Below are 72,089 nucleotides of genomic sequence, written 5' to 3' on the forward strand. Positions count from 1 at the left end.
CCAAGTTTTCTTTTCTACTTTGCTTGTTTAGCTTTCGTGTCTTCTTCTTCTTCAGTAGCTTAATGGACCATTTAGGCCTAATGCTGCCATCATCAAGTTTCTCCATCTGTCTCTATCATAAGCTGCGTGTGGAGTAAAATGTTAATCCAGCTATTTTATGTGATTCATTACCAAATCTATCCATTGTGCTCACAGTCTCTTGCAGGTCTTTTCTTGTCAATTTTATTTGCAAGCACTTATTTCATAATCTGGCCATCTGTCCTCCAAGCTTGGCCAAACCACTCTTCTCTTACATCTTATAAACGAGAGAACGTTGGGTCTTTGGAACAGGTTTCGTGGTTCCCCCAGGGCCAGATGAAGACCCATAGAGGCCCTAAGCACTTAAAAGATTTTGGTGCCCCATATATATGTAATTCAAAATATAAACAATAATAAACCATAAATCTTACGTAACACATCTGCTTCTATACTTAGTAGAGATAAGGCATTCAACCTGCCTTGTTGCATAGTAGTTCTGATGGAATTTTTAATATACTTCAACTAAGAAAATGAACACTCAGCTGAGCAATTTGTGACCATTAATGTCAAAAATACACGAAAGGCAACATCTACATTTGGAAAGGCACACTCAATATTGTCTTCTACAATTATTTTATAAAGTTCAGCATGACTGATCTTGTTTTTACATTTTTTGGTGCACTGAACTTATGGCGCACATATGAGTGAAACTGCTGAAGCTCAGCTGAGAAAATAGTGTTCAAGTCCTCTGGGTAAGGATCAATCAGCTTTTGACAACACTGAGAATACCTTTCAATTTCAGTAGATGATGAAGTCACTGAAGTAGCATTATGTGGCACATCACTTAGAAAAGAAAATCTCTCTGATATTTCTTTGTATATCTCTCCTCTTCTTCTCATCTCAGTTTCAAGTTTGTCAACAATGGTGTAAAAGGTGGTGATACGAAATTTATCTCTGGCATTCAGATATACTTCTGGAGCATCTCCGTCATCGGGTACCTTCTTTCTGATACGTTTGCGAGTTTGAGCTGCCCTGTAATCAACACCTGGTAGCACTTCCTTTGTAGCTGCTTCATATCTTTCAAATGCATTTCGTGAAGTGCACAATTGGTCAGTTAATGATCCATACAGACATTCTACAGAATGAGGATGTCAATAAGTTGACATCCTCATTCTGTAGGACTTGGCTTACTCTATGAAAATTTTGCAAAATCTCATCCCAAAAATTCAACATAAAAACGAATTCTAGCTCTTGCATCTTATTGGCAATATTATCTGCTTCTCTTCTAGTGTCTCCCTTTTGTGACTGATCTTCGGCTATACAGTCAAACGCTTCTAAAATTTGAAGAAAAGATTTCAAAATTGCTACTGCTGCCCTAGCATGTGCCTCCCATCTGGTATCAGAGAGGGATTTAGACATTTTCATTTCCAATACAACCTTTAAGAATTATCCACCGGCTGGTTGAGGCTGAAAAAAAGGTATAGAGCAACCGCACTGCAGAGAAGAAATTAACCGCCTCTTGACAGCAATCAACAGCACTTCGACCTACCGCAATTTAGTGAATGAGCTGCACAGGGCACATACAGGGTGTTCGGGATAAATTTGACATATTTATAATTAATTATATTTTTCTAAGTTATATGTATTAACACACACTTCTCTTCACTTAAAAGTTTGGACCCTTCTTCATTCATATACAAGATGTCAGAAGGGATGGATAGCTGGAACCCACCTGAATCATGGAAGAGAATAACTTGTATCATGATGATTCGTGCCCGCCATCAAAATAAGGATATTACGACTGCTGCCCAATGCTCCCTGAATACAGTAAAAACAATCAGGCATGAACTAGAGACTTGCAATGGTGACTACGAGGATGTAGCAAGAAGAAAGATCCCTAGCAGACGATCTGATTGCGTTCGTACAGCAGAATTCCTCGCAAATCTGCAGGAACAGGTGTTGAAGAACCCTGGCATTGGAATTCGGGCTTTGTTCGTGGAGTTGCTAACTGTAGTCAAGCCCTGGATAACAAGGGTAGCCAATGGTAGGCCGTATGTATGGCAGCAGGATTCGGCCCCTTGCCACACCTCTGGGAAAAGTCAAAAATGGTTGTCTGAAAATTTCTACGACTTCACCAGTCCAAATGTTTGGCCTCCAAACTCCCCAGACCTTAACCCCATGGATTATTTTGTATGGGGCGCAGTTGAAAAAGACACCAATCGCACTTCCAGTAATACAAAAGCCCAGTTAATGGATAAAATTAAAACAGTTTTTGCGGCCCTTCCCAGGGAGACTGTAGCATCAGCTTGTTCGAGGTTCCGAAGCAGAATTGAAGCTGTGATCGATGCTAATGGTGGTTATTTTGAGTAAATCTTGTTGATAGTATTGTAATTAACTCCGCCTGTAATGTTTTTTTGTCAATTCATTAAATTTAATAGATACAAAGAAGATTTTCTTTTTCCTTACGAAACTGTCAAATTTATCCCGAACACCCTGTATATAGCAAACTTGTTTGTTTCTAATATTTTTTGCTGCATCCAATTATAACGCCCAGACATGTTAGCAGGACATGTTAGCAAGATGGCCCCTACATTTTGAAAAGTTCAGCTGACAAACTTTACGTAAGTACTGCAACGTAAGTATGTGCCATTCACTCACCGGTATGGCTTTTCATTTCCAGAAAGGTTAAAAGCGTTCAATACGCTGTCCATCTTTTAAGTACCTAAGTACAACACTTAACTGGTCGATATGTGACAGATCTGATGTTGAATCAACTGACAAACTAAAATAACCAGAAGATTTTACTTCATCAACAATAAGCACGTGGACCTTTTGAGCCATCAGTTGAATGAGTTCCTCATAGATGACTTTGGACAGATAAGAAGGATTTCCTTTGTCACAGTTTCCATATTTCGCAATGTGACCTGCTAAAAATGGATCAATGACTTATGAGCTCAAGCAGCCCTAAAAAGTTCCCATTTTGCAATGATCCAAATCTTTCTTCTGTTCCTCGAAAAGCCAAGCCACGTTCAGCTAACGTACGAATAACAGCTATGACACGCCTCAGGACATGTTCCCAGTAATCACACTCTTTTTGAATTTGTTTTTCCAACTGTTATCCCAATCCTACACCTTGTCTGCGAGTTAAGTATGTTAGCATAGAGTCTCGGTGAGTATTGGTTTTTTCATGTTGATCAATTACAATAGTATTTCGCCAGTCAGTGAACCCTTCTCTTGTAACAAAATGTGAGAAATTTTTAGAAGCAAACAGTTTACAAACAAAACAATAAACTGATCCCGTTGGTGGTGAACACAATAACCACTCTCTCTCTCTTGTATTCCTCACCATTGGCTTTTGTCCCAACAAAAAGTTTCTGCGAACAGTATCTTACTGGTTTGTCACTACTGAAATGACGGTAAGATCTTGTTAAATGGCCCATTGTGGTGTTGACAGTCACTGGGTCCACAAGCAGTCCAATAAGCCACGTCATCAGCAGAGAAATCAAGCCACAGCCCTGGATCTTTTGCTATATTTACTTCATCTTTTGCAGACTGAATCATTTCGCCACCATCACCATGGCCCACTAAACTTTCATTTTCAGCAATTATTTCAACCTCAGAATGTTTTGTAAAGCAACTTGCATCAACATTTGCAGTAGAGATATCAAGAGAATTTACAGACAAAGTGAGGTCAGTAGTGAGACATGTGCTAGATGAACCTGCCTTGTGACACCTTGATGATTCCAACATCATCATATTTTGATTTTTAAGTGATCAAAGTGGTATTTGTGTCCACTTCTGATGACGGAGATTGTCTCTGATCAGGAATTGGTATATAATGTTGTGGAACTTGTGTGAAGAAATCAGTCAGCTTTGCAGTCTTGGAATCTAATTCCAAAAAGTCTCCTCTTGTTTCATTTTTGATAGTTTTCGCTTTTGTGCACCACTTAACTGAACACGTTTCATCTTGGTTCTTGGGATCTGTTAAATACTGTATTTAACTGTATTTAAATAGCTGTATTTAAATCTGTATTTAACAGAAATAAAAAGATTATTTTGTTGAATATTAGGTAGCAATCAACACAGTTACACATATCACAGGCAAAATCATGCGAACAATTTAATTTTCGGCTTACAGCTGAATCTTGTGATTTTGTGCTTTAATTAACTCTTATTTTACCGGAGGCGCATTTCTGAGACAACCACGTGATTTGTTTTATATTTGCTTCTGGAGCCTTTTATAAGACATAATTTATTAAAACAAGACCTAAAACAGACAGGAAAATAAAAAATAAAATGGTTACGTTAATTATAAAAAATTACCTCATTTGACGCAATGGTAGTACCAGAAAGCGTCGTGAGCGATAATACGGTGTAAACGAACCGTCATGCACGTGGTTAGAGTGTTATTAGGCCTTCTACACGTCATTATTTATTGAAACAAAGTAGGTAACAGTAAGAAAAGATAAAAACAATGAAGAACTAATTAAAAATTAATTTAAATTAAATTCGTCATCTAACTAAAGCAGAAATTCTGTGGTGCCCCCTTTCCATGATGCCCTAAGCGCGTGCTTATTTTGCTTAATGGTTAATCCAGCCCTGGGTTCCCCATTATGTCTTCGTTCATATAATCTAGTACTTTCATCATTTTAATTTATGAAAAACCCACAAGATTATTTAACTTCATTAAATTAGATAATTAGCGCTTCCGTAGTGCAATTGGAAGAACGACGGTACATTGCGCCCTTCGATTGGAATAGGCCTAAGTTCGATTCTCGTCGTGACCGGAGGAATCTTTATGTGGACTTTTTCAATCGAAGGTGAGTTAGCCGATCTCATACGGTAGCAGGGTTTTTTTCTCCCGGAAACTCGGGTTTTTCATTCCCGCATACAGACAAATCGGCCCTTGAGAACACGTGCAATTTACAGACAAAAAATACTAGTTGTGATGGTGGTGGTGGGCGGTAGATGGCGTTTATGGAGATGATTGGTAACAGAGGTTCGGTGTAGTGGTGGAAACAGTTGTATAGTAGGTGTCCTCCCGCGATGAGTCTTCGGACTCCTTGGAGGTGTCACGAATAATAATAATAATAATAATAATAATAATAATAATAATAATAATAATAATAATAATAGTTTGTATAAAGTCAGACGAGAGTCTCCAAGAATAACGATTTCCATTAGCATAAGCCAATAGAATGTTCTTCCCATTCATTTTCATCACCCTTTGTTCATTTAGGTCGATCATGTCCAATGGTAAGACAAACAGGGTTGGTGAGAGCATCTCCTTGGCGAAGTGCAATTTTATTTCAATAAAATCACATGCGTTCCGATGTATACCTCCATATGCTTGTAGCCTTCAAATAATGCTTTTCTAACCATTGTCCGAGCCTAAAATATTATTATTATTATTATTATTATTATTATTATTATTATTATTATTATTATTATTATTATTATTACTTGACACCTATAATAAGTCCAAGGACTCATCTAGTATGATCAATTGTCGATAGTATTTTGTAACAAATGTCCAAGAAGGAGCTACCCCTATAATTATAGTAATTATGGCATCTCTTTAAATATAAATAAATAAAAAAAAAAGCTGCATTCCAGTCAAAAAATGGAATTTCTTTGGAATATATATATATATATATATTGTATGTGGGGGGTATTTTCTTATATATTTTATATCCTTTTCAGCTTTCTTATCTTGTCTAAAAAATAAAGTGCTTGACTTTTGAAATAACAGGATGGTGAAGATAGATAGCTCAGATTTAAGACGTAATTTTGTCAAATTTAAATTGCTCTATGAGAATAGTTTGTAGGTTTTTTTTTTTTTTTTGATATTTTTAATAAAATGATATTGGCTCTATTTCATGAGTGCAAAATGCTCATAGCACGTAATAGATAAATTACGGAGGAAGTCCGCAATGTATTGGTATCTAAAAGCGAACAACCTCACGAGCCGCATGTGGCTCGCGAGGTCGTTCCCAGCAGCACTCGAGACAATTTTGGTTTTTATTGTGTTTATCATAAAAGACAAAAATTCATGATACATATATAATATTTTTCACACATACATAAATACATATATGATATGCATTTGTATATTTATATTTAATCGCATATTATTTTATATATTCTATTCTATATAGTCTATATTTATGTTTATATTTAATATTTAAATATAAATCGATATTTATTATTATTATTATTGATAATATTATTATCAATTTTATTTTATTTTTAGAAAATATCTTGCGGCTCGCGAACATCTGAAAAACGTCCTAAACTTGCTCACCAAGGAGTATATATCATCTTAAAAAAGGCAAAAATATATAATTTCGAGATAAGTTTATTAAGTAATACACTCGTCTACTATATACGTATTCATGCATTATGTGCGTAGTTAACATCATTCAAGGAATGTGGGAAATACAGACAACGATATTTATATCGTGTGTTCAGCTATACATGGCATACTGCCATATGTACGAATCAGAAACTTCTCCAATGAAGTAGGCGGGATTTTAAATCAGTGCGCATGCCTGAAATGAAGAGGAAGGCCTCGTGGTTTACGGGATCAGCTGTTGACCACTTCTTAACGCCTGCTGTCAGTGGCTTGGCAACCTGCACACATAATAGTACAATGTACGCTAGGAGCAGCTGAAGTCGTATTATACGAACTACGCATGTGTTGGGTAAACGTTTCATATTTACATCAGCGCATAAAGCGATATATTGGATATTATTGTCAAAATGGCCAAACTCTAAATAAGGTTGCTGTTGTAGTTCATTTCAATTAGTAAACATATTATTTAATGTCCAAATATATGTAATTCTTAATTTGGGATAAAAGCAGTCCCAGAATGGTATTGTTTGTTTATGTAGAATTTATTATCAGTTCCATTACGTTACCAATGCGACTGCTATCATTCATGTATTAGTGATTTTTAGGAAGCAGTTGTATTTCTCACAAGATCTTTTTAGAATGTCAGCCCATTGAGAATTTAGACTGAACGTAATCTTAAGTGTTGTGTAAAGATTTAGAAGTATGGAACTTTTATGCTGTGAAGGTGATCCTTGTAATGAAACGAAAGCATACGAAGATGCAGTTTTATTAGACGATGATCGAGTGCTTCAGAATATGTTAATTAGCGAAGATAAATATTTTAATCCGCTCTGCTACTTCAAGTGCCTTCAAACTGAACTCAAACCATGCATGAGAAAAATTGTAGCTACTTGGATGCTTGAGGTAAGATTCGTTCTAAATTCTTAGCATTTGCTGATATTAATTAAAAATAGTTAATATTTACGCCCAAATGCTCAGGTTGGATATGTATTTCGACAATACGTAGTGTAATATTTATCGCAGTAAATCGAAATCGAAATGTGTAAGAAATATGTAATATTTCGATTTATGTAATTATTTAGTTTTGTACATAATTAAGTTATTATTTAGCTTATTTACTATTTATAATTTTCTACCCATATATTCGTTAATCTTATTATATCAAAAATATCTATTGATCGTAATGTCAATGTTTTCAGTCGTAATTTGTTTTAGTTATTATATGTATTTGTTTGTAGAACATTAGGCGTATCATTTTGTATGCTGACAAATAATTATTTATTCTTTGCTAAACCTTTTTTTTAGGTTTAGTGTACCTTAGATTGCCTAATACATGACCGAAACTGCTCAGTCGTCTGCAAATTATTAGTCTGCCATTTATATGCGCTGACATTTTTTTTTTTAATGTTTTGTTCCTTGCTAAACCTAAATTCTTGATGCCTTATGAAAGTGAATTGTAAATTTGGATTGCTCTTTATATATATATATATTATATATATATATATATATATATATATATATCTCTTATATATATATATATCTTATATATCTTATATATATATATATCTTATATATCTTATATATATATATATCTTATATATATATATATATATATAAGAAATATAAATTCTTTTTTATTATATAAGAAATATAAATTAAAAAATACTCAGAAACGTGTTCTTGAAGTTCATTTTTTAAAATGTAGCTTATATGCTGTTTAATTAAACCAGTGTTAAATTCAAATACCAGTCAAAAATGTTCTTCGGTAGATTAGTTGATAAAATACCTAGTGCTTCTTGACTACAAAGGACAGGGTCAGATTCCACGTATTACATAGATGTTGTTGAAAGCCCTTCTGCAATAGATTAAAATAAAACTTTTGTATTTAATATACAGTAAATCAACTATACCATCTGTTTTATATGTTATATAAAATGGATGGCATAGTTGATTACTTCCATGTCATGGAGAATCGTTTGGAGGCCACATCTTGTAATATTCACTCACCTATCTATTATTTGCCTATTTTTAACTGATGTACTTATATTAATATAAATAAGATATATAAATGCAATTAATATAGGCTTGTGTGTTGTTAGTAAATTGGAAAAATTGCAACTCATTCAACTCTTCTTAACCACACACACACACACATTATGTGTGTGTGTGTGTGTGTGTGTGTGTGTGTGTGTGTGTGTGTGTGTGTGTGTGTGTGTGTGTGTGTGTGTGTGTGTGTGTGTGTGGTTAAGAAGAATATGATGGTTAAATTCAGATCAATTGGACTGTAGAAATATTACTTATTAAACTTATTTTTTATATGATTATGTCATAAAATCTCTCATATATAGTTTTTTACATCATGAGATCGCGCTCTTCACCTTGTTGGTTCTGTTTAAGTGAGAGATTCATTAAATACTGCGTTTGATGGCCTTGTATTGGCCGGCTCATGCAGTTTCCCCCAAGATCGTCGGTCTGAAAGCTTTGTGAAGTTGACATACATAGACACGGTGATCTGATAAGCCTATTTACATAAAAGTAGGCTAAAAATAATTGCAATTCCCCATTTTTCGTTCTACCGTTTTTCTCGTTGAAAGCTGCATTCTCATATTTATTTGTATTTTGTTATTGTTATTATGAAATAAAGATTTATTCTTAAATTATTTCGTACTTTTGGGGAGAAGGAAAGCAATCGGGAAAATGTGTGGCGAATTTTTCCAATCAGTAACAGAATCTTAACATTCAAAATCGTTGGAAATTTATTAAATTATTCATACAAAGAGAATTCGGTTATTGATTTCTGTTGTTAGATGTTTTGTAGTTCACTGACGAATATATATATAGTACTTTTAAGGACACTTTATCTATGTGTTTTTTTTCTTTTAATTTGTTGTCGACATGAGAGGTAGGAAGGGACGGTCTGAAACTCTATATCACTTTTAACGGATAAGAAGGGATCCAAAGGTGCATAAATGTGAAGTCATTTTTAACCCTAAGGTAAATTAGGATTATAAATAGGTATATAAGTACACTATAAACATAAATATTTATATATATAAATAGGTAAATAGGATATAAGGAAAACATCTTTGTTACGCAGGACAAAATAAACAGATTACAAAGTTCTTCAGAAGTTGGACCTCATTCATGGGAATTTTGTGATATAGTAGATTATTTATTTTTCTAAAACTTGTACAACAAAAGAAAGATGTGAAAGATTTATTACGGTACACAATGAACCAACAAATGTATATATTAAATATCAGATCAGTAAAATATCACATTGAATATCAAATTAGTAATCATGGGAGAACCCAAATCGAGGACCTTCCTTCGAGAGTCCCTGATCTGACCTGACTCCTGGAGATGACTATATAATAATAATAATAATAATAATAATAATAATAATTTGCAAACCGGATTGGCTGCAGGGGCTCCAATTCCGCCGGGGGCATGGATGTTTGTAATTGTCTTTAGGTTAGGTGGGAGATTCATATATATAGATTTCAAAATGGGGAAAAAATCCTTGGCCCACCGATAGTAAGAATGTACTATAGGTTTAGAGCAACCTTTCTTGGGTGGGAGCTACATAAAAAATAAATAAATAATAATAACGTGAAAACGTCTTATAAGAATGTATATTTTATTACTATTATTTAAATTGCTGCATATATGTACATGCATATTATTTATAAATGAGATAATCCTAAATGTAGTACAAGTGACAACAGAGCAGTCCCATTAACAAATAAAAGATGTGGATGTTTTTGAAAATATTTGCAAATCATTGCAGACATTTCTGTTTGCAATGCAGAGGACTGTCTTTAGCGTCCTCTATTCGGAATTATGTTAATACTCTAATTTAGAAAACTCATTAGCCCAATAAATTTTGACCAATAATGAAATTAATTGAAGAAATGTGCTAAAATTATTCGTTTAACATTATATCGAATTATTTATATATATTTCGTTTATTTTAATTCGAATTATGAGGAGGAGAGAATTAAGCAGATTTTTCATGTTCTCGTTTCTAATCCACAGTGTCAGAGAGAATTTTTAACTTTGTATAGAAATAATAATAAAGGTATTATTCGTCATCTTCTAAAGTCATCTTCTATACTGAGAAAGAGATTAATTTTTAGAGTACAAAATAAATGTGTCTTAACTATCATAACATTCTGATACCACAGTTTGATACCATTTTGTTTGTTCACAAGTGAAGACGATGTCTCAGCACTGAACTTTATCCGGATATGATGAAAAGCAGTCAGTTATAATTTGAAGGTGTTTAGAGAGATGGGCATGTTGTATGCGCATTTCGAGACTCCTCCTAAGAACCATCAAGAACATTGGAAGTCAATAACTTGATGACCACGAATTCGGTCAGAGACAGAACCATGAGGGAGAGCAACAATATAATGTATGACAAGCAACATGTTGGTGTGTAAGAACATCTCAAATTCTGCAAGATCATTGAAGCAAACACTCCAAGAAACTGGCTTGGCATTTTACGTATTGATTAATACACGTGAAGCCCAATTATTCGTACTTTAAAGATATCCATATGGAATTCTAAGAAACTATGCTGTCTTGAAATTCAAAGGTGTTCCAAATTCTTTCATGGTATTTTGTTTTTAATATGACTGTATTCCATTTTGAAGGATTTATTAATTTCGCAGCTGTTATTACTGGACTAAACATGGGCTTCGCAATGGAAAATTGCAATTCTAATATGAGGTGTCTTTTGCACATAACTTACTAACTAAATTGACTGAAGCTTGCCTTGAGATACTTGAGTTACGTGGTGTGATCAAAAAAGTTTCCAATTGTATTTTTTCCGAGTTCAAAGCACACAGCATCGAACAACATGGCGATGCTGTTTGAACTCGGAAAGTATGACCTGAGATTTTTTTGAAGTTATGATGATGTCATCTTCTATTCTTTAGTGTCAACTTACGATTTTGATAAATAAAAAAAAGGCAGGTAACAGATCGAAGGAGGATGCAGAATAACTGTGCCATTAAAGAAATTTCTGTATAGATGAAGCAAAGTTCGAGGAAACCTTCACTGGAGTCCGTTGCATCTTGATCTTGCGTTAAAATGCTTTGCCACGATTCAAATAATATTCATATATGATTAGCTAACTCATTAATAATGATGTGTCTTTTCATGGATAAGTCTCTCGATTGCCGAACATTTTGTTCAGAAACTTTCAAAATGATCAGTGGTATGACGTCTGCAGGTTTTTTTTTTTTTAAAGTTAAAAGCAGAATTTGTTGTATACAGCTTCTCTTTGAAGTCTGCCATTTTTGTGATGGGTGAAAATCACAGTCAAAACACGACTTCACACTTCTCAATAACGGATGCATCAGCACAACTTGGAAATAAAGGAAAAGTAATCATGCAAATGACTAATGAGTTGCTTTTTATTATAAGATTGCGAATGTTCATATTTCGCTGTACAGCAATCCCTCAATTAATGCTCTCTTTAAAACAGGCGCATTAATCGAATATAATAACCTATGGGAAAATGTATAATTCGTTCCTAAGATTTCTTTTTTGATCCTTAATTTTTTTTATAAAAGATTTAGGGTATATGTCAGGGTCTAGTTAAAGGAAAACCATGAAGCTGAAAGACAATAAAACATATTCAGAATATAAATTTATTATTCTGCTTCTTAACAAAGAATTGAACTAACATAGTTTGGCGGGCATTCTGTTTCTTTTTTTCACACAACTGACGGTATGGCTGTATTGCCTCTCCTCTGCAAATTTTACTGGTTGTCACTTCACCAGGGTCAACCTCTAAGCATTGCTGCTTAAAAACTTCGATTGTACGAAAACTATTTTAAAATTGTTTCTGTGAAACAATTCTCTGTGAAACCTCTTTGGGCTCGTCAGTGATTATATTTTCTTCATATTCTTCAGGATCTTCCCGCTGTGCATCTAAATTTAGCAGGTTGGAATCACTCAACTTCTCAGAATGAGATTTAATTAACTTAGATTCATTTGAAAAGCCTCTAAAATCATTTGCACAATGTGGAAGAATGTACTTCCAAACGGCTCGCATATTGCTAGCAGTAATTTCATTCGATTTTGCGACTTTATAACCAGGCTGAGTGGAGATGGGCTGGCCATATTGCCAGATGCAGTAACGAGAGACGGACTAGAAAAACAGCAGAGTGGAGACCAATGGATGGAGCAAGACAAAGAGGAAGACCGAGAAGAAGGTGGAGAGATGAACTGGAACAAATTGCAGGAGTGAGATGGATGGGAGAGGCAGAAAACCGAGTGATCTGGAAAATCATGGGGGAGACCTTCGTTCAGCAGTGGACAGAACCAGAAGGTTGAAGAAGAAGAAGAACCAGGCTGAGATTTCTCTGATTTGGCTAGAAAAGTCTTGGAAGGTATTCGCTTAAAAAAAAGTCCAGTTTCATCGACATTAAATAATTGTTAATCACAATAGTTCCCCTTCTTACATAATTTTCTTCAAAATCTCTGGATATCTCCTTATCTGCACTTGCAGCTTTGCCTGTGATTAGAATATTATGTAGGCTATTTCTCTTTTTGAAACGCTCAAATCACCCAGCACTAACGTGCTGGGTGATTTGTTCTTCTTTTCCATCATTGATAGCCCTTTCTTTCCAGGTTACAAAGAGACACACTGCTTGATTTAATAAGGCCAGTGTTTAGCGGGATCCGTTTTTGGTTACAATCTTCGATCCATGTAAAAAGAAGTCTCTCTAATTCAATCATTATAATACTTTGATTTTCAGTGCATGCATGATGAACTTGAAGCAGTCTTACCTTTCTCTTTGTATTCAGCAGTTGATTCGCCCATTCTTGTGTTCTTGTCCTATCTTTGCTCTGGACTCGCCTTGTTCATTTTTCTTTATTATTTCAAGTTTTTCTTCCAATCAGATTACTTTTCGAATGATTTTCACAATTCTATTTTTTGCTCACTAATTCTTTTACTCATGACTAAAGGTTAGGAAAATAATTTAAAATAAAAAAAGTAAGGAAAACAATTGCACGAGATATGATCAGCAAAATGCTATGTAAAGCAGACGACATAAATTTTGGCGGTAAATTTGGAACATAGTGTACATGGAAATAGTGTAGTATGCCATTAAAATAACTTTGTAAAATGTTTCAAATCGGTAACTAAATTATTTCATCCTGGTGAGTGATTTTTTAAAATAGTTAGCCATAAAAAATTTATAGATCGAAATTTTTTAAAATCTGTAACATTTATTTTTAAAATGTATGTAGGCGCACTAATCGAATTTGGGCATCGAAAAAAATGACGCATTAATCGAGGGATTGCTATATCTTCTACTTAATAACCATTTTTGTATAATGTGACCACAACGAACTCTATTATTTTAATTATGTGGCTTCTTTCCATCTTTGGGCCTAGCTTGAAGGAGAGACAAATCTAAACCAAGACTTTGTGAGCTAGGTAAAAATATCAGTGGTTGGTCCAGATTACCTCTTAGAGATCATTGATACGAAGTGCTGAAAAAGGTTGAAGAAGTATACCTGAGAATTTAGTATCAGAAATCTCAACAATAAATAAATAAATAATAACGCCGTTGTTGGTTTATAAAATAATAGGCTGATTTAAATACGTAGTTTCTTTTTGGATCTATTTTAAATTACAGTAACTTTTAACTGCATACAATTTAAGCCTGTTATATAATTTTAGAATGTTTCTCATTAATCCCTTCAAATTTCAGGTATGTGAAGAAGAACAGTGTGAAGAAGTAGTGTTTCCATTAGCCATGAATCTTCTAGATCGGTTCCTATCTTTTGTTCCTCTTCGAAAAAGCCAGTTGCAGCTTTTAGGTACAGTGTGTCTACTTTTAGCATCAAAATTAAGGCAATCAAAGCCTCTGAGTGTAGAAAAACTGTGTGTATACACCGATTACTCCGTTACCCTGGATGATTTAGTGGTAAGTATATAATCATCCGCAGATAAAGTATGTTGACTAAGAAAATATTTGTAAGCTTCAAAACATATGTATTTATATAAATTAGCTAGTGGTGGGATCCCCTCCCTTACCATCAAGAAATCAGTTCAAAATAGAGCTCGGCATAGCGGTGTACCATTTGGGATATGGTTGCAGAAATAGGAAAGTGCAATAATGATTTTCTGGATATATTTAAACCTATTATTTTTATTTTTATTGCACTAACCAAAATCATCTCTATAACCCATCGAGGGTCGCTTTCATATTTTGATTCATAACATATTATGCTAATACATTGTGCATTGTCTAGCGTTTAAACGTTTGCAGTTTATTCAAAAACATACTCATTTTCCGTCACGAAAATCTTGAACTTTAAACGTCAAAATAATCAGAGATCTGGTGATATCACTAATTCTGGAATTTTTGCACATTCTTTATTGCTTAGTGATTTCCTTAAAGTTAGATTCAATTAGTCATCCAAAAGTTTCTTATTATCGTTGCTTATGCCGTTCTTATCAACTGAACTGAGTTTTTTTTTTTCCCGAAGTTTATACCAAATAAATTTATGTTCAACAAAATTATCTTAAAGATAATTACGATCGCGCACATTTTCTTTGCTCTTTAAAATGAAAGAGTCAACCAAAGAAAACGAATAGGACACAATAGACTTTTCATTTTGCAGCTTAACTTGTGAAATTGATTTGAAAATTAATTATTTTAAAAGAGAGAGATTTATATATAGAATTAATAATATATGTACTGTCCGACCACAGATGCGAGACCCTTCGACACTTCTGCGCATGGCAGAAGAAGGCGAATCCATTCCGATAATTGGGTAATCAATGCGTTTCGTGCGGTGAGTGTTTATTATTATACGTCTGAAAATTAGCTTTTCTTCTATGAAAATTCTTGATTTTAAAGTGGTAACTATTTTGCTTGTATAACAGTTGGAAAATTTTACGTATAAAAACACGTAATTTCGCGTGTTGGTGATGAATTCCTACATCACCTTATTCCTTTCACCCCATCAACATGAATTGACTCTTCTTGACAGTTTGCATGCCAGGGATCTGGCATCTGTGGTCAGACAGCGTGTGTGTATATATATATATATAAATTATCTGTCTTGTGAAGTGAATGAATAATATTTTTAAATTCATTTTGCAACGAAAGAAATTCTTAAAATAATAACATTAGTAATGCTTTCAGGCTTCGCGAAGTTGTCAGTTCTGTGGGAACTTTCCTACTTTTCTTTTTTGCTCGAATAAGGCGGCCTCTAACGGATCTTCTCCAGACTCACTAGGCGATATGGTTTTGGAAGCGGAAGGGGCAAGACAAATCGTAAAATCACTCGTAACGTGCGAGATTTTATGTTAAATTTATCGCTGTAGTATAGATTAAATGCATATTGCCTAATCTTTGAGCAGGTGTCCTTTTTTTTTCTCTCTCTCTCCCTCTCTTTCTTGTGTGCAAAGAAACGGACATAAATTTTTCCCCAAAAGGACTGGGCTATTTATACGAACTCCTTTATCTTCCTCTCCCCGCTGTTCAACCTGATCAGAATCCTTGGTTTCATGTCAATAGCTTTTCCTACCGAGACATGAATGGAGTGGCATGTCGGTTAGGCAGTAGTATCACGGTCATGCGTCTCGCAAAGAAAAGTGCATACCTTCGACACTGTCTCTTTCATTCACTTCTTAGTATAGCCGTGAGAAATTCTCGTAGCCATGGTCTGTGTTTCCCACTAGTGACTGACCACGCACACCGGAATTTGTACCTGTCAGAACTCATCGTTCTATCAGATGAAGCTCTATACATATTAAGGATTGTATTCTGGAAGGGAGATAGTATTACAATATTCCCTTAAATCCCTAATAGATAAACAATTCCCCCCCCCCCCCCCGAGAATATGTAATGTTTGGGTAGGAACTTCTAGCAATAAAATATCAGTATTATTGGAAAAAACTCCATTTGAAAATATGAGAACCCGAAAGTTGCACATAGCATGATAACGTTTCCCATCTTATATGGGCAGAACAAAATGGCGAATTTATCGTGAAATAAATTCTAAAAATAATTACGGTTTAGGTTTATAAAGATGTGCTTGAAATGAACATCATAAAAAAAGAAGACAGAAAGCATAAATAAAGTTTTTTTAAATAGCAATTTGACGAGTGTTTGCTAACACACATCGACTTACTGTTTCAGGTCTTATTCACACCAGAACTTTTAAAAAATAGGCATGAGAGAACGAAGTACAGTATCTTTAGATATAAGCCTACCCTCTTTAAAGTATATCGCCTTTAAGGAATATTTAATTCCTTAAAGAAATATCGTATGGTTGTATTAAAAATAATAATAACTTCCACTTTTAAATATGTACTTGAATAATAAATTCGCAGTTTAGTTCTGAAAAAATTGTATGCTTTTTTTCTTCATAGAATATTCGATAGTAATTTGAATTGTTTCGTAATGGTGTTCGACATAATATTAAAATGGCGTTTCAATTAGTATGATAATAAATTACGTCACCATACAAGAATACTGTTGCGAAGAACACCATATTTTGTGATTGCCTCGGATAATCTTTACTTGTTGATAAAAAAATACAGCAAAATCAGAGAAATACATCATTTTAAAAATATTTTTTTTAAAAAAACTGCTTTTTTTGACGAAAAACAATTCCGCCAGCTAAAAATTCTTGGCTCGCGCGTGTATTGCAACTACTCTTTGAGATTTCGGCTGAATTCATAAACACTTTATCTACTGCCAGGTGTACATGATTCGTATTTTATGATGTAGTGGTGGCGTTAAGATATATTTTTGCTTGAATACGTGTTGTTATTTATTCTTCAATAAAATCACCCGTTCTATGGTCTGGTTTGCTGCATCACTTGAAGTGCTTTGTTAGCCCGATCTACTGTTTACAGTGTCTCTGCTAATAACAGGCTCTTAAGCATCTTAGTTTTAATCGAAAGATAATTTACAGTATTATTACAGTTAATAAAAAATGAATAAATAATCTTTAAAGTGTGAAAAATGATCATTTAATTAATGGCGACACAAACAATAGAAGGGTCTCCTCCCTCTCTCCCTTGCTGGTACCAATGATACGGCTGCTGCTTGACATAGTCATTTATTTAAATTTAATGCAACAAGGAAAGGTTAATATATCGAAGAATTGTGATATTAAGCAAATAATAAGAATAAAAAACAAAAATTCCGTCAAATTTTTAAAATGCTTTATTAATATTTCTTTTGTTTGATATATCAAAAATAATTATATTCCGTGAATTTCAATATGTAGAATTTAAAAATAGGACTTTTTTTCTTTCAAAACACGCACAAAAATCTAAAATTACGTATAAGTATTTCGTTTCGTCTTTCATTGCACTAGCATTTCATTTTCCCTGATATCGTTTCTTAATTACCATATTCTGGAGGAACCATTCACCTTACTTGCCACTCACTATACCCAAGTTTTTCAGGAAAGAAAACCAGATAAGAATGAAGTGAACCTTCATTGCTACATTGGTTCCTTGTGGTACTTTGTTATAAGTTTATCGACTCATTCTTTATGATTTTTGGCTTCATTCTTGCCCAGACCATTCAACAATATTCGCAAACGATTTCCATGATGTTTCCAGTTTTATTTGAGTAAGACTCTTTTCGATTTCCCCATGGTTTAATTTCAGATGTTCAACAAATACACTTTTTTTAAAAAAAATTGAGCTTCTGAAAAGTTTTGAATATCTTGCAGCTGGACTGAATTGGAATGTAAGGCCCTTTTTGCACAATACTTGAACAAAGTTTTTCACGAGCAAAGATTTAAAAAAATTATAATAAAATAAAAAAAAAAATTAAATAAATAAATTAAAGGCAACAAGGGAGTTGTGTATGTTTTCTCCTCCTGCTGTTAAATCTTTTGAGGAAGGCCATATTTTCTTGATATAATCTTCATAGGCTCCTCTGAAAATAAGAATAGGCTTTTAAGCTCCTATATGATATCAAATGCTTCAAACCTTTATAACTTCGTATATTGAGAGTTGCAATAGCTACATACGAATAGTTAAGATACAGCGATTAAGCATTTTAGTACTATTATTGACAATTCGTTATAAATTAATTGCCAAAGTTATGATAAAATATTCCAAAAATGTATGGACGTGTACATATTCTGTAAAAAGAAACTTTAGGTAGTGAATTTTTGCTGTTGTTGTTGCAGATTCTAGTTACAAAAAACTAATTTATTAATTTTTGCAAAAATAAAAATAAAATTTATTATTTTTTGTTTGTTTCATTTTAGAACTGGGAACTTCTAGTCCTGGGAAAATTAAAATGGGATCTGTGTTCTGTCACGCCAAATGACTTTCTTGATCACATTTTGAGAAGGATACCTCTATCAAGAAATAGGGAAGTAGTAAAAAGGCATGCACAGACCTTTATAACATTATGTGCTGTCGGTAAGTATTTCGAAAATGATCAGTTCTAAGTAACCTCATGGTTTCCCAATTAAAATATTTTCTGTATAAAATTTCACCTTTTATATACAAATAGAATTTATTTATTTTAAATTTATGATTCAAGTTTTTCATATGAAATGTAATGTTTTCAAATTAAAAAAAAAAAACAGACAAGAAAGGATTGGGTTGCTACTTTTATCAAACCAAAATTTTCGGTAAATGTTTACAATGAAATTTAAATAGCTAATTATTTTAAAAACAATCCATTCCCGTGCATTTAAAGTATGGAAAAGATATAATTTAAAATTTATCGTTAACTTATTGCTTAAACCTTTTTAATGAATGGAAAATAAGGGCGAAAGAATGCATTTCCACAAGCCTAATATATATTTACAATTATCTTTGTGAATTAGCAAACAGGTTGTTTGCGTTGTTAATACCTTACATTCAGTCTCGTCAAAAGTGTGGGAGAGACTGCTGGTGAAGCCATGAATGACTGCAGCGCGGAATATGAATGAAAACAGAAAGAGCCGCGCGCTTGAAAGTGTGTGCGTGCGTGCAGTTGTGTGAAGAGAGGAAGAGAAGCGGAAACATCACCGATGGTAATCCCACTTCTTCTGGACTTGAGAGGTATTTCAGGGGAGAGAGTTCAATTTGCTTCGTCTGGACGGGGGTGGGGTGGGGTATTGCGTAAGAATAAAGTTTGTTTTGACTAGTGGCGAAAGAAAATATTTACTATATTTACAATCAGTATTCTTTTGAATGAGACTTAATTAACCGTATAGATTCCAAAGAATAACTCGATTAGTTTAATATAATAAATATTCTTGAATGGATGGAATTACGTAACGTGCATTTAGAAAGATTGAAAATAAGGACTACCTTTACAAGTAAAAGATCATGTTGAAATGATTCTTGTGAATTAGGGACGCTGCTTTGTATCCTCCTTTGTACTTACATAGTGGTTTGAGTTTACATTTCGCAAAATAAATTACCAGTCTCTGCTTTCCAACCATTTGACGATTATAAAACGGTTGGCTATTTCGTTATTCAAATTATAAAATTAATTGGTGAGTCTATGAGAAGCAGTAATGCACTCAGGATTTAATCTTGGGGGGGGGGCGAGTTGAGTAGACGATTTGAGAATACACACTACGCATCGCACACGACTTATGACTGAGCATCTGCAATGATCGCTAATTCATTAATATAGAAATAGAAAACACGACACAACATAAAAAAATGAATTTTAATTAGGAAAAGATTTTTAGAAAATTTTTTAGTGTTTTTTCCTTTTTCTTTGGGGAGGCCAAGACCCTTCCCCCCCCTCCCCCTCTGGGTGCGCCACTGATGAGAAGAGACTATTTCTTCATCAATTTGAATATGAAATCTGTGATCCAGCGAGAGTTTTCATCCTCTTAGAGTTGAATTTGTTTTTTTTACAATTAGGAGACTAATATTTTGAAACAAAAAGGTTTACGGCATCCTTTGGGATTTTTTATTCGATTGATACATTTTGTGTGATACATTTAGAACTCCAACATTTGCTTACTTGTTTGACTGAATGATCTCAGATTCCTTTTCTTTTTTTTTTTTTTTTTTTTTTTTTTTTTGTAGACTATCGTATTTTGTCTCAAATACAGTTCCCATCGGAAAGTTTACACATGAGATAAATGATCGGAGCTGTAATCTTAGCTCTTGTAGTTATCTGCAGTTACTCATTTCAAGAAAAATTAATAGAGATAGGAAGTTTTTTTTTTTCCCCCTATTATTTCTTCCTATAGCGATTTGGTTAGGACATTCAAGTTACTAGGTTCTGTAATTATGCAACAGTTCAGTCTGCAACCGATACGCATGCCAATAAACAAAACGATACTGTATGTTATTAAAATATCTTTTGCAAAGGCTTTAAAAACTCTTTCAGACAGGTTTCTTTTATTATTATTATTATTATTTTCTTTACTTTTCGTGGAATACGCTAAAGCCATACCTATGTGTAAGGTCAGTGGCTGATAACCATAAAATGTGTATTTATTTATTTATTATGATACTATTGCGAAATGCTTCTTACTCCTTTTCCTGTTCATTGACAGGAAACGAGAACCCTATGACTATCTTCTTTACCGAAAGTTTTTACACTGTCTGCAATATGATAGCTTCCGACAGTGTTTCTTTGTCTCAAAACTGTCTATTGCTTTGTCCCCTCGAGTGTACAACAGGCGTTTTTATTAGTCTCTATGATAAGTCTGAAGGTCAAACGGGTCCAAAAGATTCCGAAGGGAACTACCATAGCAACAAGCTATCCAGACGGTCACAGGGCATCGAACTCAGCGGACAGACTGCGTTCCTCGTCAAACGTTTGTGTCGATCTTGTCAAGGTCATATTTCGAGGCTAACTCTTCACTGCCACTGAAAAAGTAAGCCACCCAAGTATATAGCAATATTGTACAAGCAAACTTAATATTGCAATTATAGGTGATGCGATATGATGTGCTTAAGAAATGAAACCGTCTATAAGTTCCTTAATCTCAATTATATACATATTATATAACTTCTTTGCATTCTACAATGGAATGTTGAGTTTTCGTTTACCATTCTGTAACTTTTTTGAAGAATCTAGAAATGATCTATAGAAACGGCACAAGCAATATAAAACGAATTTTCATAGTTGGCGTTATCATTTGTAAACGCACTGCGCATTGAAACTCTAACGCATTCCAAGTGGGAGAGTTTAGCATTACGTCATCACATTCTTTTCGTCTGGTATAGGGTGAATGGCATTTATTTTGTTAGATGATTCTGAAGTTGAGATCCGTTGCAGTTTAGTAAGAAATCGTCTGTTGACTTAAAAATGTTAGGCGTGAGTTTTTTTTTTTTCTTCGTAAGATTTGAATATGATTTCGGAGAAGTCATCTAAAAGTAACTTTTTTATACGTTCTTTACCAATAAACTGATAATAGTTGAATCTTATGAGTACATTGTATGTGTTCGCGTCTTTTATCTCTTGATATTTTTTGATTAATTATTATAAGCTATATGTAGTTACCGTCATGCTATTTATACTTTATTCTTAGTAATACTTGAGTCTCTTTCCATCGACTGCTGGTCTCCCTCTTTTAATGTTTGAGGTTCTTTCGGTCTTAATTTAAACCAATGTCTACCATTCCATGTCCCGTCCATCTTATTCTTTGGCGACTTTTTCTTCTGTTAGTAATACACGATGGCATAAATGCATGTTATGCATTGGCTTTGAGATTTATATATTTCCATTCAAATATTACGGTATCCTATTTTTGTTAACGGGCTCCAAAAGCAAATAACAGACAAGAACTTTATTTATTGCTTAGAGTGAATCATGCAAGCCTTAACTAAGCACTAAGTTTTCAAAATTCCACTTTATAAAAAGCTGGATAGTTCATGTGATTTAGCGCATACTTTTGAAAGTTCTGTGTATGCCATTATGGAGTACGCCTTTTTTTTCTTCGTGTCCCCCCCCTCCCAAGCATTTTAGTTTTTTTAGGTTTGCGACTGAACCCATTCGCGTTCCATTTAGTATAATAATAAGTGCTGTTATAAATCGTAATATTTTATTATTATTATTATTTTGATAATAATCTCATGCGCGACAGGTGTAAACCTGTATAACCCATAAGTAAGCTACTAGTAAGAGAACTCAGAAATCGTACTCTTGAGAGTAAACATCTTGTCGTTTCAACCCACTTCCGGTCTTCAATAAGGAAGTAGCTCGCCGGTGAAAATCTAAAATCATCTACCGTCCCAAAGATCTGAAAGAACTTCCAATGGACATTGGTATTCTAATCCATAACCTGTTGGTTGGAAGGCGAAGACACTATACACTTTCAATGAAACTGCCAATTTATTTTATTTGATGTCCTTGATATATGCGATGGTTTTTCATTTTGTATCCAGTTGTGGGTGACAACAGTGTCATAAAATTAAAAGAATGGAAATTGTCCCCAAAATTATAATTTCCGTTAAAATAAAAGAAATGGTTTGGTTTTTCATATTCAGAAAAGAGCTAAAATATGTTCTCCTTCGCTCTCTCTCACACACACACGTAATGCACGTCGTTAAAAGGTCAACTCTCCATTTGAAAACAAATAAGCAGCATCAAAAAGACAATGTGACTCGTATTTTAAGTAATTTAATATTGTAATAAATAATGACTATTATGTATTTCAATATCAGTAGAATTGCAATTTTGCCAGATCCCGCGTGCAACTCATGGATGTTAAACTAATTATTAATTTTTCAGTATTCACTATGTATTCAGAGAAAATAGAAAATAATACTTTAAAATAAGGCATTTCAGAAACAAATGTCCATTATTCGTAAATGGAATGGGGGAATTAAGGGAGAGGGGAAAAATTATAACGGATAAACGCCTTCTTTTGAAGCATTTGTTTCAAGATGGTAATAATCATTCGTTTGAGGTTGATTACCTCCTTAATAAAACATCTGTAACTGTATAATTTCATTCTAAATTAAATTATGGCCAAAACACCATCACAAAACAAACATCAAATACAGAATCAACAAACAATATAATCAAAAGTTTTTTTTATTTTGTAATGTTAGGCAAATAAGGTAATTTTGATATGGGAGAATGTATTGTTATATCATTTTATTTATTTGTCAAATGTTTCATTAATATATTATTCCCCCCCCCCAAAAAAAAGATATCGTTAAGGGCTAACTATTCTGTTTCTATCAAGATTTTTTATTATTTTTTCATTGTTTTAAATCAACGTTTGTCTTTCCTTAAAAAAAAAAATACCCCCCCCCCCAGTGTTTTGGGCACACCATTAACTGAATGCCCACGAAGTACAAATTTAGCATCAATTGGAACGAGTAAGCACTCGACAACAAGTTCGTGAGAAATTTCGTGTATCCCATGCACCCATGATATTCGATACTTGTCGGAGACAATGTATTATGTCTGCAAGTGCCGAACATATAAGCTTAAGGGCAGTGAGACCTGTCGTTGTCGAGATTTTTTTTCTTCTTTATTTCTTTTCTTGGCTCTGTGTTAGGTAGAGCCGTTAATGGATAAGTAAAAGGTCAAGGGTCAAAACAGGAATGGACTGGGGCGACACAAGTAACCAGTGTTGAATAGTCCCTATTGAGGCCAAGAATGTGGAAGCAAAATGGCAAACTTTGAGGTACCGCTCAACACTGTGCCTTCATCCTCCCCCCTCCCCTGCTTTCACGCGCATTACCTCCGTACACACGCACACAGACAGTGTGCCTCGATCCCATGGCCTAGTGAAAAGCTTCGCTCTGATCCCGTGGAATGCAACAGTGCTCCGGCACACACACACACCGAACAGAAGGGAGAATAAGGGGGGGGGGGACACCCTGGGAACGTTGACGAAACCTGCCCAATACCTTTTGTCGGTTTGTACACTCCCCCCACTGGAATGTGGGGCCGCCGCTGGGGTGACAGGTTCACTTGCTTCTCTACCTGTGTGGGAACAAGTGTGCAGATGAAGCGTCAGGGCCAACAAAAGCAGACGACTTTGGCGGTTTTTCTTGTAGAGCCCACCAGAGATGTCTAAAATAAGGTCGAATATCCATCGAAATTTGTGCATTGTACCATAGGTAATGAAGAATTATGAATGATGGTTCGCTTTATGAAATTGCGCTGATTTCCCAGACAGCTAGCGATATCTAAACACTAAATATCTGCAGCAATTTACTCTATGTTTAATATGTCTTCTGTTTTAAATGAAAATATTGATCGAAGTATATTTATGATAAAATTACTAATTTCACGCATCTTAGAATGACTGTTAATGAATTATGTTTAGAAATCAATTAAATCCTCGAAGAAGTTTATGGTATACTGCAAACATAAGTCGATGCGACTAAAAAAATTGGACTAAAACTATGGGTGCAAAAATATTTGGGTACTTCATGCGGAGCATCCCAAATTTTTAGATGCTCCATTTGTTGGGAACTCTCTGGATACTGTAGTACATTTGCCATTTTAGACCACGTCCTTGAACTCGGGTAGCAAAATGCACGAGATTTTGGCTTCTGGGAATTTCTCCACGTCCTAACGTTATGATTAGGACATCATCATTCTTCTGTTGTCTCCACAGAAGCATTGCAGACAAATTAAGCTGGCGATTCCCTCTTCAAACAGCACATTGCATATTCAGTTTGTTAGTTACCCGAAGCCCCCGTATGAAGCCTCGATTTTTGGCCACTGTTTTCATTTTTATCTTCCGCTGCTGGGTAAACTTTGGATATCTGCCATGACTGATAAATATGAATTCCATAACTAGGATTCCACTACTAAGCTCTCTTCCTGTGGAAATTAGTAATCATCGGCCTATGCGACAAGTCATGACAGTGGTGGCGTAGCTGGTAATTATTATAGTCTGCTGGCTGCTTGACAAAGTAGGGTGGGCAAGTATTCGACTTACACCAATAATTATCAGTACATATCTTAAAAATAAATGAACAGAAAATGTGTATGTCTAAATATGTTTAATTAAACTGTAGAAGTGGCAGCCATCGCACTTATTTACTACTGGGGATTATATAATTTCCTCAGCAGGTTACAAAATCACACGGTATGTATTTAGGGAGGGGAACATTTCTGAAGCATCCAAAGACTTTGGGCAGCATTGTGTTATCAAAGTACACAATTTATGGCAGTTCATAGATCATTTCCTATCTTGCAGCTTCAGTGACCCCTTGTCAAGTAAGGGTAAAATACTTACGTGTGGGTGATGACAACAGTGTTATCTTCCTAACTTCCTGTGTTTTATATGATATAATTTGGTGCTTCATTTGAAAAAAAAAAAAAAAAAAGTGAAAACTATTAGTATATTCATCACATTTCCGTTTTCTTTCTTGAAATTACTAATGGATTTAAGGTAGACTGAATGAGAGCCATTAACTGGAGTTTCGTCTTCTAATTTTGAAGTACTAAATACTATACATATTGATTTCGATTAGTATTACTACTTGAGCACTTAAATTCTCCATCTACCCACAATGCCGTCTACCGGCCACCAATGATATTTTTGTCTGTAAATTGCGTGTGTTTCTTTTGGTCTGTTTACGAGACGAAAAAAACCCGAGTTTTTTTTTAAAGATTACTGTCGTCGCGACGAGAATCGAACTTAAGTCTTTTCCAATCGAATTGCGCAACGCCTATTTATTCCAACTACAATCATACTAAAGTAAACATCCATTATGCCGAATATATACAAGAAAATAATGACTGACAAAATGGCAGTCTGTTTATTATTATTATCATTATTATGAATACATCCCTCTTGATAATACATGCCACAGCCCGGTAACGAACACAACATTTTATGCAATATTTATTGAAAATTAATTACTTGAACTTTCTGTTTGAGTAACCTTACAAAGAGATCTCACTATGGAACACTATATGGTCATTTTTCTGTATTAACAAATCAAAATGAATAAATATGGACATGATTCGAGAATCAAAAATGTTGTTTGTGCCTAACTCGTTTAAATTGCTCTCTAAACCAGAATTGAAATATGTGAACCAATTTGATCCCAAATACCGAATTTTATCAAAATCCGTCGGACCGGTGCGACTTTTTTTTTACATGCACCATGATGGATAAAGCGAAACATATTGATAACATTTGTGCAAAAGAAGCACCAAAACATATATAATGGGATTATCATTAAAGTTGCAGAATAACTATCTTCATCGGAATATTTACTCAAAAAACAAAGAGAGAAAGTCGGCTTTAAATGCGCTTTTTTTTTTTTATCTTTGTTTTTGCATTCCAAGTAATAACAGTTATCGTTATTATTAGCATACGGTGATAATATAACCTTGATGAGGCTCATACAGTCGGCTATGCCACCACCCCGCCTATTGGCTTTAATATATTTTGCATAGAAATTACGCGTTTCTCTGGCCAGTTTTTGAGACTGAAAAACAATTAAATCATATAAACTGGATTTATAGAAGAATTTCGAATAACTTCAGTTTGATTATATTGTCGAAATAGTAATCAAGTTTGGTCGAAGACATCAAATACACATAATACAATCAATGCACATTTATATCAATTGTATTACATATGTTTTCCAGTCTTCCCTCCATTTTCTCTTTAACCTTCCACTATATTATAAATATTATTATTTAGCATTATAGTGTCGTGAACCAAAATGGTCTATACTCAGGCAGAAGCTGTTAATTTAGCTAATAATTTGTATTATCTAAATTAACAGTATTTTGTTTGCATGCGTTATCAGGCCGATAGGCTAACTCATATTCAACTGGAAAAGCCCATATACATTCCTCTCGCCTTATCGAGAATTGGATCTTTTCCAATTGAAGGGGCATGTTTCGCCGTTTTTTCCAACTGAGCACTTTATGATTATACAGTCTCCATCCATGATTGAAATCACACCTAAAAATATCCCTTTTCACAATCATTTCTGGGGAGAGTGGGGGCGGGGGAGTATAATGTTTCTGTCTACACCGCTTTGGTTAGATTATAAACTGGGAAAAATTAAATAATAATAATCAAAATAAAAAATTTTCTAGGAAAAATATTTTCCTAAAAATCGAAAATTCTGCACGCGCATTTAGGGACTTTTGTTTGCTAGTTCCATCCAGTCAGCGGTAAATGCGAATGATTACGTGCACTGTTACAACCAGTGGTGAGCTATAAGGGGCTCGCGCAAGCCCTTTGTTAAATTTTTCTCAAATTTGCAAGCCCCTTGTTCTTCTTGTTTACTTTTTTATTTTTTTCAAAAGAAAAAATTTTTTTTGAAACATATTAAGCGGCAGTGTTTAGATTATTTAGAAGTATTGTTTCAACTCCTCTAAGACGAATGCTCCCAAGATTGAAAATAAAATAAGCGCATGCGCTATCTTTACCCTTCTCCCTTCTGATAGCCAATCGTATGGTAAAACCAGTAGTCAATCAAATGTTTTATAAAAGATTTCATTCTTATTATATTTTGATAGTTAAAATATGTTTTTCTTATGTAAGATAAATTAACACAGTTGATTGTGTGCAAATATTTCATGTTTAGATCATGAAATATTTGTTTAAAAATGATAGCCTTTAGAGGTTGATTGTCCTCTCATACTTTTTGATTGGAATTTGTACACAAGCTATATTAATAAAAGTTTTTGTGTGAAATAAGGCTTTTTTTTTTTTTTTTTTTTTTCTTGACGATGCGAGCCCTTTGTTAAAATTTCCATAGCTTACCACTGGTTACAACCGCAGTTTTTATTTGCATTATTAAAAGTATATTATGCACCAAAGTTTAATACTTTGATGCATAATAAGTTACGCATAAAGTACTATTTAATTACATATAAATTTATAGAAGTTAAAGATGGAGACCAGCAGTAGTGAAAGCTCCAGCAAACATGGCGATAAGATGCGCAAGTCCATAAGTTAGAGTTATACGTAGAAATGGAGGTTAAAGGATGTAATGTGTATGGAGCTCAATGAAGACTTCTGAATAAAATAAAATAAAATAAAATAAAATAAATCTTTCGAATCATCCATTTATGTAAAGCTCCAAGATAGCATATTCACGCAGAAGTATGACAGAATAAATGTGTGATGGATTAATGATATGAATCAACGAAATATCACCGAAATATAATGCAGGAATTAATTATGATAACGAAGAAAATGGTAATAGTTCTTTTACTGAACACAAGGATTGTTCTTCAAGTTCTCAGAATCAAAATTCACAATGTCAAAATTACAGGGAGAAGCTGCAAACGCTGATGCAGAAGTAGAGCTAGAATTTCCGGCACATTTCAAATACATTGTGGATGAAGTAAATATCTTCGCATAATGTTTTTAATTGCTGGGGATTGAAAGAGACTGGAAGGTCGAGGTATGGAGTATTTTTGCAGGCTAGAAAGGTATCTCATTAACTCCTATTATATGTCTCGTAAATGCCGCTTTCGTATACGCCGGTATCTCTAGGAACCAAGGCCGTATTCATGGGTGTGCGAACCTGTGCGGTGGCACAGGGCCCCGCAAAGCGCAAAAATTGAAAAAAGAAAATCAATTATTTTTTTTAATTATTATATAAATTAATATTGTAATTATTATATAAAAAAGATTATTATATAGAAAAATATACGTATATAATTTTACAACCAACTATTGTTGTTATAGTAAGCGAAATAAGATCGCAGCGCAGTAGTATTTGAAACTACTCTAAGATATATAACAATATCGTACAACATTCTATATTAGATTTATTTATTTTGTCTCAACTTCACGTTGGACATATTAAAGAAATTTGTTAAACAATTAACTTCAAAACCGTTATGTGATACAAGGTGGGAATGTAGAATAGAATCAGCTAGAGCTGTACGTTTTGAAATTCCAGAGTTTTTAAATGCGCTAAAAGAATTATTTAAAACCGCATCAGATAATACTATCAAAGTAGAAGTGGTTTCAATATATGAACAAATAGATTCATTTCAGTTTATACTAAGGCTTGTAATTTGGTATCAGCTTTTGTCAAAAGTTAATTTAGTAAGTAAAGTATTACACAATGCAAAAATTCCCATAGACGTAGCAACTAAGCATATTCAAGAGTTAGTGCAGTACTTTGAAGAGCAGAGAATATCAGGATTTGATAAGTGTTTTGAGATTGCTAAAAAACTGTCAAATCTATTAGAAATAGAAATTAAATTTAAAGAAAGTCGAGTACATCGAAGAAAAGTATTTTTTTATTATGAAACGCCTGATGAATCATGCATAGGTGATAACAAAGATAATTTTAGGATAAATTTCTTTTTTGTAATTTTAGATACTGCTCTACAATCTGTCAAAAAAATATTTAAATTGTATGAAATTCACCAAAAATCATTTGGATTTCTTTATGATATGAAATTAATAAGAAAAATGGCAGAAAATGAATTAAAATTTTGCTGCAAACCGCCGTATCAAAAATTAAATACAGATATTGATGAATCTGAATTTTACAATGAATTAATTATTTTTAGAAATATTGTTCCAGAAGATGCACCCATTAATATTTTAAAATTCATAATTGCAAATAATTTGTCGGATATCTATCCAAATATTACTACGACATTTAAAATATTATTGACTAGTCCAGTTACGGTCGCATCAGCAAAAAGGTCATTTTCCAAATTAAAATCAATAAAAACCTATTTGCGATCTTCTATATCTCAAGAACGTTTGTCGTCCCTGGCAATAATATCTATAGAGCATGAAATTGCAAAAAAATTGAATTTTGATAGCGTTATAAATGATTTTATTGATAAGCGCATTAGGTTAAATAAAATTTAATATATTTAGATTTCTTTTAAATCTCATAAGTTGTTATACATATATTTCATTCTTTATAGTAAAAATTGATATTTTTTTCATATTTTTATATTATTATTTATATTATTAAATAAATCATTGTTCTGACGTATTATATGATAATGTGTACTTACATAATAAAATAATATATCATGTACATACAAACACATTTATTTTTTAACTAATTTTTTCCCTTTACTTAAATTGATGCTAAAGAGCATACTTGTTTATGTGCATAAATATTTTTCATATTTGATTTAATTAATTAATTAACAAGATATTCTTCCATTTAAAATTTCCATAAATGTTACTAACTTTCAGGGGCCCCGCAAAATGTAGAAACGGCCCTTCTAGGAACCTAACCCAAGCATAAACTGAGCACCTTTCCCTGTCCATCAAAAGTTGGTCTATATAACTGCCTTGATTCCTTGCGTCGCTGTCTTCTAAAACAAGGGTCTCAAACTCAAACGCAGCAAAGGGCCAGTCAATTAGATGTATATCAGACGCGGGCCGTATTCAATATTATTCTGTGAACCAAAACATAAACTAAAAAAAAGAAAGGCTCTAACAAAGACACTTTTGTTGCCGGGCCTTTACGACTTACGTAAACAGTTACACCACTATTTAAATTTTAAATTTATGACTATTTTTATTTTTAAATTTTAAAAATAAAGCAAGTTTAGAAAATATAAGTTCCATTACATTTTATTCATACTTTAAGAAAATCATTTAAATACATAATTTTGACTTACAAAAATAAAGATTTTTATCTACAAGTCCTTTTTTTAATTTGATTTGGATCCTGAAGCCTAATATCTGTTCCTCTGTACTAACATGTCACTATCTGCTTTTTCGTTTTGTGTTGCAATATGAAGTATTGCATTTAATCTAGAATCTTTTATCCGTGAGTGGAACTTTGACTTATTAAGTTTCATAATTGAAAATAATTGTTCACATACATGAGTGCTTCCAAAGAATGACAATATTTTTGCACAATAAATTTTATATTTGGGATATTTACTGCCGAGGTATTTATAAAAATCTGGTATGCCAACTTCGTTATATTTATTTTTTAGTTCAGTATTGCACTGAAGTTCAAGTAGTTGAAATCATTAAGGTCGCGGGCTGGATACGAACCCTTCACGGGCCGTATCCGGCCTGCCAGTTTGCGACCCCTGTTCTAAAACATAACGGAATAGTTTCGAACCTTATAGAAGAGAATGTCATCCCGCCTCTTTTTAAGTAGTTATAATTATGCACTAAATACCATAAATGTTCGAAGTGTAATAAGACCTTGTTTTTCTACAATATCATAGTTTAACAAGTGCGCGGAATAATCTCTTCCTTATTATAATTAGAGATTTAGTTTGTTTTTTAGATCGTTTACATATGAAGATGTAAACTTCGAAAACCTCGAAACATCGAAACCTTTTCGATGTTTTACGAAAAATTAAAGATTAAAAGCCATTTCTGATATCCACTAATCCATCCTCATTACAATATTAGATAAATAGTAATAACAAAACGTTTTTTTTTTTTTTCCCTTTAATTCAAAAAGGGGGAAGAAGAAGAAAGAACCTGCAAGACGAACATCAAAGCATACCACATATTTTCTGTAATCATGTCTGGCTGTGTCAAGTTTTACTTCCAGACTGCTGTGGGAAAGTTTTCGTTATAGGCTGCGACCTTGGCCCTGCTGGCCCGCCACGTTCTTTAACCTAGTTGACAGCCCTTTTGGCTGACACCTCCTGCGAAGTTTGGGTCAGCCACTTCGCAAGTATGACGCAAAACTATTAAAGTACACTCCCACTCCCATCCCTTTCATGGTAGATGCAATAAACGAACGGGTTGTAATATATATCTATGCGTACTATCGTTACCTCCAGGGAAAATATCCTCTTTTCTTTATGCTTTCGTAATATTATAGCTCGGGTAGACCAATCAATCACATATGGTTTGCTTTTTTTCTTTTCTTTTATGCTCTTTCACCAGGATATTTTAAAAACCGCCCTATAAGATCCTCCGGTCTAGGAGGGAAACTAACTGTATTACCAAGGTCTGGTCTATAAATTACGTAACGCTCTTAGAGGAGGAGGAGGAGGATTAGTTTTGTGACCAGTTTATAAAAACAGGGAGAGAATCTAAAAATATGTTACGTCATAGAAACATTTTTCTCTAATTTTTCACATTCGAAAAATATCGTTTGTTTTTTCTTAATACTGTCTATGAACGTATTAATGTATTTATTTATTTATTTGCTTTATTGTTCATTCAGTATTTTTATTTCGGCAACCTCGATTAGCTTAATATGTCATGAATTCGCAAAGAAGTTAGCTGGATAACATATAAAAATATGTATACCATATTTGCAATAAACTAAGCGAAATAAATGCATACGTATGAAAATGAGTAAAGATAAGGTATAAGGAATCGACCAAACAAATATGAAAAGAAATTGATAATTTGTAAGAATTATTACTTATAAGTTGATTGAAGACGTAGAATGGCATAAGATAAAGTTTATACCTCTGATAATAATGATGTACGCTGTAAGTTATAATACTTATAAAATCAGTATTCCATTTTTTAATTATGAAACTGTGTGATTCGCGCTTGTTTGCTAGATTTTTGAAATGGATTGATTATCTGTGACAGTTTTATAGTAAAGGGAAGCCCGAGTCTGAAATTCCAGAAAATAACATTATGTAATTTCTGGAGAGGTGTAGAACAACGTTACTAACCGGAATAACTATTTGAAAAAAAAAACAAAAAAAACTTTATAATGGAATATTTAATATATCCATAGCACTTACTCTCATTATAACTCACTGTCGGACATTAATAATAATATGGAATTTAAATGTAATACTATTCATTAGTATTTTAAATCATCCCTAAAGATTATGTTGTAATAGGGATACTATTATCCAGAATCTATTTCTTCCCAACTTTTTGCTATTTGAAATTATACGTACGTGATCATGATATAAAATTATATTACTACAAAGTAAAGTACAGCTATAAAAAGTTTAAAGCCGTATTTTACTATAAAAAGATACTGTAAAACTTACAATCTAAATACACGAGAAAATTGTTTTTAAGAGCGCCACATTGTACTTCTAAATGAAATAGTGTTACACGGGAACTATTAAAACTCCAAATACTTTTTCATCTGAAAGCTTCGTTCTGTCTAATCTCTTCCCATAAGAGGATAATGTATATTGATAATTGTTAATTATGATCAATTGCTTGGAATGTAAGTCTGCTAACTGTCCTAGCAATGACCTGACTCCTTGACGAGCCGAACCAAATTCTCTGATGTCTTGAATTACACATTTTGATAAACGAAGCGAAAGTTTTTAATTTTTTTTTTTTTTTTAAAAAGTTATTTTTGATTATAGTTATTTCCTGTTGGAATTATGACTGGTATATATTTCTCTCTAAATTGCGTATGTTATTTGGGCGATTTGATCGTTTTGTTTGAAAACTATAGTTTCCAGGAGCGAGGGAGGGGGGGGAACCTACCACTACCTCTTCAGATGAAAAGCCCTTATAAAGATTCTCTGCGTCATAGACAGAATTCGAATCTGTCTTTATGGAATTCACTGGTATCGGGCAATTAGAAAGTTACGTCCGAGATGGAAAATGTTAACTATCTGCAGTTTTTACGATTAGTTCTCCCAGTTGTGAAGGATTATTGACATGTATTGTCAAGATTGAAAACCGAAGTGTGTGAATACTAATAATAATGTTTACGCTTTCCAGCCAGGGCTGCTTCTAAGTTATTAGCTGACATATAATTTTTAGCAGTAGTCGTGAGATCACCGCTACTCTGCTTATTAGAAGCCCAGTATTTAGAAAAATACCATGTCTGGTCTCTAGAGAAGATTATCCACCACTTAACCCACCATGGTGCCAGTGTGAAAGAGGTTTCCAACTATCTTCTTCTCTTCCGTCTAAGACGGGTTGAGTCTTTTCTTGAGCAGTCTTAGACGGAAGAGAAGTTCCTTATATGTTCTGCATCCCGAGATGTTCTTTATTAATTTCAGCCAGGTAATTCTTGGTCTTCCGGGTCTTCTCTTTTCAGTTGGAAAAGTATTGATTAGGACGTTAGGAAGTCTGTATGCGTACAGTGTGTCCAAACCATCTCAGTTGTTGTTTTCTAATTTTTTCTATTATTGTCTTTTTATACAATAGTTCTTGTCTGACTGCGATGTTTGTTTTCTTTTCTATCCAACTTGTTCTATTTATTTTTCTTAAGCATTTCATTTCAAATGCCAGCAGTTTTTTCTCCTCTCTTTTCTTAACTGTCCACGCTTCTGCTCCATAGATGACTGTTGGTATAATTATTGCGTCATATAATTTGATTTTGGCTTGCTTAGATATCTTGTTTGTTTTCCAGATTTTCTGTAATTTTCCCATGGTGGTCCATCTATCGCTATTCTGTGTTTGATTGTTTTGAGTTCATCTATTGTTTCTGTTAGTTTTGATCCAAGGTATATGAAGTTGTCTACTTGTTCTATTTGTTCTCCCTTTAGGGTGGCTGAGATGGTAGTTCCGTTCCTCCCTATTTTCATCACTTTTGTCTTTTGTATATTTATTGTCATGTCATATGTTTTACCGGTTTCGTTTAGCTTGTTGATCAACTTTTGTAGTTCATTTGGGGTTCTTGCAAGAAGGACGAGATCATCTGCATATTTGATATTATTTATGTTTAAACCATTGACATTGATTCCAGGCTCATTGTCTATTGCCTTCTTTACAACTTCTAGATATATGTTGAATAGGCATGGGGATAATGGGCATCCTTGCATTACTCCTTTTTGGAACTCTATGGGTTCTGTTGTGAGTGTGTCCTTTTTAATGATTGCATTTGTCTTAGAGTAATATTTTATCAGAAACTGTATTATTATATATTTGTCTATTGCTTTTTCTAGTAGAATTTTAAGGATTTCTCTGTTGATGTTATCGAAAGCTTGTTTAAAGTCCACAAACCAACAATATAGTTCTTTATGGTCTTCCCAGCTGAGCTCTGCTAGTTGGTGCAATGTGAAAGTTTGGTCTATTGTTGAATAGTTCCTCGGAAACCAGCTTGTTCTATGCCTATCATTTCTTCATAGGTGTTTTTTAATCTATTTTGTATAATTCTTATGAATATTTTATAGGTGTGAGGGAGTAAATTGATTGGTTTATAATTTCTGCAGTCTCTTTTGTCTCCTTTCTTGTATATTGGGATGATCTTTCCAGTTCTCCAGTCATCTGGGATCTCTCCTGTTTGTAGTATTTTATTGAATAGGGTTGTTAAATATTCTATTGATATGCTGCCTCCATATGACCACAGTTCAGTAGGGATAGTATCAATACCTGGCGCTTTATTGTGTTTCGTCTGTTTTATTGCGTATCTAACTTCTTCTTGAAAATTTTTGGGTGATCATTATTTTCTTCTATTGTTGGCATTGTAGTTTTATTTCCTTGGTGGAAGATAGTCTTAAAATGGTTTGACCAGATTTTTCATATATCTTCAATATTCCCGGGTTCAGTCATCTTGTTGTTTATCATTGTTACTGCTTTTGCTGAGAATTCCTTTGTAATTTCTCTTACAGTATCATGGAAGACTTTTAGGTTGTTTTGTTGGTATGCTTCTTGGCATTTCTTAGCTTTTTCTTCTAACCATTTTTCTTTGGCTCTTTTGCATAGGTTATCAACTTTATTTTTTAGTGCTCTGTATTTTTCTCTATTCTCTTCATTGTTTTGTTGGTTTACAAGTATCTTGGCCTCTCTCTTCTCTTCTATGGTAGCTATGCGGAAGGAATTATCTCTAAAACACGTAGATATAACAAACTACAGTGTATTTCAACAACAACCTGAATGGCATAGCACAACTCATAGGCAAAGCAGGGAAAGTCTGCAGTTTTTGTATAGCGATCTGCAGGATTCAGGCTATTAAGATGCCCTTTAAAAAATGAATAAATATTAATATAACTTTCAGAACTGTAATGAAAAATATTTCATTTTCTTCTTTTGGTTTAAAAACTGCTATTCTGCCAATAGTGTAATACTAAACTAAGACTTAAGATGCATTGCTTCAGTTCACTTGTTCAACCGAATTATTTTACTTTATGTCAAACAGTGAATAGCTGATCTTATAGTTTGATTCACGTTGCCAACGGGAGCTATTTATAAAAATTTAAATCTATTTATAAATGTTGTATACATATTATAAACAAATGTTCTAATCATTGCTTAACATTTTTACTTCTTATCAGGACCTCGTTGAACGATAGTCTGAAATACGAAATGGTATCGTGTTCGTTGCTCGTCTTACTTCAGATTTTTTTTTTTTTCTCCCTTCCAAATTCAGCTTTGATAAAGGCCACCAAGGACATAAAAAAAAAATTGAGAGGGAAATCATGCTTCAGTATGAATTGCAGTATTCGGAAAATAAATAAGAAAATATTTTGTATTGGAAATAAGCCCCGTATATCTGTCACCGTTTTTTGACATTTCTGCTATTGAAACTACAACTTTTTTTTTTTTTTTTTTTTTTGTGAATACTACGACCAGGGGAGGCTCGTGCATAGGCACTGCGGAACTGCATCACCCCCAATTTTTCTCGATATATAAATGTATTTATTAATTTATTGATATTTGCTTGTAATATTTAATTTTATCATCAACAATCCTATACAATTCTCTTATTTTGTATAAAAAATAATAAAAATCCATCTTGTAGCATTTAGGAGGGAGAAGGACGCTAGCAGCAAGTGTCATATTGCTACGCGCGCAAGTATATGCATATCATAGTGAGATGCGAGCTATTAACGTAATGGGGCACTGTCCATCGCGCAGTTCCACTGTTATTTATATGCAGTTTGCGCCAGTAGTAGTGTTTAGTGCTTATCGTGTTTACTCCGGTTCTTTAAATATTTGATATTTAAATAATTAAATCCTTTAATTGTAATGTCCAAAAATTATAAATCTATTCCTTTAATTACAATTAAAGGAATGGATTTTATTTTTAAGTAATTTTGAATTATACTAAACTATAATTTTATCGATAATAAACCATATTTTTTCATGTTTAATTTTTTTTTTTCAATTTTTACCATAATTTTGACATTTTATCCAAACACGTATACACCGTACTTACAGTGTGTATGTATATTTCGAAAGTTGCAGCACCCGCACGATTTCAAGCCACGAGCCACCACTGACTACGACTATATTTTAATAGGCTCGTTTCAAAAGAAAATATGACAGAGATTAAAGCCGTTTGTCGTCAAAATTCATATAGAAAATCTCACTCCACTATAGAATTAATATAAAGGATGAAAGCGATGCACCTTTCCCCATGACACAACAGAACAGAACATCAAATAGCTTGGGTGTAATGACTTAGCACAAGTTGCATGAAATATTTTTTGTGATTACTATTTGCATATAAATCGGCAATACGCATTTGCTTTCAATATCAAGTTAGTTTTATTTATGAGAAGTCGTAAAAACCCATAGCACAACAGTGCTATGTACGGAAATAATTAGAGAGGGAAGAAATGGATCCAGATGAGTTTCTTGATGAATCTAGATGTTATTTATTGGAAAAAATAAAATCAATATGGAGAAAATTGTTCCAAGAACATAGACTGATGGAATAAAAGAAGATGAAAAGTTGCGCGACGAGTTTGGAACCGAATTGTGTACGAATATCGGCCAGCAGCTACTTTTGCTTAAGGGAGAGAGAGAGAGAGATGGAGGTGACCAGCTATATATATATATATTCTAGTTTAAAATTTTTACACGCTATTTATCATTTCTAAAGTTCTTTTCATAAAAAAAAAATTTAGATTTGTAGTTGAGAGGCTGTTTCTTCACATGGTGAGGTTTCTCTTTGAAAACAATGGATATAGAGCAAAATGCGTGACATGCACTCATGCCTCCCCAACCTCCTTTTGATATATATATATATATATATATATATATATATATACTTATACTTGGTTTGTTTATGGTGAATTATTTTTCTTCCGTAAAATTAATGAAACAACTTACATTTCCAGGCATTTATAAAATTTAGCTTTCGATTTTTCGCCGAATTCTTGTATTTATAAATGTTACCCAAATTATAAATAATGAATCGTTGGTCTTCTACTCTCCGCAGGAGATGCGTATAATTATATTCCTCTGAGAAAACGATGTTTATAAGTTGTTTACATTCGCTTATCTTTTCACTGATTACATGCTTTCTTTTGGTTCACTTTCAACCTCTTAACTCGTTTCAGATTACTATTGAGTATTTATTTGTTGGTTCGTGAGAGCAGCCCACCCACTTAGTGATGTGCTCCGAACGACTAAGGAGGATTATCACTAAGAGTAACTTGATCAAGTATGTGAATTTCGAGCTGTCATTCGAGATATAAGTTGTATAAATCGTTGCTTCCACAAGCCAGGTAATTCTGACATGCAATATCTCTAAACTGGATGAGAATTTTTTCCTTAGTTGCACAGTCAACAGACAAGTGATTTAGTTGGGCACAGTAATTAGCAATTTCTTACCACATTGTCAAAAAAACTCTTCCATTGTCATATGAGAATTGTTAAATTACCTTCAGTTGTAAAGCTCTCCTAATTGTTCCTTGCGTCCTAGATGGACTCAAATCCAAGGCTTTCCAACTAAGCCTTGGATTTGAATACAAGGGGCTTGCATCACTAAAACCTGCGTTAGAATCATTTGCAGGCCACGACGAAAGTTTTCAAACGATCCTATTCTAACCAGTCTCAAATAGAGATGGAAAAGTTTTTTTTCCTTCATGAAACTTGAGTTTTTTTCCAAGAAAATAAACAAATCGATACTAGGATATCAGCTTTCTTATGGATGAAGTTCAGATTCATTGAACCAACTCTTGTGGTCTAAAGGATGAATATATACACAAAGAGTTCACCCCCTCCCTCCCCTAATTCACTTCAGTTCTTCGCCGGTCTCCAGCGCTTTGGCTGATTCGCCAGGGGTCGACAACCCGCGGGCTGCATGCGGCCCAAAAGTGCATTTTTGACGGCCCATAAAAGGTTGACCATACTTACATGGCATGTGTCCCGTATGTTGAATTATTTAAATAATACATTTTATAATATGAATAATAAATTAAAAATAATTTTATTGATATCGCCGTGCAACTATGTGCGAGTCACCTTGTGACTCATCATGAGTGGGGATAACAAAGGCGACTTCATCCGACGACAACCGAGATTTTGGCGCACATTAAAGAACGCATTTTCGTTAGAAAATATCCAAAAATTTTATCGACACTTTCCAAAAAAGTAGGGAGACACATAATGCGATGCATAATATATATTACATTGTTTTTACGTGATAATAATTTTTCATAATAAAAATTGATAACTCAAATATTTTAAGAGCCTGTGTAGCTCAGTGGATGTGGCGTTTGCATACCACCACGCTAGGCCGCACGAAGGAAGTCTTGGTTTCGAGTCTAGTCGGCGACTAGAGGAAATTTTTCTAAGCCTTTTTTCGACCGGTTCCCGAGTTAGTCGATCTCTGGCACGGGCAAGCAGGTTTTTCCTCCCGGAAACTCGGGTTTTTCGTCCTGTAAACTCAAGAAAATCGACCGTAGAACCCACAGTATTTCAGACATTAAATATATTGTGTTAGGGTTAGAGACCACGAGATGGCGGCACATTTGAGCCGTCTCTCTTCACTGCGTACCGCTTAATTAGTGATAGCCTTGGGCCATCTGTCTCTGATGGGTACCAGTGGAGATTGAACTGCCCACTCAGTCTCCAAAAGTTAGATAGGGCTAAATGGCCTCGCCTACTCCCGTATATACGGGAATAAAAAAAGGCGTTAGCTGATTTTTTTTTTTTTTAAACTCAAATATTTTTTTCACGTACTATTTTCGCTTAATTAAACGCTTGCGGCCCGATTATTAAAAATAAAAGTTGAATGTGGCCCGCGAGTCTGAAAAGTTTGCCGACCCCTGGTCTAAACGATATGATCTATATATATACGATTAACAGTAGACATGTTTGATGAAAATCGCGGTGAGCGAAAAATAATGCGCAACTGTCGAACAAATATGAAGCAATTTCCGTATGTTATCTCTCAGTCTGTAACTATGATGTCCTTGGTTGGAAATATCGAATTTTGTCTAGGACGCGAAGTATATTTATAAGGGACTTTTCAACTGAAAGTGAGTTAACCGGCTTCGTATATAGATTTTTTTTTCTTTTTCTTTCGTAAACTTGGGCATTTTCAGACTACTAAACACGCAAATCGACCAGAAAATCATACGCAATTAAAACAACATAAATACATTGACTTATAGACAATTGCATCAGCCGTAATTCCATCAGTCCAAATCGTATGCTACTCCTTATCAGGAACATATTATCTAGCGCCTACGTTACCTTTTGCATACTTAGTCACAACATATGTGTATTTATTAAATGAGAATATAAATTATTAAGCACATATAACAAATTATTACTAGCTTCGAAATGTTTATTAGGAGACTAATAATAATGTAAATTTAATGAAATTTACATTATAACATTAATGAAATGAAAGACCCGATTGTCACGGAGAAATACCTCAACTACTGAATTTTAATAAAATCCAATGGCAGACAAGTGCCGCCATCTCGTGGTCCTAAATCCTGAAAGGTGTGTGTGTGTGTAGTCTGAAATAAAGTTCTGACCTCCCCTTTCAAATGGATAAATATCTTATATCCTATTTTATTGACGATACGACCAGTAAAAGACGATATTTACTTCATATACGCGTAGACCGAGTTCAGCAGTCTGACTCAGAACCGTCTTTACGTTTTTATAAAGTAAATCATTAAAAGTATAAGGTGCCAGTGCACCGAAATGTTGATAAGAGGGGAAAAATATTTAAATAATGCGTAAACAATGACATGCATGTTAGTATGTACACTACTACATGGTATGTGTGTGTGTTGTGTTTCTAGATTATTCAGGAAGTCTAATTTTCTTTTCAGACATAAAATTTTGTATATATCCTCCGTCGATGATTGCTGCTGCCAGTCTTGCTGCCGCTATTCAAGGCTTAATATGGTTTGAAAGGAAATGGAATTCTCAGGAAGAACTACTAATTCGTCTCCAACAGATTACAGGGATCGAAGTGGTAAGTTATTTTAACGGTCATAACTGTACTTCAATACTCCCCACCCATAACGAGTAGTCATAATTTAAAAAAAGAAAGAAAGCTTTGTTTAAACACCCTGTTGCAGGCAAGTAGAATAAAGTTCTCACCAAGATCCATCGTCTAGATATTCCTCGAGGTCGTTTTGGAAAGACATTGGTCTGTAGAAAGTACGTTAACTATTTTAGAAATCTTTCGTAGATGCAAAAACTTGTTCGTGACGATGAGAACAACTCTGGATCCGAATTCTCACGATACTATGCGAAACCTTGTTAAAACTATTCAGCGTTCAATATAATATACCAGAATGCACGTCAGTATAGAAGACTGCAGATTATATTGTACTCTCTCAATAATTACCGCTAAAGATGGCACATATGAAGTGTAGTGAGAAGGGTGTTAAATAAATATCACCGTTCATTAACGTACTCAAGTGCTAGATTTTCAGTGCAGAGAACAAAAATTCGATGAGTCACCGCTTGTGACGATGGTGAGGAAGTGGGGTTGTTTTATTAATTCTAGTCTCCCACACTCCTGTCTCTTCTTATAACAACAACGAGAACGCTGGCAGAACTCGTGCATTTAACTTATTGGATGAGTCATTAATCATTCTTCTACAGTATTCGCAAAAAAAAAAAAAACCCATTGACATGTGAGACATTTTTGAAAGTACCATATCGATGTCATTAGTTATCTCTATATACTATTACAATACTTTTAATATATATTTTGTCCTTCTCCTTATATATTTGACTCCGCCATTTTGTTCTAAAAATATTGTAACTTTCATTATTATCTCAAGCAGTGCGGACAGAAGATATGAATCTGGAAAAGCATCAAATAATACTAACATTTCCTATACTTGTTAAAATACGTATTAATTGGTTTCGTTTCTTATTAACCGGAAGTATTAAACACTTTTGAGGCTAAATTGGCATATATTGACATAGTATTTATGTATTTCCTTTTATAGATTCGAAAGGATTACAAATTTCATGCCCATTTTTAGAAGCAAACATCGGTACTTAAAAAAGCTTCACTACGCTGGCAGAACTCGTGCATTTAACTTATTGGATGAGTCATTAATCATTCTTCTACAGTATTCGCAAAAAAAAAAAAAAAACCCATTGACATGTGAGACATTTTTGAAAGTACCATATCGATGTCATTAGTTATCTCTATATACTATTACAATACTTTTAATATATATTTTGTCCTTCTCCTTATATATTTGACTCCGCCATTTTGTTCTAAAAATATTGTAACTTTCATTATTATCTCAAGCAGTGCGGACAGAAGATATGAATCTGGAAAAGCATCAAATAATACTAACATTTCCTATACTTGTTAAAATACGTATTAATTGGTTTCGTTTCTTATTAACCGGAAGTATTAAACACTTTTGAGGCTAAATTGGCATATATTGACATAGTATTTATGTATTTCCTTTTATAGATTCGAAAGGATTACAAATTTCATGCCCATTTTTAGAAGCAAACATCGGTACTTAAAAAAGCTTCACTACGTAAAACATCCAACTGATGTTTACACACTGATTATCATATTTTAAGAATGGTAGTATCCCACAGACATAATTAACTATTTTACCACTTAGACGATACTTATATAAGTGCAGTTACAGCTCATTATAATATTTCTATACTTATTTGATAGAATACGAATTTATTTTGTAGAAAAATTAGTGAACTTGAGCATTTAAATTAAACTGCATTTCATTTCGTAGTATAGTGCTTATTTTATGTAATTAAAGAGAAATTTTTACTTCAGATCGGAAATTAAATTCGGATAGAATCGATACTGCGTGAAACATTGAAACGGGACACTACATTTTGGTGCCCAGATTTCTCATTTATAAATATACAAATTATACGTAATTTTCCATGTTATTCAATAATTATTTTCATTTATCATTTCTGTAGCGCAGTCGGAAGGAGAACGCGATATGCGTCGTTTCGAATTTGTAAGATTTTTTTTTTTTTTTCGAGTAACATTAGTTAACTGGTGTCTGTGTTCAGGTTTTCCTTCACAGAAATCGTGAAGTTTTTACTCGCATAGCAGGTCAACCTGTTTGAGAATACATGCAAATTAACAGATAAAAAAAATTTAATGAGTGATGCTATGTGGTTTTGTAGGTTTCCTACTACGATGAGTCCTGGGACTCCATGGAATACCAAGGGTAATAACATTTTTATCAGAACAAGTCAATTCTTATATATTGGCCTAGAGATTAGCGCATTCGCTATCGCCAACGGGCCGCGGGTTTGAATCCCGCCGTGACATGAACGTTCGTTGGTTAGATGAATGTCTAACCAACTTGTTCAGTGTGAAACCACGGTCCTGCGTATTGGAGACCTGAAGTGACTTGAAAAGGTCCATGTTTGGTATCTACTTGAGGTTTACGGACGAGGTAAAAAAATAAAAAATCATAAAAAAAAGCTCATCCACAGTATTAATGTACAATGGTTTACAATTCTTTGTGGGTGGCATCACATAATTATGTTTAAACTTGAAGTATGCAATAGCATTTAGTACTTTCATAATTTAGTGCGTTGGTTTCCGGTCTAAATACGATCATGTCTTATACTCACATTCTTTAGGGTAGTAGGTAGTCCCAGATAAACCAATGTTACGTACACAGATTATCTAAGTTTTTGAAACACTGGCAGTGTGAAAGATAATGAAACCATATTGATAGTAAAGTTAAGAAAAACACTAGTATATGGCTGCTTCTTTCTAAGAATCCTGTGATACCGGTTATAAGGCATATGTATAGTTTCCTACTTTTTTTTTTGGAAACATCAGGAAACCAGAGAAAGTTGCATTTGTTTTACAAGCATTTCAGTGAACATTTGCAGTTTCATTTCGACATGGATTTGTCAAGCCAACCCAACATCTTAATAATTAGAATTACTTTTATAGAAGATAAGTGGGCATTCAGGATCATGCATACCAAAGAAATTCCAATTCTTATGAGGAGTTCTGATCATAACAATCATTGTAGTTGTGGGAAACTGCTCACCTAACGGGAATAATGGTGATTCCTATATACTAAGGTGTTTCTACATATGAATAACGGCTTAAGTATTTTAAATAATACAATTAGTGCTTCAATCTTAAGATTAACGGAGAAATTAAGAAACACCCGTATTATATTATATGTCGTAATTTTCTCGCTATTCGTAAGAACGTAGTTTCAGGGATAGGTCTGGTTTACCAATATAAATAGATAAACCAGATTCTTATTATATTTCGCTTAAGCAATACTTATTAATGATTCTAATTTCGAGAACTGGAGATGAGTAAGCTCATTTTACTTGATTCACTGTCGCCTCGCTTTTCTTGGCTGAAAGAGAACGGTCAGGCAGGATGCACTATGCGTTTTTTGTGTGTCTGGTGGGCCGACCTTTAGAGAAATCTAATCCTCCTTCAACTTCTTGCTGAGAAAGCCTTGGAGGTAAATGGTTCCGACCTCTACATCTCGTCACTACCTCGGCCTGTTAGTTATCCTCCTTGCATCCCGTGGGTCACACGTTTTTGTCGTCTTCGCCACCGTTCAAGTCAAGGTCACTGAGGGAGGGTGCGGACTGGTTCTTCGTGCTCTTTGAGAGACACGGTAATGAAGTGCTGTAGTCTGTTGCTTCTTCTAATCGCACATTCCATCGGCGCATGGCGCCTTTCACAAAGCACTCATAAACGGCTAACTCCACCCAGCTGAGGCGGTCAAAAAATCGTAAGTTCTTGTAGATATGCTTGTAACATCGATCCAGACCTGTTTGTTATTACCAGACGTATAAAACGACGTTTTTACTTTGCTGCAGATCATTTTGATCCGTTTTTTTCAGGTTACTTCAGAAATATGAACACCATGTTCGCGCTTATATCAATAGAAATCGGAACCGTTTCAATTGCAAGTTCTCGGACTAAGCGAGCGTGCGTATTGTCGTCGCTATATTGAGCTGGATCGAATTGTCCAAGCAGCTAGTACAATAGGCGAGCGTTCGGCGTCCTGTTTGTTTGCTGACCGATTTTTTTTTTCTTTTTTGTGACAAACGTGTTGCTCTCATATTTATACCAATGACTGCTCCAAAGAAATATCAAGAGAAAGCATAAAAAGTATAGCTCCATATTATTAACAATACATTATTATATTGTCCATTTCTCAATCAGCCAAAAACATAATGAGAAATTTCTTTATTTTTTGATATCACACCAGAGTTTTTCAACCTTGTAGCACATTAATATTCTGGATGGGCAGAAAGAAGAAACTTGCTAATAATGAACTTGAAAGATTAGACATAAGGAGCAAGGAGGAAGAACAATTTGTTGTGCGAGTCTGGAGATGAACTGGGGAAAAGTTATCAATTAGCTAATGTATGTGCACTGATAGTTGAGAGGTGATCAGAACTGATGCCAGTCCAGATGAACACGACCATCATCATCAAATTCCTGACATTTACCCTCAAGAAGTGTACAGGATATGATAGTACTACATGAAAAATTTACATCACTACTAACTTCCTACCTACAATTTTCCTCCAAATCAGTCTGTTAGCTGTCAAGGCTTCAAACATTGTCAGATCTTATATTTCTATATTCTAAGGCACTTTTTTACTGTATCAATCCATCTATATCTTGGTCTTCCTCTGGGTCTTTTTCCTGCCAACCTGGAGAGAACACTTGTTTTGCTAATCTTTCCTCTCCCATTCTGTTTAAGTGACCATACCACCTAAGATTAGCTCTGCTAACTCATTCCTGGATGCTGACGATGTCAAGTTCTTTCCCAACATCCTTGTTTTTAATATGATATTGCCATTGATGCCATCTGTTCACGCCTCTAATCTTTCTCAGGACTCTCATATCTGCGGTCTCTAGTCTTTGGTCAAGTGTTTTACTTCTGACCCAGCTCTCAGATCCATAAGTTAAAATTGGTTCGAACACTGTCTTGTATACAGCTAATTTAGTGTTTTGACTAATTTCTCTCTTATTCTATATAAATTTATTCAGTTGACTTCCTGCCATACCAGCTTTGTTAATTCTGTTGTCTATTTCCATATTTTAATTTACCATCTTCACTAAAAATCATGTCTAAGTAGCTGAAATGGTTTATTTGTTCTATAGGTTCTCCATTCACAATGCAGTTGATATTTTCAAAGCTTCTGCATATTTTCATTGTCTTTGTCTTGTTACATTACACTTAATGCAAACAACATACGTCTCATAAACAGCTTATAACACTGTAGGAATGCCATGTGTTTCCTGTTACATTCAAACTTATTCAAATTTAAAGTTCTTTTGTGATCCTGGATAGGGGAGGGTATATGATTAGGAAGGAAACTACAATTATAAGGTTTCTTTCATTGGCTGCACTAATTTGCAGACCTCTCTCTCTCTCTCATTAACCTGTCGACTAATCTTAGGGTGAAGAATTTCCTCTAGGTTAAACTCTTAGAAGAAATGTGGAGAATTAGTTTGTATTAAGCAATGTTGCAAAATACATATTAATAAGTCTTCATTTACTATCAAAGCATTGGGGATTATAGGTGATGCACAAGTGGTGCTAGTATACAAACATCAAGAGAAACTATAAATGGTTACACTTGAAAACTGATATCTATATACAGCTAGTCAGTTCAAATCCTCCTTGAAGGGACACATCAAAATTCTGCTATTAAAAACTGTCCCCCAATTTGCATCATCTACAAACAACTGTATCTTCAACGATTACATCAACATGGAAAATAATCAGTAGTTATTCCAGTGGAGAACCATGATGAACTCTATCACCCATCTTTGAAGAAATGATATCAGCAAATGCAACTTCTGATATCAATCTACTATTTCCATATTCATATGACCTGTCTAGTATGTGGTATTTATCAAATGTTTACAAAATCAGATTAGTAAAATCATTAAATGAAATATCAAATAAAATGACAATATGAAAGTACAAATAAAAATAATGGCTTTCAAAGGAGAAACCAAGAAAGAAATAAAATATGAAAACAAGCAAACACTTTCAAGTACCTAGGATGTGATTTATCATGTGAAAATGAAAAGGATATACGCATTAAAATATCAAATTTTGTTAACATCAATGGCATAATTAATAATATATTTCATTTAAGCCACCCCCTAGTTTTAGTTCAGAAGCAAAACATGGACAATAAAAAAAAGATGAAAAATAAAATCAAACAGCAGAAATGAATTTCTCAGAAAACAGCTGGATACGTATCCTGTGCCACCAAAAAACAAATGAAATTTTATAGCATCTTAATACAGCATGGCAAAAAAAAAATAAAATACTGAATGGCAAAAGCCAGTCTTAGTAGTTTTTTTAATGCCATACTGCATACTGTATAAAACTAGTATTTTATTATGTGATGTCTCTTAATGGATGCCATGTGCTCACTTCCATACCTCACATAATTTTTGAGAGTGAAGTCTGCTAGAAAAACTGGTGGTCACAGCTACTCTTTCCACAGAGAATTAGCAGGACAAATACCCATGCCCACAGCAGGATCTGAACCTATAGCTTAAGTTGGATAGCAAGGTTTTACCATCCACACACAAGGTATGCTATCCAACCAGGCTGGCAACAGAAATGGTCAGAATATCTAAATCAGATAGACAGTAAATAGATTAAAATTACTGTATAAATATAAATTAAATGGGAAATGAAGAATTGGAAGACTGAGAAAGCAGGTGGATGAGACCAGAGCCAGCTGTTTGGCCTAAAACCCATGACAAGAAGAAAAAGAAACAACTTTTGCAAAGAAAAAAATGACATTGCATTTGTTATCCTATTATAAAAGGTTAAGGCTGTGACATAGCCATAACCAACCACCTCTCCAACACCATTGTAAACTGCAACACAGCGGTTGATAATTCAGGCATCATCTTTGGACTCTTCTTTATATCAGTGGTAAATACTGCATGTGTTTGCAGTTGTTTCTAATAAAAAATAATAATGAAATTTTTTTTTAATCAGTCTCACACACACAACAGGCTGCAAAACCTACAATATACTGAACAAGTGATCAAAAAGGAATTTTGATATTCTTGACTGGTAAAGAAGAATGCAAATAATGCACGAGCAACAGTAGTCTGTCACAAATACTGAGATGGTGGAGGTACCAGTTTAAGAATATTCTTGTTTGTAATGCTTGTTGAAAAAAACTTTGCAAACATTAATTTTAAAAATTTTATGGAATTTACAACCGTGTTAAAAAACTTTTATTATCCTGACGTTTCGATCTTCACATCAAGATCATCTTCTGGAGCGTACATAAGTATACAGAACAAGCTGAGTTACAGCAAACATTGTTTGCAATGCTTGAAGTTTTTTCACTTGGTTATACTATAAATTAAAGATGCTAAGAAATTATATTCTTGGTTTCATCCTTTATTATCCATGTGTGTAAGCAAAGTTTGTGCATGTGAATTGATGTGAAGTCATTAGCTTCTATATACAAGTAGCCCAGTCATGAAGTTACTTCATGCACAAACTGTTTGTTTACCCTTGGACAAAGATGAAACCAATTTATCAACTGCTTGCTGCTCTTTACACCTTGAGGTGCATGAGGCCACAAGTTTAGCACACCATCCTCTTTAGTCCAGTGCTGCTTCTCTTGCTCTCCCCCAGCTCGATCACCCTAATTTGTTTCGTTCTTTGACAGTTGTTGGCTCATCTCAAGTCCTGTAAGTAGTGATCTGTTGGGGGACCACAGGTCATATCACTCTGCCCCAACAGATTTCTTGCTTCACTCATTGTTTCTGTAATTAGCACTTTTTTTTATGAGGATGTGTGACTAGCCCATCGCTCAACCTTCCTCTTTTACCTGGGCATAGGGACGAGCCTAAGCTCGTCCTTATGCCCAGGTAAAAAACCTATGGCAGAGTTAATTTGCCAGCTAGAATTCATTAAATATTTTGCTGTTTTTATTAGATTCACACAAAATCTTCAAAAATCCATTGCCACTACTTTCTTTATATTTCTACAACTGATCACCAGTCTTCTGATATCATTAATAACACTTTTCTCTTATTTATATATGTGTAATGATTTATGATCTTTAACATGTGCTTTTTTTTTTGAATACAGGATCTTAATTATAAAATTTTATTTACAGGATTGCTTGAGAGAGTGTTTAGGACACATTGAATCAATGATTTCTTCTCATTTAAGTCATACACAGTGCCCTATGATGACCTCTAACCTTTCACAAAACTGCAGTAAGAATAACCTGATAGATCGTAGTGAGCCACAAAATTTTCAGCCAGAAACTCCAACAGATGTTCAAGATGTTCATTTTTGATCATATTGGAAATTTCCATTGCAGTTAAACTTCCTGCATTCATATATGAAGAACTTCAAATCATTAGAGTTTCAGTGCAAACCTAGTCATGTATTCTGTAGGTAAAATATTGGTATGTACAGAGTGGAATTGGTAGTAGTCATTGTGATGCTTTTTTTTTTCTTTCCCCCAAATGTTTTTTATATCTGTTGTTTTAGAATGTGCCACATTCCACAGCTTGCAACCAGTGGTTTTACTGAACATATACAACACAAATATTTTATGTGATTTGTATTTTACATTTTGTACAGTTCTGTGGTTAAACAACAAAACTAAATATACCCTCTTGGTATAGTACAACAAAAAGGCCTCATCTTTATCATATAAGGAATGCATGTTTGTGTGTGTATGTGTACAGTTAACTTAGGTCTGTTAATTATGCTGCATTATTTTGTAGCACACCTTCCTAATAGATGAAGTATCAATGGACGGGTAATTTTGCCTGTACAAGTTTTGTTTTGGGGAAGTTTAAGGATCAGTATTTACTATTTAGTTTTAATGTTATTTTTATTAAAAAATAAACAGTTGCAAGCATAATCAAATTAAACACACATATTGTAGAACCAAACTTTCTCTCCTGCCCTCATTTTGGTGGGATGTCTTGCCAGAAACTGAAGCATGTCATGGATATTAATTCCCATGTAAAGTGCTAATGATTATTCCTAATAACATGAACTCCTGAATTCCTATACATGGGATTTAGTATCCAACTTCAGCTATGTTTACTTACTGAAAGGTTGATTTACAGATCGTTTAATTCTTATATCTAGTTTCAAGAAAAATAAGCTACACCAAGGATCATTATAAAGGATAGAATGAAGGGTGAAAAGAGCTAGCAGCCATCGTTGTTTGTTACAAAACAGCAAACAGTGACCTAGTTATCATATTTTTATGACAATCAGTTAACAGAAACAGTCTGTTATAGCAGATAGTTTGCTATGGTGAATTTCTTTGGGGCTCTGGAGCTTTGCAGTAGTTATAATGTGTGCAAGTTTTGTTATATAATATAAATTATATAAAATTAATTATATAATAATATAAAATATAAAAATATAATGGTGTTTGCTATAATGAGAATCAACAGTGCATTACATGCTGTTCAATCTGCATAAAAATGTGTAATTCATGCCAAAAAATAACTATTACATTCAATAATATCAAATGATTATAAAATAAGTAAAATGAGACAAACCAATGAAGAGCTTTTTATATTCAGTAAATAAGATTTCCATTTAAAATATCACACAATATTCAGTTACTATATGTAGTCAGGACTATGTTTTTATACAAACTTACCACATTTTAGATTTACAATCTCTTGACATAGTCATTCATGTAGAAGACATGTGCTAGGACATGGGCCAAGAGCTCTTTTGAAGTGTTTTTGTCCTGCTAACTTCAAGCGGGTTAGCAGAAAGACCAGAAAACTCTTGAACCACATTTCCTGCCTTTTTTTTTTTTTTTTTAAATACAATTAATTATTACTATATAAAGTATAAAAAGATATATATTTTAATTTCTGCATTTTCAAAATGAATTACAACCTCAATAACATACTGTTATGCAGTTTTTGTAAATGAAATGCAGGTTTTCATAGAAAAAAACAAACACCTGTTCACTATTTAGCAGTCATTACACCATCAGGAAAATATTTTAATAACTGGCAATTTATAGTCATACCAAAAGAAAACAAAAAAAAATTAATGCTGCCAAAATTGCAGAATTTTTCTTCAAAATATCTTAACTGCCAAAGTTGTATGATAAACAACCAAGCATGAATGTGTTAAATAGACCTAATGTCACAAGTAAAATACCTAAAGAGCCTTAAATTAATGCAACCTACTCAAAAACAAATTAGACTAATACTAAATTTTTTAATTATCAGGGATCTGCAATTATTTTTAAAACAGATATGTTCCAAGACAATATATATTATGTAATAATTGTATTATTTTTAAGGAATTCCAGTATGTGTTAGGCTATTAACAAATGAATTATTCTATATTTAATAAATTATTTCATCGATGAAAAGCACACATTTACATTAGATAGCACTATCATTTATGACCGGCTACTACAGGTCCTGTTAATGAAGCCTATGAAATCTTAGTCTTCCCCCCCCATCCCTTTTTACTGATAGAGATATCAAATGGATTGTTTGCTGTAGAAACTCACTGGCAGAATATCCAAGTAATACCTTTCTTTCCTTGTGACTGAACGGTGTATAATCAACAGATTTGTGGAATCAACTTCTATTTTAAGTAAAATAAATTTAGTTAGGTCAGGTTGGTTGGAATTATGGCCAAGCAACTAAGGCTATAAATTCTATTATGTCTTCTCTGGTCAGTTTTTCTGTTATGTAGAGAGAAAAAAATCTTAGTTTTTTTCAATAGGAAAAAAATCTATTACCTGTATAATCCTAACTCAACCTTCATTTGAAAATCCCAACATAAAAAGGTTCCTCACATCTCAAATGAGATTCATATCCATTTCTTTCCAACTGAAAGGCAAATGTTGTGACATCTTCACAAATGCAATATGGAGGTGCCTAATTCTATAGGAATTAAAGTTATTTTACTCAAAACAATCAATTTTACAATCTGTTTTTAATGAATATTCAAGTGCATTAGTCACGGTGACAGTTTATTATTACTACTGCTGAAGCTATATATAAAATCAAACAAAATCACCCACTCTCTGCAAATTTCATTATTTTAACTATCAACTCTTCATTAGTGTTTAAAAAATATCATTTAAAAAAAAAATATAGTTAAGTAATTTATAATACCCAGTAACTATTTAGTTTGTATAAAATTTATCACTATTTTCTGCCAAATGATAAATGTGAAGTGCCTTACTGTGTATAAACATAACAAATGCATAATTTAATCAATTATTTGTGCCTTAAGTAAAATAGTAGGGTAAATGAGCTAGTGCTCATTTACCCTACTACAAACCATTCATCTTAGCCAAGCAGAGATGAATGGTTTGTAATGAATGCTATCCAAATGTCATTGTATTTACAAAACATACTTTCAGAGTGTAGTATTTATTTTTGCTGCATTACTTGTATGACTAATAACAATACGTGTTACTAGACTGCAAATGCATATAACAATACGTGTTACTAGACTGCAAATGCATATTTTTAGTGGGTTAGGTTTATTACAATAAGTATAGTATTACATTACAAGAATCTAACACCAATCAGAAACCATGCTGCAGATTCATTCTCTTGATTTGTTTATTGATTGGTTATTAAGTGTCACTAATATTTCACTAATAATAGTGTGTGGAAAAAATTAACTAGCGATATTCATTCATTTCTATATAAAAATTTATAATGTAGGATTTAGAGATTTTATTTGGAAAGAAAAGGCAGAATTCGCTACTTTATTGAATAAAAATCAAGATTAGCTCGTATTTTACAGTAACATTATTTCTTTGGTTAATTTACCTCATCATTTTAAACTTCAAAAAAATATATATATAATAATAATAAAAATTAACTGACCCTAAAAAACTACTTCTAACAAGAATAATTTAGAACCTGAAAATAAGTTTATCTTCAATATAAGTGAGGCTTTTTGTAGGATTCATTACTGCAGTTTAACAGCATCCTGTTATAGTGCTGGTTTTGTGCACTGTATGTGCTATATCTTGAAAACCGCCTCATTTCAGAGTTTGAAGCATCTAGGTAAACCATCTTCAAAAAGATGGTTTATAGCACAAATTTTAGAAACGTGTTTCCCATTAAAAGAAACAATATAAAATTATTTATATTTTCTGTCTTACATATAAATTTTTGTTTATATATTTTAGTTTCACAAATACCTAACGTGGTAACTGTAAGGTAAAGGGATAAATAATGTAAACATAAACAATATAAACCATAAGATGCACTTAGCAATATTTTTTACATACTAATTCTACATAGATGTGGAATATGAATCTCATATCTCTTATAATTCTTTATTATTTTGCTTTTACATCAATTCAAAATATCCTTCCTAGATTTTTGATATTTTAAAAAGGGTTATTTCTTTTCACAAGTTATAGAAGGATGCATGAAGAAAACAAAAAATTCTTGCTCCAATAATTTTTTTTTTACATCCAAAACTTGGTAATTTTTTGTTATCAACATTTCCCACTACAACTTATGGGTATAGCCTATTTTAGCAAAATGAATATTTATGCACTTTAGTTATTGCCATATCATCATTTTAACTGCTATTTTTTAAATTTTATTATTAATTTTTTTTGTGTAACCACTTTAGTTTTTGAATGATTAGAAACTATTATCAAATATACCTCATGTGGCAATCTTTTGTATTGTTACAGCTGCATACCTCACAAAAAATAACTGCTCAGGTAAAGGATATTAAATCCTTGGGGTTATTGAATTATATCTGGTATTTCTTATTATTAATGATCTTTTTTAATTTTGTAATTCAAGTTATGTGCATTGAAAATGATGGTTTACTTCTTGTTAGTATACCCATAACACTTAAAAATAAATGAATAAATAGCGGTCATAAAAGCTAATGTAAGACATAATGGTAGGGATTTTAAATTGGCTCTATTAGTTTTCTTTTTATGACATTTCTTCAGAAACAATATTGAAATACTGTTAAAAAAAAACAGCTAACGCCTTTTTATTCCTGTATATAGGGAGTAGGCGAGGTCGTTTAGCCCTACACTGTTTACTGAAAATTTAATAGGAAACAAAAAGCTATAAATATCATTGACAAAGTGAATCGTATTTGACAAGATTTTAACTGCTTTCTATATGATGAGGAAATGTTCCAATAAAGTTACTGTCATGATGGTGAATGAGGGATTAAAAGTAAAAAAACTAATTGCAAGAATTTATTAACTTAAAGTACAGCTGAGAATAAATTTAAATGACTGTGTGAAGTATTTTAAAGAGAGCTATACTGTTAGTGTTGAGAAAGAAAAGAAAAATCAGGAAAAGGTTGTTATTTTTACTTTATAATATTCTTTATTTTTTATATCAAAAATATTCCTTATTGAATATTTTCCTCCCTGAAATAAAAGTTCCCATGATGAGTCCTTGGAGGTGTCACGCAATAATAAAGTTAGTCGTGATTAACTAGCCAAGCTTACATTAATGTGACATTTTATCTATTAGCATAATTCACAATCTTAAATATACATGAGCCTAAATAATTCCATGCAAAGTTATTTTAGATAGACCACTCATATCATCCAGTCAAAAGAAAATAAAAAAAAATACTGACCATATATCAAAAATAATTTTGCATGCATAAAGTACTGTGGGATTTTTTCAATTACCAGAGAATTAATAAACAGCAGAAGAATAATGGCCATGCTGCTTTTCTCCCTGGTGTAAAAATATCAACCAACAAATAACCGTAAAAATAAAAAAAATACAGCCATGATTTTTTCTGTTTTCTGTAGCATTATCTAGATTAAGTATTGATAATGTGGTGACAGAGATGACTATGATTTTGCAATAAATACAGTCCAATTTAAATGGATAACCAAATCTGTTACATCACTATGAGCAAAATGTCAGTTGTTCCTGTTGGCATCTCTTAAAACGTCTGTCATTTTGTTAATTTTATTATAATCTTGACCATTATTTAACATCTTTTTGTTTATTACTTTTACATTTTGTGTTATTTAATTATTTGTGCACTGTTTCACAAACAGCTATTTTTATTAGCTACTGTCAAGTTTGTGTTTGTATTATGGTTTAAAAATGGACGTTTGAGTATATTACTTTTAACCTGCTCTGCTGAAAGGAAATGAATGTTTGTAGTCCATTTATAAAAATGTGTAAATCATCCTATGTATATTGTGTTGCATTTTTTAGCATATTTTTGTGCAATCACTAGAATCAATAACTTACCAATGCATATTACTGTCTCGTCATTTGGTACTTATGAGACCATCTAAGTCATTTGTTAAACTCTTTAAATCGTGCATCTGTAAGCTACTCTAAATGTGTTTATATTTCAATTTACCTTGTTACTGTGCCTCACTAGTGTTCATTACTTTGTTGCAGTTTGTTATACAGGGTTAAGACACCCATTCGAATATTACTCAACATGTTACATATATTTTTAATAAATAAAAAAAGAAGCAGTTAACTGTATCACTTTATATAAAAACTGGACAGTGATTCCTATAATTAAAAACTCTGCTGGCATTCTTTGTAGCAATTTGAAAAAAATAGAAAAATAAAAAATAAAGTTGTTTTACTAGGAGTGATTAATGCATTTATTATTAACTAACACTATTTCTACCTGCTATTCACTACTACTGTGGAAACTTCTCGAAGTTCCCCCCCCCCTTCTGACCTTCAAGTGTGAGACCACTTCTGGCTTTATAATTATGTATATTATTCAAATATGATATCAAAAACTAAAATCAGATCTGCAGTCTTCATCTAACAATGAGAGGAACTGAAGAAAATTTTTAAAATTTTCTCATAAAAAATTCTTGTAAACATAAAAATGTTGATTGCACTACTTGCCACAGAGCATACTGTTAGTGAACACCATTATTAGACCTCCATGGAGCTAAATTCATGAGAAATCTACTCTAGCTCATACCACACACTTATCACACTTTTAATTTAATGAGCATCACTGCATTCTTCTGCCACTTAAGTGTTATGCAAACAGAATGCATTTGCACACCACTGATAATAATAATATTATGGGCAACTCCAAGGAGTCCTTAGACTCATCGAGGGAGGCTGTAAACATCATGTCAAGAACTATTCAGCATTTGCACAATATCTATCATACTTTGTTTTGAACTCATTCACAGTCATGGCACCCACAACAGACTGGCAGCTTATTCCACTCAATCACCACCACTCTCCAAGTAAAAAAACCTAGTTCTAACACCCTTGATAACTACACTCTTGCTCAGTTTCCATGGATGGCTAGTTCTCTCACCACCACACCTGTTCTGAAAAATTTCCTCTGAATTAATCTTGTAAAACCCCCTCAGTAATTTGAATATCTCAATCATATCACCCATTTTCTGCTTATCAATCAGATTCTGTAACCCACAAATCTTCAACCTGTTCGCGTAAGGTTCATTCCATAGACCTGCTACCATCTTGGTCACTCACCTTTGGATCCTCTTTATGTCCTCCCCCATCACCAAGCTCCCAGATCTGCACACAGTAGTCAAGATGGGTTCTTATCAAGGCTCGATAAAGAAGAATAATAACCTGCTTGTCAAAGTATTCTTCAATAACCAGGTGATCTGATGAGCTGCTTTAGCCACTTTTGTTATGTGCCCCCTAAACTTTAACTCCTTATCCACTAACACTCCCAAGTCTCTGACTTCAAATGTCTATACAAAAATATAGAAGAGAATAACAGTACAAAGCCTTCTGTATCCTATTTGTTAGTTCCTTCTAATTATTGCAAAAATCCTCTTTAAAGTTGTCCTTATCAAAGTTGTTTATATCATTTTTATGTGTCGATGAACTTCAAATCATTAGTTCATCTTCACCTTAACGTCCAACAGTGCAGCTTTACTACTATTCCAAAACTCCAATTCTAGCATAAAATCTGAAACCTTCAATATGGAATCAACATATCTCTTTCTCTCATACCAACTACCTCTGTATCATCAGCAAAAGGATATATCCCTTCATATCACCTATCACTAAACATATGGACTGAACAGCAGAAGCCACCTAAGGTATGTCATCTGTTTAAATGATACTATAGTACGCCCACAGATACGAGACCCTTCGACACTTCTGCGCATGTCAAAAGGAGAATCCATTCTGATAATAGGGTAATCAATCCGTATTGTGGGATGAGTGTTTATTATTACAAGTCGGAAAATTAACTTCTCTTTTATGATCATTGTAGTTTTTATAGTGGTAACTATTTTGCTTGTATAACAGGAGGCAAATTTTATGTATAAAGCACATGATTTCGTGTGTTGGTGACCAATTCATACATCGCCTTATTTCTTTCTCCCCTTCAACATGAACTGACTCTTCTTGTCAGTCTGCCAACAAGAGCTCTCGTTTCTGTGGTCGGACTATACCCCATTCCATAAATATATATATATATATTTCACAAAAAAATCCTGAACTTAATTGAGAAATCCACAAAAACCACATTCCATAAAATTTCATAAAATTCTATAAATTATTTATAGAACTATAAAACTATAATTTTTGTGCCTTTATCCTCTTCAAATCCCATGGCCTGATCTGAGCACAATAATCAAGATGTGGTCTGAACAGGGCTTTTATACAATTGAACTATCACCTCTCGCATCTCTGCTGGTCAATGTTAATATTGTAGTAATCCTTTGAGTTCGTTAAAGATACCAAGCTATTTTATATGGATATAAATATAAACTTGGTTTTAATCCATTTCCCAAGTAAGTCAAGTTTGCGCGTGGAAGTCTGGGGACTTGTGGTAAAGGTGGAATAAGCTCTGATCACTATTCTTAGTATTTACCCTTAATGCAAAGCACATCTGCTTGAGGAGATCTATGATGCTATGCATTAAAGGCAAGGGACCACTACCCAGACCGGTTTCGACCTTTATCGAGGTCTCATCAGTGGGAGCCAGGCTTAGAAATACCAAGGTTTAAGTAATACAGAACTTATAAATATTTTACCAAAACAAGTTACCATAAGGTGCTTTGACCTTATTGAATAAAAATCTCAGGATGAGAGATAGATGTAAAAAATTATTCCACCTTTACCACGAGTTGCCTAAGACTTGCACTACGTACGGAGTTGCCAGGATTTCCACTGCTTGCAGGCGCAAACTTGACTTACTTGTCTGTTTGTTTACTTGGGAAATGGATTAAAACCAAGTTTATATTTATATCCATATAAAATAGCTTGGTATCTTTAACGTATATTATACCCAAGGTAAAAAATTTCTACAATCCTTTGAGTTGCTACAAGAAATCCACCTGGAAAGCTATAACACTGTCATTATTTCTCATAATTTTTCTCGAGCTTCATATCATCTGCAAACAATTGAATATTTCCTCGCATCATGACAATATCATTGACATAAAAGTTTAACAGTAAAGGTCCCAGTAGAGTCATGCTTGTGACTTTCTACCTCCCTGATCCCTAATACTGTTTTCTCCTATAGAAGTGATATTTATCAGATAGCCAATTCAGTCTGTTAACTCGATAGCTAACCCAAATGCTGCAATTTAAATATCAACTTATGTGAAATCCCATCAAGAGCCTTTGCAAAATTCAGAAAAATGGCAGTATCGCAAATTCATGACCCTCATGTATAATATTACTCTCATTTGCCCAATTCTGTATATGATCTAATTTCTCCAAAATCTTAACCGCACACAAAAAACTAGAATATTAGTATTTACTATTCAAAACACATTCCTATTCATGCACTTTTCACCATTCCCAATCCCACTAGGAATAAAACCTACTTCACCAGGATGAAATACCCAAATAAAGTGATCACTAAACAGTTCCATCATATCCTCTGCATTAGTCACTCAAACACAATTTCCATCTAAAAATATAATTCATCCACAATTGATTCTCATCCTACTGGCTAACAGAATGAGAATTTCTTGGGATTTTTCTTGGATCACAGTGCTAGTCTCCTCTCATATCACAATTTTGTCTTCCTTACTATATTAGTCCCTTTCCTAACTTAAGTCTTATACTCCCTCACCTCATGCAACCTCACTTTATTCCCAGACACTTTTTAATCGACAGTTCTTGATTTTCCTAGTCATGCAGTTTACTACAAATCACTTCATCTTTTTCACTTGAGGCATGCCATTGCTACTAACAAACATTTCTTAACTAGCCTCATGCATCACTAATATTTCATTCTTCAATTCTTCCATCCATGGAACTGCTTCAAGCTGGATTATGTTTATTATAATCACCTATCTTATATTACAAAAATTTCTTTCTCCTCGAGACGTCTAAATGGCTATTCATTCTTTAAGTTAAGACTAGATAATAACGGTCACTCTCGCAGACTGGGGATAAGAATACCTTCTCACTCACAATCATATCTGCTGATACTAGGATCAAATCCAAAACTCTTGCTCCAGTCCCCCCCCCCCCCAAAAACACACACTGCCTAAGTCATCCATCCTTTAAGAATTACAGAAATTTAAATCCCTTATTACTGTATATGCTGTCTCTTCTGCCTAATTGACAGAACTATAGTTAAAATCACTCATAATGATCACTAACTTTGCATTTGTCTATAAACATTTCATGTTAATCACCTATGGTACCTGCACTAAAGTAACCTCTACCTCACGCTATACACTCAAGACTATCAGTGCCATTTCCTTCCAAACCTGGGTGGGCACAACCCCTCAACTTCTACTTCCTTATTTGATATTATATTTATACAGCCATATGTAAGTGGTAAGCAAGCAGTTACAATTAAGACATATAGAAAGAATAGTTTGATGTAAAATCAGATGCAAGACAAAGGCACATGCTTATAGTCCTTATAAGGATTGGGTTAAAGGGGTGAAGCAAGAATGCTTTTTATCTTCCCCGTTATCTGTAGAGGACAGCGTAGGGATAAGGTGTTATTGAGCTATTAAAGCTCTGATCATGGCAGGAGGGTAACAACAATAGCAGAGCCTCAGTTAGGACTTCATTGGCTACAGCATTGCCATCCATTACCCTCCAAGGGTATTAATCACTGCATCTCACGGTCGATTCTCCTCTCCCTCCCAGGGACATGCTATTTCCATCATTACTTATTTATATTAATCACATGGTGAAGGAAAGTAGCAATAAACCTAATATCAAAATTGGAGATATTAAACTCAGTTCTTTACTTTTATTATTACGGGTGACTCCAGGGAGTCCTTAGACTCATCGAGGGAGGCCCTAAACATCATGTCCACACAACTATACGATATTCTCACAGTATCTGTCATACCTTGCCTTGAACTCACTCACTGTCATAGCACCCACAACAGACTCTGGCAGCTTATTCCACTCATTTACCACTCTAAAAGTAAAGAACCCAGCTCTAACACCCCTGTTAACCACACTCTTGCCCAGCTTCCATAGGTGTCCCCTAGTTCTCCCACCACCAGTCCTGATCTCAAATATATCTTCTGAATTAATCCTATAGAAACCCTTTAGCAATTTGAATGTCTCAATAATCCCTTTTCTGCTATTTTCTAATTTCTGCAACCCACAAATCTTCAACCTGGTCTCATATGGTTCATTCCATAGATCCACTATCATCTTAGTCACATGCCTCTGGATCCTCTCCACCTCCTCCCCATCAAGAAGGAACCTAGGTGACCAAATCTGGGCACAGTAGTCGAGATGAGGTCTTATCAAGGCTCGGTACAGAGGAACAATAACTTGCTTGTCTCTGATCGTCAAGGTATTTTTCAACAACCAAGTGAGTTGATGAGCTGATTTAGCTACTTTTGCAATGTGCCCCCCTAAACTTCATCTCCCTATCCACCAACACTCCCAAGTCCCTGGCCTCATCAATCTCATGGAGTACACTTCCACCAATGTGGTATACTGCTGCTAATCTTTTCACCCCAAAATGCATAACCTTACATTTTGTCACATTAAATTGACATCCATTCTCTTTAGCCCAGAACTCCAATCTATCCAAGTCATCCTGCAAGATTTTGACATCTTCTGCATTCACTATCGCTCTACCCAACTTTGCATCATCAGCGAACAAATGAACTGTTCCTCTTAGATCCTTCCCTATATCGTTAATGAACAAATTAAACAGCAGTGGTCCAAGAACAGAACCCTGCGGCACACTACTAGTCACAGACCGTCTTTTGGACTCTACTCCTGAATAAACTACTCTTTGATATCTCTTCATCAACCACCCACCTAATCATCTCACCAACCCTATATCCATTCCCATATGTTGTAATTTATGGATTAGAATTCCATGTGGTATCCTGTCAAACGCCTTTGCCAGGTCCAACAGTATCACTGTAAACCCATTACCCTTATCCAGTTCAGCTGTCACCTTGTCATAAAACTTAAGCAGTTACTGAGGCATGCTCTACCCTTCACAAAGCCATGCTGTCCCCAATACAGTATCTCATTTCCATCAATCCATTCCTGTATTTTTCCCTTGACTACTTTCTCCAAGACCTTGACAATGACTCCTGATATGCTGATAGGTCGATAATTTGAAACCGTAGTTGGATCCTCCTTTATGCAGTGAAACTATTTTCCCCTCTTTCCACACCTTCGGGACTAAACCAGACCCAAGACTCAGATTAAACAACATGGTCAAGGGCAATAATAATTCCTTAGCCACTTCACGCAAGACCCATGCCGGTATACCATCCAATCCCACAGATGTATTCACATTAAGGTTCTGTAATAGACTATTCATCTCCACTTCATTCATCACAATTCACGTATAAACTAATGGTTCCTTCATTTTTTCAATGTCACCACCTGGATGATATACTTTTGCAAATGCTCACTCAGTAACTCCACTATATCAACTGATTCAGTGACCTCCTTACCATTGGCATTCTTTAAAATCATTCTGCTATGTACATTTTTCTTTTACTTGCTACATATCTAAAAACTGTTAAGGATTCTCTTTAGCCTGCATGGCCAATGTTCTTTCGTAATCCTTTTTTGCTTTTCTTACCACACTCGTTACCCTTCTGGCCTGCGCTTTATACCATTCGTGTGCCTGGAGGTCACCCCTTTCTTTAAATTCCCTCCACAGTTGTTTCTTTTTTTGCAGCTCAAGCTTAATGGTGTTATTCATCCATTTAACCCCTACTTGTTTTACTATTCGGACCTTAGGTATACAATCAGCCATAACCGCCTGTAAATGCTCCTTGACCACTTCCCATGCTCTATCGACATCTAGCCCTTGCAGTTGTACATGCCATGGCACTGATCCAAGCAATCTCCTAAGCTTGTCATACTTGCCAGCACGGTAATTCCACATATACCCTGTCTTAATCACAAATTTCACACCTTTAGCCACCTCCCAGGTCAAGACCTTATGATCACTCTCACCAATAGGTGGCAACATGGTCATATTCATTACAGTCAAATTTTCAGATGCTATTACCAGGTCAAGCACTCTCACACCTCCTAGTATTTTCAATTACATGCTGTCTCAGATAGTTATCCCTTAATAATTGAATAAAATCCATTTCCTTCCTCACATGTGTCCTCTCCTCCTTCCAATCAATGTTACCATAGTTGAAATCCCCCATAATAATTACCCTCCTTCCACTCATTTCATCAATTTGTTTATGCCTACTATCTCCACCATCTATTCCATCACCTGATCTATAGCAGCACCCAACTGTATATTTTATTCTGCCAGTCTCAATCTCACACCAAATAGCCTCAAATGAGCTCTTTTCACTATCCTGTGATGCAACTTCAATTCTCCTTGGCTGCAGTTCATCAGCTATCATCGATAACACCCCCCCCATTTTATTCTCGCTTTCCCTCCTAAACACACTATAACCTACACATTCTATCCCACTAACTATATCATCTTCCGTCAGCCATGTTTCACTAATGGCAATAACCTGTGGCCAGAAAGAGCCAACCAAGGCCAAAAATTCTTCCTTCTTGTTCCTAATACTCCTGGCATTAGTATACATGAAATACAGTGATCCCTTTGTCCCACCCCCTATCTTGATGCGTTATTCTAAATATCCAATTCCCATTTGTTATTCTTAGTATTGGCTTGGGTACATTATATACATTCTTACACTCAACTGTCTTACTGATGTCCGCATATCCCCCCCTCCTTCTTGGTAGTTCTAGTTTCCCTGATTCTGCACATCCATTTTCACTTCATTCTGCAACACTTTTTCTAGTCTCTGCACACCAAATGCAGGCCATCCATCTTGTATAAATCCTTTTGCCCATCAAATTCTTTCCACACGTCCAAGAATTCCACACCACACCGTCCGCACAACCTGCACATAATGTCATTTGCGATTATGGCCCTCCTTCTAAACTCCTCTCTGTCCTACCGTGGCAACAGACTCACCATTCTAACTCTGTCACTCTTTTCTTTTGCTACCTTTAACAATACTTTCAATTCCTCTCTCATAAAAAAGTTATCTCCTTTCAATTCATTCGTACCCGCCACAACTATCAATTCTTTCACCCTCTGTTTTTGCACTCTAATACTCTCACTTACATCCTTAAATTTTGCACCCGATTTAGTTAAACTCCCATCTATCACTCCTCTTAATAACGAGTCACCATACAACACTCTTTCCTTCATTTCAGAAACTCTCCCACTCTTACGCTTATTTTTCCTTTCAAACACTTATTTACGTTAGCCGAATCACTCTGGAAAGAGTTTTGCAGGTGCTCTAATTGCCGCTGCGCATTTTGTATCGCTGCGCGCAACCTAGTGATCTCACTTCCTACAAATAATTCCTCACTTTTTTTATCATTTAAACCATTTTCTCTCTCTGTATAGTTGCTTTCACTCTTTCTTTGATCACCGCATCTCATTGCCATCTGTACATCGCAATTCCCTATCAAGCCACTATTTTCACTCACATTCTGGCTTTCTTCAACCATAACTGTCTCACAACCTGACACATACTTCAACTCCTCACTTTGCTTACACTTTCTGCACATTCTCCCACCACTATCACTTTCGATCCAAACTCCAGCCTCATTCGGGAATGCATACATCCCACACATATCACATTGGACAAACTCTCTCAAATTACAGTTTTTGAACAATGGCATCGTATTTTTGGATGCCATTATCTTACGTCGCATTGGCGCCATATGCAAATCTATGAAACATATCGTTAAATACTAAATTAAATAATGGAATTTACACCAAAATAACACAGACACAACAGGCTGCCAAAATTAGACAATATTACGTTATGATTTAAACCTATATTCTAATTTTCACTCAAAATTATACTTAGCGTTCTGAAACCACTACTTTATGCAGGCGATCTGTTATAATTGTAAATAAATCTTCAGGACTCTCTCTCTAACCATACTGAATAATTGCTGTAACAAATTTGATAATAAAAATCAGCAATAACAAGTTGAAACTATGAAAAGGGAGAAGAACATTGAAAACATCAACTGCATTCTCAAGAATCTACAAAACAAGAAATTGGAGATCTCACCAATAACAAATTGGTTGGAATAATTTGGAAAAAAATTACTGATACAAAGCAGGTAGTAATGTTAACCTTAATGCGAACTATACATTGTACACTGCTTGGAAAAAAGTCAATCCCTCCCCAATGACAAGGTGCATTGTGCCATGTAATTAGTTACATATTTGAAATGAATTGGAGGAATGTGGTGCTCCGAAATTAGTGCCACTGTGTCCGGGTGGAATGGCTGCAATAAGGGAACTGATGGAGTTTGAAAAAGCTATTGTGATAGAATGCATTGTCTTCAGTGGTGCAAAGCGTATGTACAGTGGGACATGGAAGCTTGGAAAGCTGTGTTATGGAGCAATGACTCACGCCGTACTCCTCTACCAAGCAGATGGATGGGTGGCTTGGAAGATGCCTAGTGAACGTCTCTTACTAGAGTGTGTAACCCCAACTATGAAATTTGGAAGTGGCAGTGTGATGGTATGATCCTGTTTTTCCTGGTTTGGCATCAGACCTCTGTTTGTGGTACCACAAACATTGAACTCCAAGAGGTATCTGAACAATGCAGTGCTTTCTACTTTGTGGCATTTCTACGGAACTGACCATTGTCTCTTTCAACAAGACAATGCACCGTGTCATAAGGCTGCTGCTCTAACTGCATGCATGGTTTATTATTATTACATAACACCTCCAAGGAGTCCAAAGACTCATTGAGGAAGGGCACCTAGTCTACAATTCTCCGTCTCCACCAACTACAGCAAACCATATCATCTACACCAACGCCACCTACTGCCACCACCAGTATTTTCACAGACAATCACAAACATTCATGCCCATAGCAAGATTTGAACCTGCAGCCTTTTGGCTGGAGAGTGGATATGCTAACCATTCGGCCAACCAGGCCGGCGGTTTGTGAACATGAACATCACTACATTTGACTGGCTTCCACAGAGCCCTGATCTCAACCCTACTTAACATCTCTGGAATGAACAGAAGCACTTGATGAGGTCATGGGACATCTGCCTCACAACAGTCCAGGACCTCATTACAACCCTACTAGAAGAATGATCCAAAGTTCCCATTGATAGCTATCGTATATTCGTGGAAAGTATACCCTACAGGATTGCTGTAGTCATTGCAGTGAAAAGAGGTCCTATATCTTATTAAGGTGGGCAGTATGGCTGTTTGTTCCTCATGCTATGGTGTTCCTCATACTTCTTTTGAAGCAGTGTATACTGTACAACCTTGAGGATGCATATCAAGAAAATTATGTTTTGCATATTGCTTAATATGCAACTGATTCTTAAAAAAAAGTTAAGAAAAATTAACTTTTCCTTAAAAAACATGTTATTTGTTGTTTTCTAGCAGAGCTGTGGAGTCAGAGTCTGAGTTAGAAGCAATTCTTGGTTTACTGGAGTCAGCCAGTAAAAATGTACCGACTCTAAATCCTAACGAATTCAAATTGTAATATAAATAATGTTAAAATTTCCTACTTCACAGATAATAATTTGCTTGACCTATTTCTTTCAGGTTATATTTTCAGAATATATTTTAATTTCAAAATAAAACGTTTTATGATAATTTATATATTATATTAGTGAAAGCAGCATCCCATGAAAAAAATTCACAATGACAAAAAAAAGTGTCTACAGGGTCTGCTGTTTTTAAACACTTTAAACATCTTATTTGTTGTTTTCTAGCTGAGCTGTGGAGTCAGAGTTAGAAGCAATTCTTGGTTTACTGGAGTCAGTAAGTAAAAATGTACTGACTCTGAATCCTAACGAATTCAAATTGTAATATAAATAATGTTAAAAGTTCGGCAAGTCCAAGCATGAGCAAACACCTGGGTGGTACAACACCAGGCAACTCAGTGCATCAGTGAGTATGTAGACCAAATAATACCAAGATTATAGTGATAATAGCTTTAATACTTTACAGTACGAGTTGTCAAAAAGGTCCACAGATAAATTAATGAAATAAAGAGCCAAAAGGCTTCACTTCGGTGATGTTAAAAATATTTAAATTAAGGGGATATTTAATCCCACATTATTTCAAAGCCAAATAAGAAAACTCTAAGATAGAAATCTTAGAGTTTTAGGATAGAATAAGATAGAATATTTTTAATATAAGATAATATAAGTTAGTTAATATAAGATATAATATATAATATAGAAGGTTAATATAAGATAGAATATTTAACTCTAAGATAGAATATTTTAACATCGCCGAAGTGAAGCCTTTTGGCTCTTTATTTCAAAAAAAAATCAGCTAACGCCTTTTTATTCCCATATACGGGGAATAGGCGAGGCCATTTAGGCCACGGAGACTGAGTGGGCAGTTCAATCTCCACAGGTACCAATCAGAGATAGATGGCCCAAGGCTATCACTAATTAAGCAGTACACAGTGAAGAGAAACGGTTCAAATGTGCCGCCATCTTGTGGTCCCTAACACAATATTTTTAATGTCTGAAATAATGTGGGTTCTATGGTCGATTTTCTTGAGTTTACAGGATGAAAAACCCGCTTGCCCATGCCAGAGATCGACTAACTCAGGAACCGGTCGAAAAAAGGCTTAGAAAAATTTCCTCTAGTCGCCAACTAGACTCGAAACCAAGTCTTCCTTCGTGCGGCCAAGCGCCGTAGTGTGCAAACGCCACATCCACTGAGCTACACAGGCTCCTCTTTATTTCATTAACTATAATTTTTTTTTTTTTTTTTTAAATTATATGTCACTGAAAGAAAAAAAAAAGTACCTATCAGCTAAATTCTTTAACCATCAGACCTTCAGTTTATTCTCCATAAGTCGCATACCATTTTGACCACTCATCTCTGAATCCTCTCCATCACTTCCACATCTGCAAGAAACCTAGGTGAACCAAATCTGTGCACTACAGTACAGATGTTATACTAAGTCAAATAAGGATACATAATCTCCCTATCCTTAACATCCAAGTGATCTTTGCAGCTATTCTGACCACTTTTACAATACATTCTGTGAAATTTAATTCCCTTAATGGATCAAATCACATTCACCAATTATGCTTTTGATTAAATTAGATTAAATATCTAAATTATCTCATATTTGATATGCTAAATCTTTACTGCCTAATTTCATGCAAAAAATGCAATTTTCCTTTTGTTAATTGACCAGGAATCAGTAATAGAAAAAATTAAAAAATATAAACATAAATGGACGAATCATGTTGAAAGAATGAAAACAGAAAGATTACTAAAACAAGCTTTAAATTACAAACCATTAGGAAAAAGAAAATCAGGACATCCTCTAAAGAGGTTCAACGATGACTTCTAAGGTTGGAACAGGCCACTCTAGGCCTAAATCCTTGAACAGCATGAAAATAATCATTACCTGCCACCTGCATGGAGTCTACAACCCACTGGGAAGCCATCTACACCACACAGTAATATTGCATTATCTTATACAATCCACCATCTACACTTATCAACACTTTTGTCTATTAATAGTGTGCTCTCTGGTCAGTTCGTCGGTTTTGTAGGAGGAAAAAAAACAAGAGAAACAACCAGGTCTTGAATAACAAAATTTAGTAAACAGACATATTAGTTGAGCGCTTTAACTTGTAAAAATGCATCATTCTACATTTAGATCCAATCCCATTCCGTTTTTTTTTTTTTTTGAATAAAATAATACATTCAAATTACTTTATATCAGCCTCATCTAACATTGCTCTTCTAATAATCGTTATTACACTGACCTGTTTCCTGTACACACAATGAAAATTTTGCAGGTGGGGGAAAGAAACTCAAGGTGTTCACTGTCGCCCCTTATTTCATAAACTAAAATGTGTCTAATTGAGATTAAACAAAATAAAATTGTCTTTCAGGCTAAATTAATAGGGCTTTTTTTATTTTATTTTTTAATTAATTTGAAAATTCTGTCATAATTCATTTACAAAAAAAAAAAAAGTTATAAAAACCGAAATTTAATATTTTTAAATGTTAACGTTTTAAAATATTTATCTTAACTGAATTTTAAATAGCAGTAGGTTCAAATCATTTAGGTAAGGAACAAAAAAGAAACAAGAGTTAAATAGTAAAATAGTGTGGTCTGTGAAGGATAAGGAAAAAGAATCGATACCTAAATCATATATCACTATTTAATTTTGATATTTTAGTAAAGTATGAATAAAAAACCGCGCGGTTAGCCTAGTGGCTTTGCGCTTCGCAACCATATGCCTGGGGAAGGAGTGTCCCAGGTTCGATTCCCGTTGTAGACGTGAGGAATTTGAGGATCTTCCTCAGGCATAGCCAAGTTAGCCGGTCTTGGGCGCGGTCAGTAGGGTTTTTTCCGCCAGTTTATCTGGCGTTTTTCTCCCGCAAACAGGCAAACCAGCCGCGTGAACATACGCCTCTACACTCAAAAATATATCCCCAGGCGACGGGTCGGTTGGGAGTAGTACTAACAAGAAGTCGCATCTAAAAGTAACACGCGGACCCTGCATAGGAAGCGGGAATAACTACGCGTAGAAGTAAAGTATGAATAAAGCATAGCTTGAAGTTTTGCGCCCCTTCATGGCTTTTGCCCTAGGCGATTGCCTAGTTTACCTAAATGGTAGCGCCGGCGCTGAAGGTGTTCCCTCCACGCTAAGCAGAGCGTAGTCAGAAAGCTTCAGGTGCTTTCCAAGTGTGGTGAGTGAATGTTTGTAGATATCGTGAATGCATCTTAAGTGTGCGTTTAACACTTAAGTGTAAGTGTACGTATAACAGGTACCAAAGCATTTCATGACGTCCAAGGGCCTTTCCACCTCTTATATTTATATTGTCACGTCATCAGATGAAAAAAAAAAAAAAACTGGTACATTCTTGGGCTTGACTAAACAATCTCCCTCGTCATTCACTGGTGTTATTCAATTAAATTTATTATTTTTGAATCACTCTAGGGGAAAAAAAATACTACAGCTATCCGCGCGCAACATTTTATTATCCGACCTCCATAGGTTACATCACAACGTGGAGACTTGAAAATCATCATCATTGCCATGGACGCAGCGCCCGTATCTGATGCCTATATTGTCCTATTGACGTCATTGCGGCATGACTTAATTCTTGAAGAGTTCTCCCACAACAGAAATAAATAATACTAAAATAAATAATAACGTGTTTATTGCTGTATAGAATTATTGAATACATGCTAACAAGCTAGATGTCCGATTTTTACTCCTACTATTAAATGGACACCTGGTATCACCAAGCTAATTCGCATTTAACCCACCTTCAGTTTCTAAATGGAGTGTTTCGTAAAGATCTAACCGTTCAATAATAGACGACATTGGTATTGGAATCTATAATAATACTTCAGAGCAGCAGCAAATCAGACAACACACTTTTGAAAGAAAATCACAACACAACAAAGTTTGATAAACATCAAATTTCCCGCCTAAGTCACAATTGCACTTCTAGCCGCCGGTTGGCGCTGTCACAAATTGTAACCATCAGTGAGTGCGGCATTCACGAAATAATCAAAAACGACTTCAAGTATAATATTGTTTCTAGTAAGAAGCTACAAAATTTATTACGCTCGTGCAAAAGATGGCATTGGAAAAAAAAAAAAAAAATCCCGTGAAAGCCGCACTAACGGAGATGAAAAAATTGTTTATAATAAGGATGAAAGACCAGATCCGGAACAGGTTCCTTTGAGCCTTATGACAATATAGGCTATGGCAAGAAGTTTATTTAAGGACACAGTCGTTTGCTGCAAGCAATGGATGGTTTGCACTTTTTAAAAACCGGGCTAGCTGTGATAATGTGCTCGTATCTTGCGAGGCTGTATACTGAAGTAACCAAAATTTTTCCGTACATATTGACTACACTCCATAATCGAGGAAAAAATTCCTTTATTTCCATAGAGGAAAAAACTATGCCAGGACACAAAGCATCGAAAACAGGGTAACATTTTTGATTGGTAGAAACGTATCCGGAACATGCAAGTTGAACCCACTCCGAAAACACGCGGGCATTAAAGGCATGACCAAAGCAACACAAATTATAGATGATTCTAGCATTATTTGAAGACTGGTTTATCGACGTCTTTATTTGGGAAGTAGAAAATTATTGCAATGACATTCCGTTTAAGATATTGCTTATTTTCGACAATTCTTCCAGCCATCCTGCCCATTTAGATGGATGATTTCCACCCGACTGTAAAAGTTATCTACTTTCCACCCAAACACTATACAATTACTGCAGCCTATAAATCAGGGTGTTATAGCGAACTTCAAGGATGTATTGTAGTGTTAATGTATTGTTAATATATTGGTTGACTATTTACGGAGGACATTTGCCCAAGCAATTGAAGCACTGGATACAAGTCCCGAAATCATACTCAGGGAATTCTGGAAATCTTCCAATATTTATGATAAAATAAGCAATATTTCAAAAGCTTGGGAATATGTTACTCAACATATTCCTTGGGAATATGTTTGAAACGAGTGTGGTCCGCAATTCGAAACGAGTGTGGTCCGAAGTTTCGAAAAATACGAAACATTTGAGGAAGTCAGTGAAAAAAATTAAAACTTGCAAAACAGAAGTCGGTGAACATGATGTGAAGGAACTTATGAATCGCATGAAGAACAGTTATCAATTACTAATCAAATTGAAGTGAAAGCTGCTAAATTTGCAGATGAAGAAGAACACAAAACCTCGGAATCAAAAAAAAAAAAGTTCATAGCAAAAGAGATTCGAGAATTTACTTCCTGTTTAGCTCGGATTAAGAAAATGGATATTCAAACCCCTCCCATGTTCTTAAAGTATAAAGAATGGCTGAAGACACCTTTACATGCCATTGAAAAAATGTATGAATTAAAAAACGAAAGCAAAAGTTCCAATATCTCTTGACAGATTTATATGATAACTAGCAAAAATGCAATAATATGTACCAGTTAATACTCGTAGAGCATTTTGGACTGCATTTTTTTTATGATTATTCTTGCTTTTCTTCTTTTATCCACAGAATGACTTTGAATTATTAAAAGCATGCAGTGACAATTTCCTGTTAATATACTGTGTTGCCAGTCCTAAAGTGTAGTCAAACCGTAAAATATACGTATTTGATGTGTTCAGTGTTTAAAAATTGTTCAACTGGATATGGTGTAAAATGTATGTGTCTTTAATGTATTTAATACGGTATATTTATATTTTTTTACTATTTTGTATTTTTGCACTGCGTTATCTGTTTATTTTTTGCAAATATGTTTGACAT

General features: G+C 34.3%; 1 protein-coding gene across 1 annotated transcript; it reads left to right on the plus strand.

The window, feature by feature from the left end:
- The first annotated feature begins 6,703 nt into the window (after positions 1-6,703).
- Positions 6,704-55,966, plus strand: LOC150093691 (G1/S-specific cyclin-D2-like). Its single transcript, XM_090412960.1, has 5 exons — positions 6,704-7,276; positions 14,110-14,325; positions 18,650-18,806; positions 41,173-41,318; positions 49,487-55,966. Exons 1-5 carry the CDS (start codon positions 7,076-7,078, stop codon positions 49,670-49,672), a joined length of 906 nt encoding a protein of 301 aa, XP_090269086.1. The 5' UTR covers positions 6,704-7,075; the 3' UTR covers positions 49,673-55,966.
- Positions 55,967-72,089: the final 16,123 nt, after the last annotated feature.

The sequence above is a fragment of the Typopeltis vanoorti genome, chromosome 23, assembly GCF_054136105.1.
Source record: "Typopeltis vanoorti isolate ZY-2024b chromosome 23, IOZ_Tvanoo_1.0, whole genome shotgun sequence".
Lineage (NCBI taxonomy): Eukaryota > Metazoa > Arthropoda > Arachnida > Uropygi > Thelyphonidae > Typopeltis > Typopeltis vanoorti.

Bases quoted from the DNA above. Each gene is read 5' to 3' on its own strand.
- LOC150093691 (XM_090412960.1), top strand. From the start codon at position 7,076: ATGGAACTTTTATGCTGTGAAGGTGATCCTTGTAATGAAACGAAAGCA. The intron at 14,326-18,649 runs GTAAGTATATAA...GTTTCATTTTAG, and splicing joins TTACCCTGGATGATTTAGTG to AACTGGGAACTTCTAGTCCT. The intron at 41,319-49,486 runs GTAAGTTATTTT...TTTTATTTACAG, and splicing joins AGATTACAGGGATCGAAGTG to GATTGCTTGAGAGAGTGTTT.